We start from the raw sequence: 72,089 nt of genomic DNA on the forward strand, positions 1-72,089 counted from the left end.
ATTACGCGACGAGTCACCGACGATGGTCCGTTTCAGTTGTGACGGTCCATCGTTGGTTCCGTTGTGTGTGCCTTAGTTTAAAAATAAAATAAAGACGTACCTAGCTCGACGGATTCATGCGACGGTCCGTCACAACCACAATGGTCCGTCGATGTATCCGTTAGTGACTGCTGCAGAGTGATTTTCTGCAGAATTTCCTGGTGATGTGCCTGCAAATTTAAAACCCATTAGTAGAAAATGCTACCATTACTAAAAAGAAAAAAACTATAAGTATTGGGTTGCCTCCCAACAAGCGCCTGATTTAACGTCGAGGCACGACTGAGGGCACTTGATTACTCAGCCTTCATCGAGATGGTATACCTCTATCACTTCATTCACCAATGCAGTATGCCCAAAATAGAGTTTTATTTGTTCTCCATTCACCTTAAACCGCACTCCCTCCTTGGTTTCTAACTCAACTGCTCCATGAGGGAATACTTGGGTAATCAAGTAACGGTCAGTCCATTTGGACTTGAGCTTGCCCGAAAGCCAATGCAACCTTGAACTGTCTAAAAGTACCAAATCCCCAACCATAAACTCTCGATTTTCATTTTTTAGGTCATTATCTTTCTTTATTTTTTCTTTGTGGGATATAGCAGATACCGAATGGAGCTCACCACTTTACCTCATGGACCTACAAATGTTGAAGGTCGCTTCTTCATTGTTCAACCGGAATTTCATCTGCTCCTTTTCCATATCAACTAAGGCTCTACCCGTAGCAAGGAATGGCCTCCCAAGAATAATAGGCACTTCAAAATCGACTTCACAATCAAGAATAACAAAATCTACCAGAAATATGAAGGACTCCACTTTTACTAGCACATCGTGGAGTATCCCTATAGGCCTTTTCACTGTTCGATCAGCCATCAGTAGCCGCATTGCAGTGGCCTTTGGGTAACCCAAACCCAACTTCTTGTAAATCGAGAGGGGCATGAGATTTATGCTTGTCTCCAGATCATATAATGCTTTCGCAATATGTAATGACCCGACTGTACAAGGAATAGTGAACACACCCGGATCTTCTTTCTTTTGTACGAGGGATCTTGTAGAAATAGCGCTACAATGCTGCATTCTATCATCATCCTCGAAAGTGACCGATCTTTTATTTGTAACCAGATCTTTCATAAACTTGGCATAACCAGTCATTTTTTCTAGAGCTTCTACCAAAGGGACATTGATAGAAAGTTGCTTCAACATTGTTATAAAACGCCGATATTTACCATCCTCAGTATTTTTCACTAAACTCTGAGGAAAGGGGGGGTGGTCTAGGCATGGGAATTAACTTTAGGGACTTCTGCATCTTTTCCAGTGCTATCTTCTACTTCACCACTACCCTCTACCACCTTATCATTATCCTTTCTCACCTTTCTCTCATTAGACGGCATAGGCAGGTCAATGGTTTGCTTACCACCCCGAGTAGTGATTGCCATACACTGTGCATCATTTTTTGGAGTTTGGACAGTGTTTCTAGGAAGAGTGCCTGGTTTCCGTGTGTTCACAGTCGCAGATAATTGGGTCATTTGCAACTCGATCTACTTAATCGATATTTTATGTGTATTGACTTTTTTGCCCAATACCCGCTACATCACTCCTTAACTCTTTAATGTGCTCATCACTAGCATCGAACCTCCTCCTCATTTTGTGCAACATATCCTCAACTCGCGCCATACTATCTCCACCATCCCTAGGAGTAACATCACAATTTTGAGAAGGGACATAGGGCCCATTCCACTCATTTCTGTTACCGTAGTTACCCATGTTGAAGTTGTTGTCGCGGTTGTAGTTTCCAACTCGGACATAATGACCCTCATGGTTATAGTTACCATAGTTCTGACCTTGGTTCCCTTGACCTTGATGCCAATTCTCCTGATTAGAGCCTTGGGCACTCAGTCGGAAACCCCCCATCTGCTCATTTACTGCATAGGAATCCTCCGCATAATAGCATTCATCATTAGGTGGTGATGGTTTAGACAAGTAGTTTACTGCATTTATCTTTTCTACACCCCCAATGATATGTCTTAGTACCACCCTAAGCTCAGTTCTCATGAATCTCGTCTGTGGCTGGGTTGTGAGTGGACTGCACTGCGAAGGTATTTCTCCCGGTATCTGACTTCCTAGTACTCCAAGCTTTATTGTCCCGGGAGATTTTCTCTAAATTTTCAGCAATCTCAGCATAAGGACACTCCCCATAAGATCCACCTGCTATAGTGTCCAACACCGCTTTATTATTATCATCCTGTCCCCGATAGAAGTATTCCTTCAGTGACTCATCATCTATACGGTGATTTGGGATGCTTCTCAAGAACGAGGTGAATATATCCCAAGAACTACTAACTGACTCTCCTGGTAGTGCCACAAAGTTGTTCACTCTGTCTTTGTGGTTTAGTTTCTTGGAGACCGGGTAGTAGCGTGCCAAGAAAACGTCCCGTAGTTGATAATTATAAACCCACGAGGAAAATAGTTTAGACTTAACTTCAATCTATTATTACTATTGTTCAGTCAATTACTTCCTTGGAAAGCAAAAATGATAAAAGGGGGGTTTTCTATTTCTAAATAAATGAAAATAACTAGCGAAATTGAAGGAGACAACTAACAGCTTCAAATGTTGGAGTTTAATCAATTAATAAAAGTAACTACGATTTACGTGTTCCCCACAAGTTCATAACTTTATAATTCTAACTATAACAATTATTTTCTAGTATCTTGCATGCAAAGTGATAAGTTATGTATTTCTAAATCCTTGGTCCGGCATCTAGAAAATTTCACTCCGCACCTTGGTTCGGCTACGTGTGTTGCTTTACTTACCCTTATCTTTACCTCATATTAGACATCATATTCGATATTTGACTAAGTTATTACCTCGTACAAATTAATAATAGCCTCTTAAATAGTATACACTAAATCTATATTGATAATTCTTTTCCTATTATCTACCTCCTTGGTCCGGCAAGTAGCATTAAGGCGAGTTCTAACGTTGTCTATCCATTTAAAAGACTTCTAAGCGAAAGAATAATCAATACATGCAAGAAGCTATTCTAGAATTGTTATTTTAGTTAAGTTTTATCTTATTATTCGCCTATGGTTCCCTCAACCCTAGTTATGGAGTTTAGTTACCCATAGTCATAATCACAATATTCAAATATATGATATAAGAATTCATGCACTTACTTCAATGAGAAAGAGTAAAATCAGAAAGTTCGCTTGATTAATCCATAAAATTCACCAACAATCAATTACAAGAGTCTAAAATATTCAAGAATCTCAAAATAATCAAGAATATCAAAATAATCAAGAATCTCACAAAGAGTCTAAAAAATAATCAAGAGTCTAACCTCAAAAATGAGGTTTTTCAAAATATTTATAAAAAAATAAAAACCTAATTAAATAAGGACTATATTTGCTGGAAATCTATCAAAACGCGGCTGGATTGACGGACCTCGCGACGGATCGTCGCTGTCACGACGAACCGTCATGGACCATGTCGTTCCATACTTGTGCAATTTCTTCTACTGCTCTCTTCATTACCATCGACGGCAGGTATGACGGATCGTCACAGGCACAACGGTTCGTCGAAGGTCTCCATTCCAAAACTCTTGAACTCTTGGAATTTGCGTACTGGGACTACTTCTCTGATCTTCATGACGAACCAGCAGGACAGACCGTCATGGCTATGACGGTCCGTCACACACTCCGTAACCCCACACTTGGTCAGACTTCCTCATCTTCCTTCAGCAGCTGCACTACGATGCTACCTACGGACGGTCACAAGCTCCGTAGGTGGTACTTTTCTGTATTTCTTGCTCAAAAACCTCCGTATTCATCTTTTAGACATATTTCTTGCAAATAAAGAGAAACTTACATAAAAATTAACACAAAAAGGCTTTTGGACACACTAAAATTAAGGAAAAAGTATTAATAATACCGTGAAACCACGGTATATCACCTATGTATAGTATATGAGTTATATTTTACTTATTGTTTATATTGTTTTACAAAAAGGCATGATGCATGGTTTTCTAACCAAATGTCCTCTTTAAATGCATGTTTTTGCATGGTTGTCATACTTAATTCATTCTTGTACTAACACCATTCTTCTTCACCCTTTTAAAACAAAGTATAGGTTATGAATGCTTAAAGGATGTCTCTAAAGTGAAGGGCTTGATAGATGTTTCCCAAGCTCAAGAAAGGGATCCTTACGATTTAAGGATTTCCTTTTCAGAAAGAACCCATGGCTAGATTGAATAAGAAGAGATTTGATCATAAACCTTCTTTGGAAACATTGAAATTAACTCTCTAATTGGAAGGTTACTTAGAGATAAAGGATTACCATACCTTTGTCTTGTTGAAAACCTCTAAAAATTGGTGAAGAATCCAATCTACGAGCTGTACTTGAGCTTCAACAACAGTGGAGGTTTCTATAGAGAATTAGTTTTGGAGGGAAGGTTTATTTCGTGAGCATGGGATTGGGAATGGGTTGGTCACATTTTAGATTACTTATATACACCAAAAAATAGGTAAATTAATTAATTAGTTATGTAAAAATTATGGATTAGTTTAGTTATTATTATATGTTGATAAGGGTCGTGTCCCTATTCTACTCTACTCTATTGATGTTGAGTCTAAGATGGCAAAAGAGACTTAGAGTCTAACTATGTATCATAACTTATGTTTTATATACATGAAGTGATGATTCTAGCATATGATGTTCTATGAAAGTTTGAAATTTTCCGCTAAGTTTACCTCTGACCATGCGATGAATGATGCCTATGGGCTTGTATAAGACCACCGAGAGGTCAAGTACGCCATGTTACTTCTAGGGGGTGCTCCCCGGTCGTGATAAGCCACCCTCAACTTATCTTTTTAGCCTAAGTTAAAGGTACATAATGTCCAAGGAGGACCAGGTCCAAAGCAAAGTTTATGAATTTATTCTCGCAAGGTGAATTGGGTGAGTTAAAAAAATTATCTTTTTTAGGCTCAAACATTTGGATCGAAGAGAGAAATTTATTTATTTTGGTTGGTTGTTTTTAGTCTTAAGTTTACTCATTCTCAATAATGGCATGTGACCCTTTTCTAAATTTAGTGTGTAAAACATCTTAGCAAGACCAATGTACAAGTTGTTGATTGATATAATCATAAAAAGTGAATTTTTCAGGGACCGAATAAAGTTTGATTGGTATGCACCATATGACTATTGAAACATCCTCACACACATGGCATCTTGATTGAATATCAAATCATCAATATATTTAGCTTATCAATTACACAAACAGAGCACATAACACATTTTTGGAGGGGTCTCCCTTTTCATGTTTTTTTTTTGTCATCATACTTTTCATTCTAGATAATTTTACACTTATACTATCCTAGATATTTAGTTCAACGAAAATTAAACAGTTCCTTGGGGAAAAAGAGCAAAGGCAAGAAAACCCCAAGGAAGGATTGTGAGTTGAGTTATTCAAATTTCACCCTCTCAATCACAATTCGTTCACCTCAACCCAAATGAAAAGTAGTGTAATTCCATCCATGCAGATAATAAAGTAACACAAAGGGTGAGACAAACTTGTGGTGCATAAGTTCCAAAAGATCAATCAAAGGTTGGTGGATCTGGTTACCCCGAACCCGCTGGATCACTATGTGTGAAGAACTCATTGATGTCCTAAAATATAACTGAAGGAGAACCATCAATAGTGATCCTCGAACCAGATGCTCTAGCAATCATCTCCCTCTCTCTAAGCTTTCACATCTTCTCCATCAAGTCACGATTGTTTTTGCAATGCCTCAAACAGTTGCATGTCTTTTCCCTAGGTCTCAACTCCTTCTCCATATCAGTTGTATGCTCCGAAGCCTGTGTGCACTTTCAAGCCACATGATGAGGGTTAAGGGAAGGCTCATCATCACTGAATAGTGCATTTAACACCACATCCCTACCATCATCCTATCGAGCTTTTGTAGCTCAAAAAATATTTCCTCTGATGAACTACTTGTATCTTCACCTCCACAACTTGTTCTACCTTCTTCTCAGATTCCTCAACAGTCTTTCACCCAAGGATAAATATGCTGCAAAAGTGTCTCTCTTAGACTTTTGCTTCAGAGTAGAACTTGTCTTGTCTTTGACTTCAACCCGACCATCCGAATCTCTAACTTTTGGACTTTGGTTAGCAGCATCAAAACATAACTTGTAGGAGTAGGAGCATGTGTTGTGCTCATAGGTGGGACGGCTGAAGAAGATGGTGGGGCTGCCATATCAAGCTCCGTAGGTGGAGCTGAAATATTTCCCTCTCTGGGTTGCTCAGAAACAAGGTGCTCACCCATACGCGACAAGTCAAATTGTATACCCCTTCGTGGAACCATGAGTTTTGCATTATCCCATATAACACCAACATCAATCGTCTTGGTCACCTCAATCAATTGGTCACATCCCCACATTGGAACTTTAGCCTTTCTACATAGGAAAAAATTCAAACCAAAAATGGTAGTATGGTCTTCTCCTGAGGTGAATCGTGGCTATCAAACTCTGAGAATTATCTATCTCATGCCCTTCCATCAAAGAAGTAAGAATCACCACACTATCTGAAGTCACTATGTTATCTATCACCATGGGGGACAATCTGGCTCAAATAATAGACCACCAGAACTTAGCTGCAAAACTAAGAGTCATCTTTTTTATAGGCAAAGTCATGTCACGGACCCACTCAGTGCTCACCCTTTCATCAACAATGTGACCTGCTATTCAATGCAACAAGGTCTCTCTCTTCTCAGTGTCACGCATGCGGCTTTATTTTGCAGCACCCTCATCCGTAGTCATATTAAGTTGTATTAATAGGCTAAGCATGTGAAGGCCCATAAATAAAATGGTGTACCATGGCCTCAGATAGGTTGACACAAATACTCCACACTAGAGTTGTAAAAAATGGGATTGAGTCAGTGCCTTATTATGTGGCGGTATATAATTTTGTTCAGTAACTGCGTAAAAAGCATAAAACTCCCTGACCATCTCTAAGCTATACCATTCTGGAGTCTATACAACCCACTAACTCTATTTTGCTTAAATAGCTCATTCATCGCCAGAATTGTGTGAAGACTTCCCATGAGAACTTTATTAAAACTGATAATTTTAATGTACATGAAACTAGAAGAATTAAGGAAAAGCTTGAATCTCCATTAAAGTTTCACAGAGAAACTATACAATGAAATGTATACAATGAAGAGCACACTCAAAAACTACTCTACAACTCATATGTATCAACCCTTATATACATCTGACTACTAACCGACTTACATAAATGAAAATATCCTCTAAAAAAATCCATCCATAACCTACTAACAGAATCCTTAACTAACTTGACAGGTGGACTAATTAACAATGACTTAACATTTACATTCAGCTCTTTGCAATTTCCTTGTTGTATTCTCCAATAGCCCCCCTTCAAGCTGGGTGATATGAAAATGTTCTTCATTTCCAGCTTGGACATGAGATGTGAATTTTGATATTTACCTAAGCCTTTAGTAAAAATATCAGCAGGGTGTTCAGAAAACATAAGTAGTGTATGATCACAAATCCTTTCAAAGCCTTTTCCCTAATAAACTGACAGTCAATGTCAATGTATTTTGTCCTTTCATGGAACACTGCATCGACAACAATTTGAATGGTTGCTTTGCTATCACAGTGAATAGGAACATGTAGGCTCAAGGTCATGTCTAGAGTCTCAAACAAGCCAATGATCTAGGTGATTTCTGCAATAGTTGAGGCAAGACTCCTATACTCTGCCTCAGCGAATTTCTAGAAATAGAGGATTATTTTTTGGACTTCCAAGAGATTGGTGAATTCCCATACTGCACTAGGTAACTAGTGATGGATTTCCTGGTGTTAACACAATCCCCAGTCTGCATCACAACAAGCCTTAAATGATCTTGTGGATGTTGATGATAGCAACACTCTAATGCCTGGTGATTTTTTGACATACCTCACTATTCTGATGGCAGCATTCATGTGGGAAGTCTTTGGAGCCTGCATGAATTGACTCAAATTTTGAATTGTATATGATATATCTGATATTGTGAGAGTGAGATATGATAATCTTCCAATCAACTTTTGATATTCACTGACATCTATTAACAATGATTAGAATTACTCCCGATTAAGTCATCAAATTCAGTAGTAGTAAGCTTTAGATTTTGGTCAATCGGTGTGCCAACAGGCTTAGAGCCTCCTAATCTCATATATGAAATTAATTTTAAAGCATACTTTCTTTGGTGCATAAAAATTCCTTCTGTGTTATTGGAAAACTCAATCCTAAGGAAAAATCTCAAGCTCCCCAAATCTTTAATCTTGAAGTTATCCTTCAAGACTTGTTTTGCCTCTTCTATCAGTTGTGGACTACTTTCTGTCAAAAGAATATCATCCACATATATGAGTATCACAACTATCTCATCATGAGTCTTCTTAGTCATTAGAGAGTAATCAACATGACTTTGTTGAAACTTTGTCTCTTACAAGGTATTAGTCAACTTAACATTCCATTGTTTAGAGGCTTTCTTCAATCCATATAGTGATTTAATCAATTTACACACTTGAATTCTATCTCCATTATCCTGGTGGAAACTTTGTGGCAATTGCATATAGACTTTTTCAGTTAAATCTCCTTGCAAGAATGCATTATGAAAATCCATTTGTTGAATATCCCAACCTTTTACTACTCTAATGGATAACACTTTCCTTACTGTGACTATTTTGACAACTGGGGAAAATGCTTCTTCATAGTCCAAACCTTCCTTTTGGTTGTAGCCCTTATCTACCGACCTAGCCTTAAACCTCTCAAATTGTCCATCATCCTTATATTTTATCTTATAAACCCATTTTCATCCAATAGTCTTCTTATTATAGGGAAGTGGAACCAATTCCTATGTCCTGTTGTCCTCCAATGCTTTGATCTCATCCTTCATAGCTTGAACCCATCTATCATGTCGGATAAACAATTGATAAATACTTGGTTCTACTTCAAATGAGGAGCTGGCATTACAATACTGATATGACTTTGACAAATGGTCATATTTAACACTATCACAAATAGAATAGAGACAGTTGGTTTGCTTAGTTCTCATAATATTACAAAATCTTTTTGCCATACAGGAGCTATACTTGACCTTGTTGATCTTCTGTTTTCCTTATCAGTGGATTGAGTCATTACATTTTCTTTAGCTACAGGTATTATGTGTTCTATGGTAATATCTGGGACGAAAACTGCAACATCTTCTACTATTACTGGTTGAGGAGTATGAATATCTTCTGTGGACCAAGTATTAGCCTCTGTATTGGGTACTATAGGATCAACTTTCATCTTTCTATTTTCTGTGACCTTCAACAAACTTGTTGAGTGAAAAGGAAAGATGTTCTCAGAAAATATGGCATCTCTGCTAATGAAAAAAATATGGCGCTTTAGATCATATATCTTGTACCCTTTCTATGTATCTCCATATCCTACCAACACTGACCTGGTTGCTCTTGGACCAAATTTGTCATTTTTGTGTGTTATAGTAACATGACGTAAACATCCTATAACTCTCATATAGGATATATCAGGTGGCTCTCTAGACATTATTTCAAAAGCAGAACCATTATTTAATATTGACAATAATGGTACCCTATTTATGATATGTACAACAACTAGTATAAACTCTCTCCAAAATCTGATTGGCAAATGATCTTGAAATATGATTGCTCTAGCACTTTCTAAGATGTGTCTATGTTTTCTTTCCACCAGACCATTTTGTTGAGGGGTGTGTGAACACGGACATTGATGAACTATGCCATGATTCTTAAACAACTCATTACACTGAAAGTTAAAGAATTCTCCTCCATTATCTGATCTGAAGAGCTTAACCTGCACACCAAACTGTGTTCTAACCATCACAAGAATCTGCTTCATTATAATGGAAACATCAAATTTAAGATGCAATAGAAAAACCCAAGTCCACTGGAATGATCACCAACAAATGTAAAAAAAAAACTTCGTGTTATTATGTGTTGCAGCGTTATATGGTCCCCATACATCTAAATGAATCAAATTAAAACATCTAATGCTTTTATTGCTGCTAACTTTTAAAAGAAGTCTTATTTGTCTTGCTAATAGACATACATCGCAGTTGTCTACTGTCAAATTTGCATTATTGTTCATGAGCATGCCTATTTTCCTAATAACATTCATAGGCACATGCCTCAATCTCTTACGCCAAACACCACCATTTTCACATCCTTTTGTTTCTATCAAAGACTTTCTTCCTGCCATTTGTTGTTGTTTCCGTGCCTTCAGCAAATATAACTCATCCTTCTCCTTACCAATCTCCTTTACTCTCCCAGTAAAGAGATCCTTAAGGATGAAGAAGTCAGGGAAACATAAAGCACAACAATTCAACTCTTTTATGAGCTTAGATACTGACAAAAAAATGAATTTAAAAGTTGGTACACACAAAACATTCTTAATACCATCACCTCATGTTAGCTTAGAGTTTACTGACTGTTAATGGTTGTTGAGTCACCTCTTACTAGTTGAACTTTCCCTAGATTACTCACTGTTGATCCATGATTTAATAAGATTGTACTTCCAACCATGTGTTCATATGCTCCACCAACTACTATTCGGTCCAAATAATTACTATCAACAACATATTACATAAGGAGGTACCTTCAAACATACCAGCCATGTGTGCACTAGATTCAGTGATTTGGGACTTTTTCAACATTCATAAGATTTGAGTATACTATTTTGGTGTGAAATGAGGAACATACTCATTCTCTAAGCCTGTTCCAGGTTGCGAATGTTTGTTGTATTGCTCATAATCATGTCTCTAAAATCCTCGCGATCCATTGGATGCTTGCACCATGTTAACTTTCTTCTTTCCTTTCCAGTCCGGAGGATAGACAATCAACTGAAAAAAGATATCCTTATTGTGACCTTGCATGCTGCAGTGAGTGCAATTGCATTCTTTCCTAATATGACCTTTCTATCTCAATAATCGCAATAAGAACTACCTCCTCTTTGCTGCTTCTGAGAATTTCCATATACTCTACCTCCTCTGCCTCTGGATCCTGTACCTCCAAATTCTGAGCCATGTCTATTTATTAGCAATGTAGTGTGATCATTATCTTCACTTCCTCTATGAATTTCTCCACCCAAGGATTTCTGACTCTCATCTTGCACAATCATAGCATAACATCGATTAACACTTGGTGGAGGATTCATCATGAAGATTTCACTGTGTGCTTGGCTATAGCTGTCATTCAATCCCATAAGAAATTGTAGTAATTTCCGTCTAAACATGCTATCAGTATAATCCTTAGATTTACCACATTCATAGGAGGGAGGGAGGACAATTGAATCAAATTTGTCCCATAGATCCTTTAAGGGAGAGTAGTACAGATAAACAGGGGAAATACCTTGAGTATGAGAAACTATAGCTTTATGCAGATGCAAAATTCTAGACATATATATTGACCTTGTCAGATCGTTCTTGTAAATCAGACCATACTAGTGTTGCATTAGATCGAAAAGGATGCCACTAATCAGATCCTTGTTCACATTCGTCATTATCCAGGAGATCACCATCAGTTTACACCTATCCACTATTTCTTCTACACATCGTCAGTGAAGTCGTCTCACTTAATGCTACCATCAATGGACCCAATTTATTCTTTGTGAGGATATTGAGTTGCATTGCACGACTCCAAAGAGTGTAATTCTCCATTCCTGACAAGCTGAATCCCAATTCGCACAACTCCTGGTTCATTGGAAGAGGATGGTCATGGTCGATCTTCTTCACCATTTCATTTAATCCAAAAGATGGAAATTGAATCTGTAAACAATTGCTGCATATCAAAGCCGTCTACGTCACTCTGATACCATGTTAAACTGATCATTGAATGTATATGAAGCTGGAAAAAATAAGGAAAAGCTTGAGTCTTCATTAAAGCTTCACAGAGAAACTATACAGTGAAATAAATACAATGAAGAGCACACTGAAAAACTACTCTACAACTCATATGTGTCATGCCTTATATACATCTGACTACTAACCGACTTACATAAATGAGAATATGCTTTAACAGAATCCATCCATAACTGACTAACAAAATCCTTAATTAGCTTGACAGTTGGACTAATTTAACAATGAGCTAACAGTGGCTTAACATTTACATTCAGCTCTTTACAATTTTCTTGTTGTATTATCCAATAAACTATACGCTACAAGAATTTTAAATATATATTTTGTACTGATTATTATCATAGAGGCTTAAGGCATCGACAACCCTTTAAAGTTGTCCGCATAATTCACTTAGACACCCCAACTAAGACTATTATCTATAGACACTTTAATATTAAAGAATATGTATCTATTGAACATAAAATGAAAACATTTTTTAAAATTATTTTGCATGTAATTCACGCGCATCGTCTTAAAATAATGACAAATAAAATTATGACACTTGGCACATGGTCGCAGTCTAGCAATAAAATATAATTTTTCAATTTTAAAAAATGAAAAATACTTTTCAGCTTTTATTTATTAATCACAAAAATATTTAAACAGAAAATTTCCCCCACTCCCACCTAACCCTTTGACCTTTCTACTTCCTTTTACCCTGTGAACCCTGCAGCCACCGTCAATTTCTCCATTGTTAACTAAGATAACAAAAATAAAAATCCCCTGCTCAAATTCATTCTTCTAGATCCGTTATTCTCCATTCGTTTTGAGATTTTTGTGAAAATAAATAAACGTCACTAAATTATTATTGAAATCGTGAGGAAGAAAAATTGAAAGTATGTTGAATTTTTTGATATCTTTAATAAGTTTACTGAGTGGCGATGATTGTTCAATCGGAGTGATCGGAATAGAGATGGACGAATATCGATCAATTTTTAACTCGAGTGTTCAAAATTTTTCTTCTTCTCACATATTAAACTAGCAAATTCTTTTTTACAAAAAATGAAAAAAAAAAGAATGAAAAAAAAATGCTCAGAATTTAAAATCATTAGAATGGTGGAGGAAGAAGATGACCACTGGTGCATGGGTATGGGTGTGGGGGTGTGGTGTGGTTGGTATGAAGAGATTAATGTGGAACTAATATTATTTTTTAATTATTTAGTTAATGCATGTCAACATTAAAAAAAATAGGTACCATTTAACAAAAAATATAAAAAATAAAATTTTACTCTATTCACGCGCTATGTAGCAATGACATACACTTATTTCGTCACATTAGCGTTTTGTGTTTAATAGACAGATATTTTGAAAAATATAGGTGTTCAATAGGTATATGTCCTAGTTAATGTGTCTAAATGAATTATGCGGATAACTTTAAGGTTGTCTATGACTTAAGCCTTATCATGGAAGAACCATATCATATAACCAAATACTTTTTTATGCTCTTCTTTCTTATAGTCAATTCTCAAAGCATTAGAAACCTTCAAAATAAAAATAAATGTTATGCACATCCATTTTGTGTTATCTCTTTTATTTGTTAGCGTGTTTGTCGACATTTATAGTGTAGGCTGCCTCGTCCCGAGGCAAATCCGGAATGACAAACACAATCACAAGATTGGACATGGAAAATTTACCTTTCGGCACTTGAGTTTTTTATTCTTTTAATTCCTCCCTTGAGCCTGTAAGCTTTTTTAATTTAATCCCTTGATGGCTTGAAAATACAATCTTTAAGTTAGAATTTTTTAAGTTAGAAGTGAAGAGTTATTATCATTCAAGCAACCCTTATTTTCTTTTTTAAAAAATAATCTATTGGTTGTTGTAGTGAGTTATTGCATAAATTGGAATATTATGGGTGTAAAGCTAAATGAGGAGAGGCATAGGAGGGAGGAGTGATGGATATAAGGATGAATACAGACTAATGTATATTTATTTAAAATTAGAATGACATTAACGCAAACAAATGTACACCAACGTATTAATGAATACATAAATGAATATATTCAAGACAAATGTATACAAATCTATTAGATGAATATAGATCAATGGATGCCAATACAAACAACCGTATACAAATTCATTAAATGAATATGAATTGAATTTCTCACCATAACTTCTAGCAAGCAATTGAGGAAAATAATTTTTAGATCGTAGATTCAAATAATCTATGAAACAATAATAGTCATAATTAAATATTTTATGATAATTTTAATGAGGTAGATAATTTTAAATAAATCTTTTTATAGTTTTAAGGAGAAATGATTTGAAGTTAAAAGTGATATATAATAAATATCCTTTATATTTTTAAGAAAAGTATTTTGAAGAGAGAAGGGTGTGATGCAGAATATACATACATATGGCTATGAAATGCCAATCATATTGAAGCTTTCATTTACTAAGTATTTATTTGGCTAAAACATGACAACTTAATCTAGGGAAAAGGGTCTGATATACCCCTCAACTTTGTTATTTGGAGCTGATATACCCCTCGTTATTGAAGTGGTTCATATATGCCCTTACCGTTATACAAACGACTCACATATACCCCTGCCGTTACAAAATGGCTCGCATATACCCTTCATTTAACGGAAGTTAAAAAATTAGTTTTAAATTTATATTTATTACTTCTAATTTTTTCAAAAAAAATATTTAGGGGCATATGTGATTCTTCTATTAAAGTTTAAGGTATATTTTAATTTTTTTCATACATAAATTATTTTTTGACTTCTTTTATTATAATCATTTGAGTTTCTTATTCTTATTTTGTTTTTTTTCTTTCATTCCTTAGTTTAAAGAAAAAAAATTAAACTATTTTTTTTTGTATGTTATAATTTAATTTTGTATTCGAAGAAAAAAATTTGATCATCTACAATAAGTTTTACAGGAATATTACTGAAACATAAATAAATTTGATTATCAAAATAATAATTATAAATTAGTCACTGAAACAAAAAAAAAAGTCAAAAAAAATATGTATGACGAGGATTAAATTTACTCATATGGGATTATATTTTTTAGAAAAAAAATAATAAAAATTTAGATTAAAATTAAATTTTTTTCATTTCCATTAGAGGAAAAGGGTATATGTGAGCCATTTGTTTACAAGTAAGGGTATATATGAGTCACTTTCATAACAAGGGGTATATCACTTCTAAATGACAAAGTTGAGGGGTATATCAGACTTTTTTCCTTTTAATCTAATAATTGTAGGAAAGTTTAAAAAGCATATTTTTTGGTCTACTAAGCAAAGGTACAACCACAAAAGCTTAGCTGGACAAGTATAATATTGCAAACACCAATTGAAAATTGAAAATGCCTTTGACAATAGCTAACGAGGAATTTCAATTGTCCCTCACCTTATTTATAAGAAAGAGTATATCCTTTTAATGTTGTTCTTTTCTCTGTGAAGAGTATTTATTGCACCACAGCATACAAACAAATACATGCTCGATAAAAAAAATAAAATAATATCGGTATACTTCCCTCCTCTAGCTAGTAACCAATATATATATATATAGAGAGAGAGAGGTAATTTATGATCACTATATTTCATATTTTTATGGAATTATAATTTTATACAAAGAATGTTCAACTGACTACATGTGACAACGCCACTTATAAACAAGGTAAAAGATCAATGATACTTTTGTGAAATCATAACAAGACAAGAAGAAAGCTCCCTAGGTTTAGAGAACATGACCATGTGGCCTGCATCCTGAATCATGTGGACCTCATCTGGTGGATTATTTTTAATCAACCACCTTTGAAATTGTTGTTCCTTGAGCACAATGTCCTTTTCACATACAACATAAACACGATGAACACTACCATATTTCTCTTTTGAAAGTGTAGTGTTTGCCAATAGGACTGACTCATCAAACCATGGTCCGGGTCTCACCAAATATGTTGCAAGAGTTAAGTCCTGTAGAGCCCCATAGATAACAATTATTGAATTTTATCATAATATTATCAAAAAGTAATTGAATTTCATAGAAGAGAAAAAAAATCATCTAAAATTTTGTCTATGTGACAAATGATGATTTGACCACATCATTAATATAATTTTTTAAATCACTCAAATATTCCCAAACTATTATTGTAGAGAAGATATAAAGTAGTTAAAAATCTCATTAAATAAAGGGCAAGTGTGGAAACAAATTAAGAGCCACATCAGGAGGGGAGTGTTTTAAACTTTAAATAATTCACTTATTTTAAATTAAGATAAAAAAAAACTCAGTAATCCACTTAACATGGACTAGAGGAAGAATAGTGTATAACTTGTATGTAGTATTTTAATACTGTAGTACAATAGATAGACATAACCGTATAAGGATGTGTATGAGTTAACTAAGAGGAGAAAACATAAAGAGTTATATTTATACACTTAAATATTATTCGATAATCTTAAGGATCTACATAAAATTTACCTTCTCCAGATTCTATTAGTAAAATTTCATTGAATATATTGTTGTAATAGTTCGGTGGGTAAGATATTAGGCAACTATAGGTACAATTAACACACACAAAAGATGTAAAGATTTGAAAGTTAGGGAAAATAAGTTTATAGTTTTATTTTGGTTGAAAAATAATTAGTTGATAGTTGATACATACTCACCTCAGGAGGGGAGTACTGATAAAAGATGGTTGCTAAGTCTTTAGGGCCTAACACGAGAGAGGTAGGGGTTTTATCCAGTCCGTTGTTGTACACAAATTCAGTATCCATAGGTGCTTCCACTTGTTCACTATACTGTCAATTTGCAAACAAAAAAAATGATTACTAATATTTGCAATATGATAGTAGTAATACATGTACACTCAAATACCTTGGAAATTGCTGTTTTTAAACTTTTGATCACTACGTGTCGTATGGACAATTTTTTTTTTAATATTAAAGAGTAAAACTTGAAATTTTGTCTATGACACAAGCAGAATTAAAAGTATAAGATTATCCACCTATAAAGTTATTTTTATAGATCGCCATAGTTAACAACCTTAAAAATAAGGTTGTTAATTGTAACGAATTTCTCCGACAGTTATTAGTAGTAGAACAATTAATGGTGAATGAAATTAGTCCAGAATGTTTTTTGGATAGTGACTTAAAATATCTAGGTTAGGCCAGCAAGGTGAGGTCTAGAGAAATTCGAAAATGGGTTGGGTGTTATGTCTAAGCTTGATTCATGTTTTCTAGTAGTTAAGTCATTACGCAACTCATAGAACCTTTTGGAATGCTTGCCAGGGGTCGAAGGTATGGTGCCAAATTGGGAGGGGAAGAGGCTCTGAGGCTCTTCCAAGTCTGTGATGTTTGTGCAAATCGTTATAAGGGTGTCAGGCCGCTACAGTGGGAATTTAGCAGCGCTATGGTGACGCTCCTGTATCGGGTTAAATCAGGATTTAATGCAGAATAGTCTCAAACATCCTATTTTCTACAACTTTGTTCTTGAAGGAAGGAAAGGTGATTTAAGGCAGTTTCCGCCTGTTTTCCACTTAAGAGTTCTCCGATAAAGGTAAGTTCATTACTCCCCTAGTTTGTAAATTGATTCTTAGAAACCTTGATTTAATGGTGAGAAAAATTCTAATTTGGGTAGAGTGATCATGAGTGGTCTTCGTATTAGGATTTGAGTATAATATTGGTATTGCTAGGCCATCATTGTTTTATTATTTTCTTAGACGAAGGCATTGATAAAGGGGAAAGCTCGAGTTCTTTAGAGTTTTCAAATATTTGATTTAAGGTTGGTGATCGTTGTGTTTTCATGTGATGTGTGCATGTCTATTGCTTTATAATATTACTTGTGCGATGCATGTGAAGAAATTGAAGGCTGATGTAAAATGAACTATGTTGATAATCTCATGCAACGAATCTGTTATTTAATAGGTAGAAGTATGATTGTTCATTCTGATTATGTTTGTGTGTGCTTCTTGTGAATGATGGTTGGCTTGGGTACCACGTCGGTACAAAATAGTAACGGTTGTCTCAAATACCATGTTTGTATGAATCATTTATGGTTGGACCGAATACCACACCAGTACACTAACAGTTTGTATGTGAATTCTGTTAGGATATACTATTAACCATGCGTTTTGATATAGTATTAATATTGAACAATTCTTTATTTATTTATTCAATTCAATACAGTGTTACATTAAATAGATCAATTGTCATATATGTGTCCTTAACTTATATAGTAGATGATTTGGTGTATAGAGTTTAAACTTATACACAGAAGATTAAATCATCAGTTCTTATAAGTTAAAATTTATAGTTCACAATCATAGATGGAAATTTGGACAAAATCATCAGAAAGATTGTAGCACGAGATTAAATGTAATTTATCTTGATTATGAGAATGACATAGTTCTAACTTCTCGTGCTAGTGCATTTGGTATGTATTGAACAGGACCAAGCAGAGATAGTTGTTTTAGACTGGCTGATAAAAACATATTCTCTAAACTATTAAATGTACTTATATTCTTAATCTTGATATAACGATTATGATCTGTATATATTATTTATCATTTTGATTTATTAAAAGGTGAGATTCTGAGATGGGTCAATATGCCTAGTAAATTGGATGATAATAATATATATTGGTGAAATAATTAGTTAGTTGATGGAATCCATGTCTCAGTATAGAGATTGATGATACACCTTTTATGAGAAACTTGTAAGTTTTCATGTGTAAACCCGGTCGGTAGATTTATGAATCTGGCACATGAAATAAGTTAAGTATTGCTCTAAAAGAATTTAATCATTGAATGAAATTCGTCAGTAATTTAATTTATTGATTAGTATCGGTAATCTTAACATGGGGAATCAAATAAGTGTTTAGTGATGAATTTCGAAATAAATAGAGGAGTTCAATTACGAATTTTTAGTGGAATGATTTGTAATTTATTATGGTAAGAATAATTTAAATTAATTATTTAGAATTATTTCCATAATAGGAAGCCTCAGTAATAAATTCTATGGTCCCTCCAGTGCCCAATTTAACTAGAACTCAGAATCCTATTTTCTAGTAGAAGATGGAAAAGTAGCGTTCTTTTTCTTTGGAGGAAAACGTGTGTTTTCAAGTTCTCCTAAAAGAAAAAGAATTGGTTTTTCCTCTCCTCTTTGGACTAGGAAGACATCTCCTAAAAGGAAAAAAATTGGTTTTTCCTCTCCTCTTTGGACTAGGAAGACATCTCCTAAAAGAAAAAGAATTGGTTTTTCCTCTCCTCTTTGGACTAGGAAGACATCTCTATAAATAGGGATTTTTCTAACCTAGATAGAAAGAGAGAATTATATACAATACTTGCCCACCCAAGTATTGAGTGAGTTCACTTGTTGATTGGGATCACTGTAGAAGACTATAGAACTGGAGTTGGATTTACTTCAAGATATCTGCACACGCTTCAAGAGGTAATCCCTGAGTTAATTTTCAGCATACTTTGTATGTGATAACTATTTGTGATTGTTATTTATATTCATGCAAGATGTATGATTCTGGAATGCTTCCGCTGTGTATGCTATTTTTCCAACAATTGGTATCAGAGCCATACTTGCATCTTTATACATAACCTAAAATATGCATATGTGAAATTATATGTATGATTCGTGATTGTGAATTTTATTTTATCACGAAAAGGACAGAACGGATAAAAACTTGATTTCATTTGTTTTTGTTAAATGCATACGGTAATAGTTACTTATGAAAATTGATTTGTAAGATTTGATAATATTTTCATATTGTCATGCACGGTGTTCTTCGTTGGATAATTTCAAGAGAAATTTTGATAGCTGCACCGATCAATTTTTTTTGTTGTCTTGTGGCAGCACTTATGTGCAATTGTATATATCAGATTTGTGTTATGGCAAGGCCAAAGAGAAGCACACCACGTCATGGCAGCAATACATGATTGCATGTGTGATTTATGTCTCGATTATGTGGCTGTTTTTGATATAATTAAAAAAAAGGTTAATTTTTTTTTTGGCTCACATGTTTTAATATAGAGAGAAACTTTTGATTTAGTACGACTAAAACAAAATAGTATGGCTGTAGTTTTCTTGTTCACATTATAGGCAGCCATAATTTTTTTTAATCAAAAGGTGTATTATTGAATATATATGAGATGGTACATGGAATGTACGAAGATTTGGTGTGCGTATATTTTCTTTCTGGAAATTTTTTTGTATGAATTTGGAAGAAAATAAATGGTGATGAGTAAATTTTTTACCAAGATTAAATATTAATGAAATATTAAGTTTACGTGTTGGCTTAGACCTTCCTCCCCATCGGATGAATTTAATACAAGTCATTACGTATTTAATCGCTAGTTTGACAATTTGTATTAACTCTCCTAAACTGAGTAATATATGATTGGATCAATGCAACTAGAGGATTTTCACTTGACTTAAAGCAACAGTAGACTCTCCAACTGAGTTAGGTCTGTATAAGTTTATAAAGTGAATAATCGGTCATTATATATGTATATTGTATGAATAGTTCTCCAATCCCAACGATTGGCTATTTAAGATGCATGAATGTATATGTATATCATGAGTTTGAATGTAAATATTCAATGTTATATGACTATGTTATTGATCTATTGTAACTATTTCTTTAATCTCAGATTCAACATGTCTCCTTTTAATCCCATTAGTACTATTTTGGGTCAAAACAAACTAGAGGGTTCTAACTATGTTGACTGGAGGAGAAATCTTGACATTGTGTTAACTGCTGAAGAATATAAGTTTGTGCTTCATGAGGAATGTCCATTGAAACCAAATGATCAGTTTAGTGATGAGGATAAGTTAGCTTATCAGAAATGGCGCAAAGCTGATGAGATGGCGCGATGTTACATTATGGCTTCAATGTCAAATGTTTTGCAACATCAACATCAAGCTATGTTGTCTGCTTTTGAAATTCGGGAGAATCTCAAACAAATGTTTGGAGACCAGGGTCGATAAGCTAAGCAGACTGCCATGAGAACTCTCATGAACACTAAGATGGTTGAAGGCACTCCTGTAAGAGACCATGTTCTGAAGATGATAGGTCTTCTGAATGAACTAGAGGTTTTGGGGGCTGAAATTGACAATGACTCCCAAGTTGAGATGATATTGCAGTCTCTGCCTGATAGTTTTCAACAATTTTGCCTAAATTATAATATGAATAAGATGAGTTTATCTTTGGCACAATTGTTGAATGAGCTACAGGCGGCAGAGACCCTTGTCAAAAAACATGCACCATCAATGACACTTAATGTTGAGAAAGGTTCTACTTCTAAACCGCAAGGTGGACAGAAGAAGAAAAAGTCTCACAAAGCTAAGGCAACTGCACCTTCAACTGGGGGAGTGAAAAAGTCTAAGGGTAAGTGTTTTCATTGCAAGATGTCAGGTCATTGGAAGGCACATTGTCCAGTTTTCTTAGCCAAGAAGAAAAACAAATCAGGTAACTCACTTTCACTTGTCGTTGAAACATTTTTAGCGGATATTTCTGCCACTTCATGGTGTGTAGATTCAGGAGCCACTGATCATATCTGCACTACTATGCAGGGGTTTCAAGAAACGCGCAAGCTGATTAGAGGTGAACTTAGCATTTATCAAGCAGATGGCTCTACAGCTCCAGTTTTAGCATTAGGAAATATTATTTTTTCATTTGATAGTGGTAGAGTTTTAATTTTAAAAGACATTCTATATGCACCTGCTGTTAGAAGAAATTTGATTTCAGTTTCTAAAGTTTTGAGAGATGGTTATGATGTTAGTTTTTCTGATAACGGTTGTGTTATTAGTTATAATAAACATTTTGTCTCTGCTGGTACATTGATTGATGGTCTTTTTATTATTAATGTCTCTCCAGAACTGCAACAATTCGTAGAATTGAATAATGTTAACCTTTCAAGTAAAAGAAAACGTTCTTCTGATTTTAATGAGACTTATCTATGGCACTTGCGTCTATGTCATATAAATCTAGATAGGATTTCAAGGTTGGTTCGAGATGGACCTTTAGGTTCATTAAAAGTGGAGGCACTACCAACATGTGAATCTTGTTTAGAAGGAAAAATGACTAAGAGACCTTTTCCCTCAAAAGGAAATAGAGTCAGTGATAAACTAGAGTTAATTCATTCTGATTTGTGTGGCCCAATGAACGTTCAAGCAAGAGGTAGGTATGAGTACTTCATGACCTTCATTGATGACTACTCAAAATATGGATATACATATTTGTTGCGCCGTAAGTCTGAATGCTTTGATAAATTCAAAGAGTTTAAGGCTGAAACAGAGAAATAACATGGAATATATATCAAGTCATTGCGATCTGATCGTGGTGGCGAATACCTCTCTAATGATTTTATTAGTTACTTATCAGAACAAGGAATTACATCTCAAATGTCTGCACCTAGAACACCACAACAAAATGGTGTAGCAGAAAGAAGAAATAGAACTCTTTTAGAAATGGTTAGATCAATGATGAGTTACTCTGATTTGCCGCATTCGTTTTGGGGATATGCCATAGAAACTGCAAATTACATTCTGAACTTAGTTCCTTCTAAATCTGTTCCTTTGACACCCATTGAACTGTGGACTGGGCACAAACCTAGTTTGAGACATATTCGGGTTTGGGGATGTCCAACACATGTATTAAAAGGAAAGGCAGTAAAATTGGAACCTAAAACAGAAGTATGTGTTTTTATTGGATACCCTAAAGGAACGAAAGGTGGTATGTTTTATAATCCTAAAGAAAAGAAGGTCATTGTGTCTACCAATGCCAAGTTTCTGGAAACGGATTTTTTAACAAACCATATTCCTAGAAGTAAACTAGTTTTACAGGAATTGAGCAAAGAGAAAACAAATCAATCTACTGAAAATAATGAAAACCAAATTCAAACCCCACATGTTAGAGTTAACATACCATTGCATTATAATAGTGGGAGAGATGTTAACAAACATAAAATTCTGCAAGTACAAGATCTTGAAAATTCATTGCATCAAGGTAGTGGGAGTGATAGTGAGCAGATTGCATTAGAGGAAGAAGTTGTTGATATCTCTGCACCGCAAGATACTGAAGATAACATGGAAACTCAAGATCCTAAAAATGATGTGGTTCCACCACAAGATCATAATAATGCAAATCTCTCTGAACCTACCCCTACAACTGTAGTGTCTCGTCGTAGTGGGAGAGTGATAAGAAAACCACTTCGGTATGCACTCTTGGGAGAGTCTTTTGACAGAATCCCTGAAGAGTCAAATACCGAACCTGTGAATTACGACGAAGCACTACAAGATAAAGATGCAGAAAAATGGATTGTTGCTATGAAATCAGAAATGGATTCTATGTACTCTAACAAAGTCTGGGATCTTGTAGAACCACCTGTAGATGGAGTCAAACCCATTGGATGCAAGTGGATATATAAGAAAAAGAGAGGAGTTGATGGACAAGTGCAAACTTACAAAGCTAGACTTGTTGCAAAAGGGTTTACTCAGAAAGAAGGGATCGACTATGAGGAAACTTTTTCGCCAGTAGTCATGCTTAAGTCTATTAGAATTCTCTTATCCATTGCTGCTCATTATGATTATGAGATTTGGCAAATGGATGTCAAGACAGCTTTCCTTAATGGAAGTCTTGATGAAAGCATATATATGCGACAACCAGATGGTTTCATAAAAAAACGAAAAGAACACATGTTGTGCAAGCTTAAAAGATCTATTTATGGATTAAAGCAAGCTTCTAGGGCATGGAACACTTGCTTCGACACTGCAGTCAAGTCTTTTGGTTTTGGGCAATGTCTTGATGAGTCTTGTGTGTACAAAAAGAGAAATGGGTGTTAGAGTTGTAGGTGCATGGTTATGAGTCTAAGTGGAAGATTGTTAGGATATACTATTAACCATGCGTTTTGATATAGTATTAATATTGAACAATTGTTTATTTATTTATTCAATTCAATACAGTGTTACATTAAATAGATCAATTGTCATATATGTGTCCTTAACTTATATAGTAGATGATTTGGTGTATAGAGTTTAAGCTTATACACAGAAGATTAAATCATCAGTTCTTATAAGTTAAAATTTATAGTTCACAATCATAGATGGAAATTTGGACAAAATCATCAGAAAGATTGTAGCACGAGATTAAATGTAATTTATCTTGATTATGAGAATGGCATAGTTCTAACTTCTCGTGCTAGTGCATTTGGTATGTATTGAACGGGACCAAGAAGAGATAGTTGTTTTAGACTGACTGATAAAAACATATTCTCTAAACTATTAAATGTACTTATATTCTTAATCTTGATATAACGATTATGATCTGTATATATTATTTATCATTTTGATTTATTAAAAGGTGAGATTCTGAGATGGGTCAATATGCCTAGTAAATTGGATGATAATAATATATATTGGTGAAATAATTAGTTAGTTGATGGAATCCATGTCTCAGTATAGAGATTGATGATACACCTTTTATGAGAAGCTTGTAAGTTTTCATGTGTAAACCCGGCCGGTAGATTTATGAATCTGGCACATGAAATAAGTTAAGTATTGCTCTAAAAGAATTTAATCATTGAATGAAATTCGTCAGTAATTTAATTTATTGATTAGTATCGGTAATCTTAACATGGGGAATCAAATAAGTGTTTGTGGTGAATTTCGAAATAAATAGAGGAGTTCAATTACGAATTTTTAGTGGAATGATTTGTAATTTATTATGGTAAGAATAATTTAAATTAATTATTTAGAATTATTTCCATAATAGGAAGCCTCAGTAATAAATTCTGTGGTCCCTCCAGTGCCCAATTTAACTAGAACTCAGAATCCTATTTTCTAGTAGAAGATGGAAAAGTAGCGTTCTTTTTCTTAGGAGGAAAACGTGTGTTTTCAAGTTCTCCTAAAAGAAAAAGAATTGGTTTTTCCTCTCCTCTTTGGACTAGGAAGACATCTTCTAAAAGGAAAAAAATTGGTTTTTCCTCTCCTCTTTGGACTAGGAAGACATCTCCTAAAAGAAAAAGAATTGGTTTTTCCTCTCCTCTTTGGACTAGGAAGACATCTCTATAAATAGGGATTTTTCTAACCTAGATAGAAAGAGAGAATTATATACAATATTTGCCCACCCAAGTATTGAGTGAGTTCACTTGTTGATTGGGATCACTGTAGAAGACTATAGAACTGGAGTTGGATTTACTTCAAGATATCTGCACACGCTTCAAGAGGTAATCCTGAGTTAATTTTCAGCATACTTTGTATGTGATAACTATTTGTGATTGTTATTTATATTCATGCAAGATGTATGATTCTGGAATGCTTCCGCTGTGTATGTTATTTTTCCAACATTGTCTCAAATACCATGTTTGTATGAATCATTTATGGTTGGACCGAATACCACACCAGTACACTAACAGTTTGTATGTGAATTCTACGAGAGAACCAAATTTACATGTTGGTTCCATGAGTAAACCAGTTTTACTTTTTCATAATGTGATTATGGCATGTTGGTCCATGAGATGATCGAATATATGTATTTTTGTGATCACGTGGAGCATTTTTCTTGCATTGGTTCAGAATGGTATTGTGATTTGGAGTCTGTTTCATGTTGTGACTATTTATATATGTGTGTTGGTCAGTATTATTGTACTGTAGTACCCTGTTTACATTCATGTTCTGGAACTATTCGTATGATCCTAATAGTACACGATTGCTGTATATTATAATTGTACTTGCTTTTTTGTAGTTGAGTACAAGGCATATTCAAACGGTTGATACTAGACCTTAGTTGAAAGATGTTTGACCATCAAATTCTAGGGTGAGCGGCTCTTGCGGACTATCATGAATTCTTTCCGATTCCTTTTTCAATCTTTTTAGACACACATTTTAGACTTTTAGGCTAATGTTTTCTAGTTTTCTGGGTTGTATCCCAACTAGTAATTATTTGGAGTTTTGGTGTTATTACATTCAGATTCTAGGGGTTAAATATAAGAATGATGCGCGACATGAAGTTATGTATTAAGTATTTTACATATTGAATACACTGACTTTATTGTAATATTATTTTGTCACTATCAATGTTGTTGCAGTAATGAAGTTCTGATGATTTGATACATACAATTAGAAACATGTTAGTTAGCATGGTCTAGAGGAACAATGAACTAAGCTGGAAAAATCCAAGAGCAAGCAAATAGAATGAGTAAAGACAATTGTGCAGGAATCACTGAGCATATAATATTAGTTACGAGATAAAGCGCAAGAAGTCTGAGTGAAGAGTTGAAGTTCAATAACAACACTGATGAAGAAAGAAGTTTGTCATTGATGGGGTTGAGTTATAGAAAAAGTGGCAGGAGAAAAAGCAATCAATATATTGACTTTTTGAAGCAACAGTTTTGATGAACCAGGTTCTACAATAGAATTTATGTTCTAGGAAGTTTTTCTTTGTGTTTCTGTTTTGATGTATTTATAGTTCAGTAAGTAATAAGCTAAAATAGAATCATAGTATTCAAGTTGAAGGCAACTCGAAGACTTTGTAGCAAAAGCCTCGAAGGTTTGTGCTAGGATAGTGCTTAATTTATTATTCTGCAAATTACATAGGTTTGTAATCCTATTTGTTGAGACTCATTGTTTTATTGAAGTTTAGAGTAAATTTTATTGTGAAACAGATCATGATATTTACACCTTTTGAGCCAAGTATTTCCCCTTCAAGTATTTTTTACTATGTTTACCTTTATTTTATACTATATTTTAGGCAACTTGTTCACTTAGATAAGATCACATAGATGGATAAGAAAGATAATTCTAAGTCGTGTAGAATATTAAATGTGTATACATTTAATTCTTAATCAATTGTTGTCCCTGATTCTCATGTCTTATTGTTATATAGGATTATAGGGGCTTCTATTATATAGAGTGATTTACAAAAATAAATGCATCAATAACAAGAAGATGAATGCATCAATAACATATTTTTGTAAGTAGTGTTTTTACAAGCCATTAGCTACGATGTTTATGGATTAACCCCATTTAATTTGTGCTAAATAGGTCCTAAATCAAAATTTCATATAATACATTGTGATTTCATAGCAAAATGAGATTAACATGAAATTTCTGTTGTTTAGGTACAAAATTTTGTCACTCATTAGTTACTTATTTTCTAGTAGTGGTGTTAGAATATAGAAATTAAATTCATTTGAGCAAACCTGTTGGGTAACTGCTACAATATTGAGGTCAGGACCAGGCATAGAAGCTGTGACAAACACAGCCACAGCAATCTTTTGAGGGAACTTTTCCATGGCAAGAGATATGTTGATGCCACCCAAACTATGTCCCACTAAAACAACTCTTTCTTGTTGTGGCAAAGAATTCATAAATTCCATTAATGGTTCGTTGTAATCAGCCATTGAATTGAGATCATTAACATGTTTTGGATTAATTCCAGAGGCAGCCATGTCAAGAACACTAACTTTGTGTCCTTCACTTCTTAGAATTGTCACAACTTTGTACCAACACCATGCACCATGACAAGCTCCATGAACTAGTAAAAAGTGATTTTTATCACCCTTTTCCATTTTCCCCTCTTTTTCTTGAAGAATTGTTTAGATGACACTTTTCTAGGTATATGTTGAGGAGAGTTTATATAGTGAAAGATAAAATGATTTTACTTAGCTATAAATTGTTTAAAAGGAATAGTTGCTCTTTTAATCCCTTGGTTACTATTGAATTTTGGCTTTGGTCCTTGTGATACTCCAATATTCAGATTTAACCTCAATTGACGCGCGTTCTATTGGTCTCTTTACATATAACTAAAATTATGCTACATTTTGATTATTTCTAGAACAATGTTATGCTCAAATATAGAGCATGAGCTATACAAATTTAATATAACACTTCAAATAATTATCATAATATTTTTATCTTAATTTATATAATAATATTACTTCTTGGACCATGTGTTTTTCTTAAATATTTTGAATTAGAATTAGTTATTATGCCTTCAAATAATTGCGATGCAAATTATTTTTGAATATGTTAAAAAATACTTGTTTTAAAAATTTATATCGAAATTTAAATGAGTTTAGCCTTTCTAAAAAATTCATAAATACACAAGTCAATTCAATGTGCTTAAATAAACATTGAAAGAATCAAAATAAAAATTTATCAACTTTTAAAGTACTTCAAAGCAAACTTTTCTATTTATTGTTATCCGTTCATTTATGGTCCCTAAGAAACAGATATGTTGTCTCTTACGGTTGATTTCTCAAACATCATTTCATCCACAGATTTTTCCTCACATGGTAATAATCTATATTTAAGGTTAGGTCTCTTTCTCTATTCTGCCATACTTGGGGCACAATAATTCAAGATTATTTTACTTTATACGTCTCAATTTGAGTAGTTTAATTTGATAGTATACAAAGTTTTGATACATTGAATTTGATGAATGCGTATAATGATATTGAAACATTGCTGACTTGTTGCAGCCCTTGGAATTTGAAGAAGACACAAAAAAAAATTGATTTTCTTTTATAAACACACAACAATGGATTTTGTGGAAAATATCAGACCATTTGAGACATCAAAATATTCAATATTAAGAGAATAAAAATAATGAAAGGGCAACAGAAAAATAAATAAATAAATAAATAAATAAATAAATATATATATATATATATATATATATATATATATATATATATATATATATATATATATATATATATATATATATATATATATATATATATATATATATATAATGCACATTCATGTTAATAGTCAGAACATAAATGAGACAACAAATCAAATAGTTACGCAAGTGTAACACCCTGAAAATTTCTAATCTAAGGTCCCAATTATTCTTTATTTGGCCATAAGTTTGTATCATGTGATTCTTAAATTGTTTTTAGGCATTAAGGTCAATTCGTTAGCATGAGAATGAAATTAGATATGAATAAAGGTCACTAGAATTCTTAAGCACAAAGTTGAGTTGAAAGCTTCCTTATCAATCAAGTTTTTATATAAGATTCTACTTAGGTCAATTTCAAACAATCATATCTTTCGAAATATAATGAATTAGGTGGTTCAAAATATACTAAACTACATATCTATGAGCTATCTTTCCAATGCCACCAAGTTTGTCTCATTTCGAATTTGCAGTAAAATTATGGTTGTTTTAGCAGGGAGTATCATAATAGAGCTTTTTCAGTAATGACCTGAAACACTTCTATGGGCCGTAGAAGTTTCTACGATCCGTACAATTCAGATGTGAAAAAAGTACTAGGAGTCAAAATTTTGGGTTTAATTCTTATGGATCCATCTACATGTCGTAGAAACTTCTACAGGTCATAGTTAGGACCCGTATAATGAACTTCTCAACTTTAAAATTTTAATACGAATTCCACGAATAGGATCTACAGTTTGTAGATCAAACTTAACAAATCGTTGATAGACCCGTGAAAAGTTCTCGATAACTTTTTCAAGAGGGGTAATTCATTTTTTTCTCACCCCTTCTATGCCTAAACCCCGACGTTCTTACACCTAAATAAGGTTCTAAACAGTATTAGTCAACCCTACTAACTCTCATTAACACTTTCAAGTCTTAGAAAAGAATCCAAGAGGTGAAAGCTAGAGTTTTCAAGCATTCTTCTAGTTTCATAAAGAACTTTGTTCTTTTAGGTATGTAAGGCTACTCATAGTGATGGATTAATCATAATGTCCTACATCTAAGTTCATTCATTAAAGATTAAAATATTAAATTAATGTAATCTAATTTAACTTTAAAAATTAGTCAAATTGACTTTTGAAAAAACACAACATGACAAATAAAAGTGGACGATGAAGTAGTAAGTTGGGATTAGACCTCATGAGGTTGTTAGTTGAATATTTTTTTCATTAGTAGTATTAGTTTTGAATAAATTCTTTAATATATCAATTGGTTGGAAAATCTAGTAGCGCTGTCGTTGGCATTTTCTAAGGCATTTTTTGTGTATCGAGTTTAACTTGGTTCATTAAGGACGTCTTGGTCCAAGGACTTTCCTATCGTAGTATAAATATAACCTAAACACGAATGGGGAGGGGGGGGGTCTATCAGAGAATAATTGAGATTGGAGAAAGAGTGGAATCTTGGTGTTCGTTTTCACCTGGCTTCTTTGTGTAAAGCACATTGCTCATCTCAAGTTCAATTTGCTCATTTTTATTGAAACACGTTGTAGCGCCATCATGGTGTCATAATGCAATAGTGCTCTTGGCAAGCCGTAAAACTCAATATAAATGAGCCCAAACAATGCCAATGGTGAGCAGTGTTGGAGAAAAAGTACAGAGAAATCTGAAAATAATAAAAAAGAGAAGAAAAATTGTGACTACTTTTAATTTCTGATTAATTGGAAGTTGCTAAATAACAAAATATACCCACATGATATATAGTCTTACTGATAAATAACTAATCCTAAAATATAGGTCCTATAACCCACTAAAACACTAGAAAGCTACCTAAACGAATGCCTATTTTCCTAATAATATTCATAGGCACATACCCCAATCTCTTACGCCAAACACCACCATCTTCACATCCTTTTGTTGCTATCAAAGACTTCCTTCCTGCCATTTGTTGTTGTTTCCGTGCCTTCAGCAAATACAACCCATCCTTCTCCTTACCAATCTCCTTCAGTCTCCCAGTGAAGAGATCCTTAAGGATGAAGAGGTCAGGGAAACACAATGCACAACAATTCAACTCTTTTGTGAGCTTAGATACTGACAAAAAATTGAATTTAAAAGTTGGTACACACAAAACATTCTTAATACCATCACCTCATGTTAGCTTAGAGTTTCCTGACTGTTAATGGTTGTTGAGTCTTCTGTTACTAGTTGAACTTTCCCTAGATTACTCACTATAGATCCATGATTTAATAAGCTTGTAGTTCCAACCATGTGGTCAGATGCTCCACCAACTACTATCCGGTCCAAATAATTACTATCAACAACATATTATATAAGGAGGTACCTTCAAACATACCTGCCATGTGTGAACTAGATTCAGTGATTTGGGACTTTTTTGACATTCATAAGATTTGAGTACACTGATTTGGTGTGAAATGAAAAACATACTCATTTTGTATGCCTATTCCAGGTTGCGAAAGTTTGTTGTATTGATCATCTTCATATATCTAACATCCTCGCGATCCATTGGATGATTGCACCATGTTAACTTTCTTCTTTCCTTTCCTTTTTGGAGGATAGCCAATCAACTGAAAAAAGATATCCTTAGTGTGACCTTGCATCTTGCCGTGAGTGCAGTTGCAGTCTTCCCTAGTATGACCTTTCTATCTCAATAATCGCAATAAGAACTACCTCCTCTTTGCTGCTTCTGAGGATTTCCATATACTCTACCTCCTCTGCCTCTGGATCCTGGACCTCCAAATTTTGAGCCATGTCTATTTATTAGCAATGTAGCGTGATCATTATCTTCACTTCCTCTATGAATTTCTCCACCCAAGGTTTCTGAATCTCATCTTGCACAATCATAGCATAACATTGATTAACACTTGGTAGAGGATTCATCATGAGGATTTTACTGCGTGCTTGGATATAGCTTTCATTCAATCGCATAAGGAATTTTAGTTCCGTCTGAACATGCTATCAGTATAATCCTTAGATGTACCACATTCATAGGATGGAGGAAGGACAATTGAATCAAATTTTAATCCCATAGATCATTTATGGGAAAGTAGTACACAGAAACAGGGGAAATACCTTGAGTATGAGAAACTATAGCTTTATGCAGATACAAAATTCTAGACATATATATTGACCTTGTCAGATCATTCTTGTAAATCAGACCATACTAGTGTTGCATTAGATCGAAAAGGATGCCACTAATCAGATCCTTGCTTACATTCGTCATTATCCAGGAGATCACCATCAGTTTACACCTATCAACTATTTCTTCTCACATCGTTAGTGAAGTCGTCTCTCTTGATGCTACCATCAATGAACCCCAATTTATTCTTTGTGATGATATTTAGTTCCATTGCACGACTCTAAAGAGTGTAATTCTCCATTCCTGACAAGCTGAATCCCAATTTCCACAGCTCCTGGTACATCGGAAGATGATGGTCATGGTCGATCTTCTTCACCATTTCGTTTAATCCAAAAGATGAAAATTGAATCTGTAAACACTTGTTGCATCTCAAAGCCATCTAAGTCACTCGGATACCATGTTAAACTGATCATTGAATGTATATGAAGCTAGAAAAATTAAGGAAAAGATTGAGTCTTCATTAACGCTTCAAAGAGAAACTATATAGTGAAATGAATACAATGAAGAGCACACTAAAAAACTACTCTTAAACTCATATGTATCATGCCTTATATACATCTGACTACTAACCGACTTACATAATAAAAATATCCTCTAACAGAATCCATCCATAACTGACTAACAGAATCCTTAACTAACTTGACAGTTAGACTAATTAACAATGAGCTAACAGTGGCTTAACATTTACATTCAACTCTTTGCAATTTCCTTGTTGTATTCTCCAATAAACTTGACGCTACAAGAATTTTAAATATATATCTTGTACTGACTATTATCATAGAGGCTTAAATCATTGACAGACCCTTAAAGTCGTCCGCAGAATTCACTTAAACACCCCAACTAAGACTATTACATATTAGACACTTTAATATTAAAGAATATGTATCTATTGAACATAAAACAAAAATATTTTTTAAAATTATGACAAATAAAATTATGACACTTGGCACATGGTTCCAGTCTAGCAATAAAATATAATTTTTCAATTTTAGAAAATGAAAAATACTTTTCAGGTTTTATTTATTAATCACAAAAATAATTAAACAGAAAATCTCCCCCACCTCCACCTAACCCTTTGACCTTTCTACTTCCTTTTACCCTGTGAACCCTGCAACCACCATCAATTTCTCCATTGTTAACTAAGATAACAAAAATTAAAATCCCCCGCTCAAATTCATTCTTCTAGATCCGTTATTCTCCATTCACTTTGATATTTTGTGAAAATAAATAAACGTCACTAAATTATTTTTGAAATTCGTGAGGAAGAAAAATTGAAAGTATGTTGAATTTTTTAATGTCATCTTTAATAAGTGTAATGAGTGGCAATGTTTGTTCAACCGGAGTGATCGGAATAGAGATGGACGAATATCGATCAATTTTTAACTCCAGTGTTCAAAATTTTTCTTCTTCTCACATATTAAATTAGCAATTTTTTTTTACAAAAAATGAAGAAAAAAAAGAATGAAAAAAAAATGCTAAGAATTTAAAATCAGTAGAATGGTGGAGGAAGAAGATGACCACTGGTGCATGGGTATGGGTGTGGGGGTGTGGTGGGGTTGGTATGAAGAGATAAATGTGGAACTAATATTATTTTTTAATTATTTAGTTAATGCATGTCAACAGTAAAAAAAATAGGTACCATTTAATAAAAAATAATTTTTTTTTATATCGCTAAGTAGCAGTGACATATACTTATTTCGCCACATCAGTGTTTTATGTTTAATATACAAATAAACCACTAAAACACTAGGAAGCTACCTAAACGAATGCAAAAGACTGGTTCAACCAAACTATCCATATCCTAATTATTTACGTGTTCCTACTGTTAGGATCGAAAATAAGCAGGTGTAAACGCGGAAGCTGGCAAAGCAAACCTCGAAAGACCATGAGTAAGAAGACAACGAGAAATATACCAAAAGACACAAAGATTTAACGTGGTTTGGTCAATCGACCTACGTCTATAAAGGAGATGAGCAATCCACCATAAATATGAGAGTACAAAATACAGAGGGAAACAACCTCAACCAATTCACTCGGAATACATGGGAGGTTCACACAAGTGATAACGTATCAATCTTGTGACCTATTAATTCTCCCCCTAACCAAAACTCTCAAAATCCTTAAGACTACATTGTGAATGCTGATTAAGTTAGAAGGAACATGCCTCACCTAAACCTTTTCCTACCAAAAAAGGATTAGTCAATTCAAAACCTTTTACTAAAAGGAAAACCTATTTTTGGTAAGAAATCAGGGCAAATAAAACCCAACAAATTTGGGTTTTATTTGCCCTAAATTTCTTACCATAAATAGCCTTTTCCTAATTTGGGTTTTATTCGCCCTAAATTTCTTACCATAAATAGGGTTTTCCTTGTAGGAAAAGGTTTTGGATTGACTAATCCTTTTCTTGTAGGAAAAGGTTTAGGACTCTATAAATAGAGGCATGTTTTAACTTAATCAGCATTCACAATGTAGTCTTAATGGCTTTGAGAGTTTTGGTCAGGGGGAGAAATAGTGAGTCACAAGCTTGATACGTTATCACTTGTGTTAACTTCCCATGTATTCCGAGTGAATTGGTTGAGGTTGTTTCTCTCTGTATTTTGTACTCTCAAATTTATAGTGGATTGCACATCTCCTTTGTGGACGTAGGTCGATTGACCGAACCACGTTAAATCTTTGTGTCTTTTGGTATATTTCTCGTTGTCTTCCTACTCGTGGTCTATCGATGTTTGTATTACTAGCTTCCACGTTTACACCTGCTTATTTTTCGATCTTAACATGTGGTATCAGAGCTAGATTTAATGATGGAGTCAGGTTCAGTGGTTCGATAATCGATGATTGAACCAGGTTAGAAAGATGTGTTCATCTTGGCGGTGTAGTTCTAGCAGTAACCTTTTTTGATGGTAATGAAGATTTTGTTGGAGAAATTGTTTCAGAGAGATTCTTTGTGTTGAGACATAAATTTTGAAAAGGAGATTATGGAGAGGAGAAGCAAGTTATTGAAGATTAAGTCAAGAAGGTGGACAAATTTATTTTGTCAGAAATTCAGGCCAAGGGGGAGATTTGTTGGGTTTTATTTGCCCTATATTTCTTACCATAAATAGGGTTTTCCTTGTAGGAAAAGGTTTTGGATTGACTAATCCTTTTCTTGTAGAAAAAGGTTTAGGACTCTATAAATAGAGGCATGTTCCTTCTAACTTAATCAGCATTCACAATGTAGTCTTAACGGCTTTGAAAGTTTTGGTCAGGGGGAGAAATTGTGAGTCACAAGCTTGATACGTTATCACTTGTGTGAACCTCCCATGTATTCCGAGTGAATTGGTTGAGGTTGTTTCTCTCTGTATTTTGTACTCTCATATTTATAGTGGATTGCTCATCTCCTTTGTGTACGTAGATCAATTGACCGAACCACGTTAAATCTTTGTGTCTTTTGGTATATTTCTCATTGTCTTCTTACTCGTGGTCTTTCGATGTTTGCATTGCTAGCTTCCGCGTTTACACCTGCTTATTTTTCGATCCTAACACCTACTTTTTTTAAAATTAGTTTTCAACATTTCCTCTTGATTCAAAACTATAGACACCAAATAATCCTCTGAAATAGCAGAATTTCTCTTTAGATAAAGCCTTGGTAAGTACAACTGCCAGTTGGTCTTGTGTCTAACAATACTCCAACAATATTTCCTCCTTTGCTACCAAATCATGAATAAAATGGTAACGAATCTCAATATGCTTTGTCCTGCTATTGAATGTTGTATTCTTGGTCATGGATATAGTTGCTTTAGTGTCTCAAAATATCTTTGTTGCTCCCTTCTGCACCTTTTGAAGGTCTGCTAATACTCTTCCTAGCCAAACATCTTGAAAACTGCTGAAGTTGCTGCAATATACTCAACTTCTGAGGTTGACAATGTAGTTGTAGCTTGTTTCTTTGAGCTCCAAGTCACTGCACCTGAGCCTAGAGTGAAAACGTTTGCTGAAACACTTCGTCTGTCATCCAATGAACTTTCATAATCATAATCTGTGTACCCACACAATCTGCAATTATTGGTATTTGAGTACCAAATGCCATAGTCCAGAGTTCCAGAATGTACCGCAAGATACTATTTGCTCCTTCGTAATGTACCTTTGAAGGTTGTCGCATAAACCTTGAAACAACACCAACAGAAAATGCAATATCGGGTCTAGTGTGCGTCAAATATATTAGACCTCCAACAAAGCTTCTGAACCTCCATGTATCTGCTACTCTTCTTCATTCACCTGTTGCGTTTTCCATTTATATTTATTGGTGTAGTCGCAGGCTTGCAATTGAGCATGCCAAATTATTGAGAAGGTCTCTGTCATATTTCCATTATAAAATAAATATTACATCCCCATATTCGACATCTCAAACTCATTCATCATTTGAGACTTGAGATTATCCACAACAGAATTAGAAGAGCTATTGTAAATGATATCATCAACATAAAAGAATACAATGATGAAAGAATTACCTTCCTTCTTCACATATAAGGTGGGTTCATTCTCACTTCTCATGTATCCATTTTCTGGAAGTAACCATCGATCTTGCTATACCATGCTTGAGGGATTTGTTTCAAGCCATACAATGTCTTTTTCAGCTGGAACACCTTTTGTTTCATTGCCTTCCTTTATGAAACCTTTCGATTGAGTTACATAGATTTCTTCTTGTAAGTCTCCATTGTGAAATGTTGACTTGACATCAAATTTGTAAACTGGTCATTTCAACTATTTCAAATCGAGCTACAGAAGAAAATGTTTCTTCAAAATCAACACCACACAGCTCTTTATAGCCTTTTGCCACAAGACGAGCTTTGTGATTTTGCAGGCTACCATCTGGAACAAATTCTATTTTAAGCACCCACTTCAAACCAATTGTGTTTTCCCTTTTGATAACCCCATCATATCCCATGTTCCATTATTTTCAATTGATTTCATTTCCTCCACCATTTCTTGATTACAACCTTCTTTTTTTGTGGCTTCTTCATAATTTAAGGGATCTGAAACAGAAAAAGCGAATTGACAAGTCGCATAAATGTTATTAGCATACTTGGGATTTGACGTTCTAAGCCTTGTTAATCTTCTTAATGGAACTATCCCATGTGGAATCTTCATGAGTTGCTGAAATCGGTGAGGTTGGTAACTCCATGGAAGAATCTGAAAGTGAACTTGCAGGTCTTGACCCTTTATCCTCTTCACTTATTCTAAGAGGCATAAGAATCGCTTTTCAAACAAAATTTTTACTACATTCCCAGCTTGTATTTTCATCAAATATTACATCCATTCTAAATAACATCTTTCCATTAAGAGGGTTATACAAATGCTTTGGATTGAGTACAATAGCCAACGAAAATACATTTTTCAGATTTCTCATAAAGCTTTTGACGAGCTTGTTAGTTTACCAACGTATAAGCAACACATCCAATAATCCGTCAATGACTTACATTGGTCTCTTGCAATGCCAAGATTCATAAGAATTTCTATTCATGGAGGCTTTTGTTGGTGAAACATTCAGTAGGTAAATAGATGTTGCCACAACTTGTGCTCACAACTGATTCGAGAGTTCTTTTGCTCGCAACATTCTTCTTGCCATCTCCACAATGGTTCGATTCTTCCGTTCAAGGATACCATTTTGATCCAGAGTATAAGGAGTTATTAACTCTCTATGGGTACCATTTATTTCACAAAACAAATTGAAGTTGTTGTACACGAACTCTCCTCCTCTATCTGTGCGAAGAACTTTCATACTGCACATACTTTGGTTTTCCACCAAAGCTTTAAATTTCAAAAACTTTTCAAATGTTTCAAACTTGCTCTCCAGAAAATATTGTCAACTCATGCGATTATAAATGTCACTAAACAACAAAAAATAACAACATCACCTAAGGACTTAGTCTGCATAAGACCACATAGTCAACATGTATTAATTCTAAACATTTTAATGCTCTCCATGCTTTTCCAACAGGAAAAGATTTCCTGGTTTGTTTACCATAAATGCACCCTTCACGTAAATCAAGAGAGCTAATTTTCGGTAATCCAAGAACCATACCTTTATCATTTAGCAATTTCAGGACCTTTATATTGCGATGATCGTACCGCAAATGTCATAGCTTCGAGTCATCCTTTGCACTTGCAGCGAGAGAAAATTTTTCCATGTTAGAAACGTCCAGCGGAAACATATTGTTTGGTGTCTTGGTGACGTGAACCTTGCCCAACTATTTTGTTTATAATGACACAAGTATCATTATCAAACAAAAAAGAATATCCGTCATCCATTAGTTGTCCAACACTTGATAAATTGAATTCAAAATCTGGTATGAATTGAACATCATCTAACATTTTTACTTTATTGTGGCTTGTGTCTACAACCACCTTGCCTTTTCCTTCAACCTGCATCTCTTTTGTGTTGCCGAGCTGCACCTTCTTCTTTTGCTTCTTATCAAGCTCCCTGAACATAGATTTGGCCCCTCTGATGTGATTTGAACACCAAAGTCTATGGATCATATATCACTTGGCTTATGGTTTGTATCAATTCAAGACATCAAAAGATAATTCTCTTCTGCTGCAAAATCATCTTTTGGCCTTTAAACCAACAATCAACCTTTATATTACCATAGTAGTGGCAATGATGACACTGAACGTCATTCTTTGTGTTGCCTTACTCACTAGACTGCCTATGCCCATTATTTCTTCTTTTGCCTCTTCCGTAACCATGACCTCGACCACCGCAAAATCCTCCTCTTCCTCGACCTTTATTTGTTGGACCATCATTATCTCCATATTTAGGCACACTTGTTTCATTTGAAATGCCTTTTCTTCGTTCTTATCTACTGATCTATTGATTCTCGCCTCATGAGCTTGAAGAGATTCCATTAGTTCATCAAAGAAAAAAGCTGATAAATTCTTAGATTCTTCAGTAGTCGCAACTACGTGATTAAATTTTGGATTCAAGCTTCTCAATACCTTTTTAACAATAATCTGATCAGTAACCTTCTCTCCATATATAGGATCACATTTGACTGACAATTGTCATCGCTCTTGACAGAAAACTAGCAATAGATTCGCCACTTTTCATCATTAAGGTTTCAAAGTCACGCCAAAGTGATTGCACTCTCACAATAATTACCTTTGAATCTCCTTGAAACTCTTTCTACAGAATGGACCAGACTTGCTTTGATGTAGTATTTTTTGATTCATGACATTGTCATGGACAACTTGCGCCTTAGCATCTTTTTTTCTTGTTGTCTCACAACCAATTTTCTTCATCAGGATATGTATATCCATGTTCTACTTAGTCTCAGAGATCTTGAGACTTGAGTATAGTTTTCATACGTATACTCTAGAATTCGTAGCTTTCTCCTTTTAAGACAGGAATAAGTGGTTGTGCCGCACTCAACGAACTATCGTTAGTTGCCATGAGTGGCTTTGATGACAAATTATTGGAGAAAAAGTACAGAGATCTGAAAATAAAAAAAAAGGAAATTAACTGCGACTACTATTAATTTCTGATTAATTGGAAGTTACTGAATAACAAAATATGCCCACATGATATATAGGCTAAGTGATAAATAACTAATCCTAAAATATTGGTCCTACAACCCTCTAAATTACTATTTCAACAACACTAGGAAACTACGAACAGAATGCATAAGACTAGTTCAACCAAACTATCCGTCTCCTGATTTGTGTTTTCCTACTTTATTTTGGATCACTTTTAAACAAGAAGGCTATGCGTTTGCTTAATAATAATAAAAATATAAAACAATGTCTTTATTCATAAAATCCTCATCATTTAACCAAATCCAACATTCAAATTTATTTATACATTCTAAAATATTCTAGAATTTCCATCAATTAAAACTCACATTGTTATGTTCTAGATGTTTTGATTATCCTCACAAATGCAGAGTCTAATAATGGATCAGAATCCGAAAAGGGTCCTCTTGTATTGAGACTGATTAAAGGGGTAATGAATGAATAAGTTCAACATAATGATTATTTGTGTGTCTTCATCAAGGAGGGGGGAAAAGTTTTTTTTTAGGTGTTCTGATGATTCTCACAATTACACGACTAGGTCCCGACGGAGCTATCTCTATTAGATGCATAATGGGGTACAAATGTAAAGTAGTCTCGTTAGTCACTGGCTGGTGAGGCTCCAGCATACCGAACCAATCAGAATGGACCAAAGTATTTGTCTAACAGTAATAACTTTTTATGATTGATATTTTCAACATGACAAACACCATGTTAAATTCATTCATTCAAAGGAACAAGTCAGCCAACAAGTCTCTTCCGGAACTCTCAAAGAACTCAGCAAGGGACCTGGTCCCGAAAAGTTTGTGCACGAGAAAAGGACGAAAAGATAGCTGTCAAAAGGCTGGCGACTCTGATGGGGTTAGTGCACAACTATTCATGAGTAGCAAGCTCTCAGCCAATAGCCTCGTCCCAAGGGTTCGTGTCCATTTGAATATAGTATCTTCTTCAACAACACAAACACAAGATTTTGGCAAAACAAAACACACAAGCTAAAAAGGAAAAAACCATCTTCAAGGTAGAACAATACTCATACCCAACAAAAGGATATGATAGAATATTGAAGCATCTTTGTTGAGTTTGAGTTTTGTGTCTATCACTTTATAGTTTTTGCAAATTGAAAATTCTCAAGAACACTTGCAAAAACTCACTTTCAAGAAGTATTATCCGACAAGCACAACAAGGACATGATCAGGCTGCAAGCATTAGAGTGTGTCTTAGGAGTTAAAATTTTGTGCTTATATTGTAAATTTGTTCCTTGTCTATAAGGGATTCAGATATTTATTTTTGGTTTATAAATGTCTAAATCAGTTAAAGGTAACTGATTAAGTGGGCAGCACTGTTTGCTGCTTAGTGAAAATTCTAAGTTATCTAGGAGCTAGTTGATTTAGTGGGCGGTGTTGTATCCGTTCAGTCAAAGTCTAAATTATCCGGAGCGTGGTGGTTTAGTGGGCAACCTGTGTGTTGCTTAGTCATATTCTAAGTTGTCTAGTGGTGATAGCTTAGTGGGTAGTGTGATATCTTGTTAGGCTCAGTAAGTGATAGAGTTATCACTTAGTTGTGAGATTAATAACTTTTTCTCACATTAGTTGTAATCGGGTTTCACTTTTGCTTGAGAAAATTAGTGAAGACGATTGAAAATCCTGTGTGACAGGTCGTGGTTTTACTCCCTTGAGCAAGGAGGTTTTCATGTAAAATCATTGTGCAGATTTTACATACATCCATTTACTTTCTGTATTTGTTTCAGCTACTGTTCTTACTGGGTCAAGGGACCTGGTCCATTGACGTATAGTACATGTTGACTATTGTCTTTGCTTAAAATCTGTTCTTATTGTCCATTGACTGTTAGTGAACGCTCAAATTCCATCACACATTTTGCGGTAACTTTATAGATTTGATCTATGCTAGAATTTTACTGTTGGATAAAGCTTCTTAATGAGATTTAATAAGACAGGGAGGAGTCTATAAGAACTAGTGGCATGTACTCCCACAAAATCATAAAGCAAAACTATCGATGCGGACTTAATCTCCGTGACAGCTTACATTTTGTCAACTCTATAACTTATATTCTTGGCTTTCAATTTCAGCTCACATTTAATAGATCAAATTGACAACTTTAAAAGTCTCTACCCACCTTTCCACCAACTAGTAAATATACAATCTTCTCCCCCTTTACGAACTACTTTTTCTATCTAATAATAGTTGTCCATTGTTGATTTATCATATAATTTAAGAAATAATAAATTATAGCACTATATTTTGGTAAGACTTAATCTGAATCGCATTTCAAATTTAAGTTGATTTAGTGAGAGCGAGCGTGAAAGTCACTAAATGGGTCAGTCTTTTAGTTCTCCCTGACTAGAATATCAAAGGAGGATGTTACAAATGCCGTGGGTGGACACAACTTTTTCAAAGGTTAGAAGACCACTGGAAGATATAGCATGTCGTCAAAGAAGCACACTAGACGGGTTTACCTTGACGACCGTATCTCCGGGGCATAGTTGAATGTAGATCTTCCGGAAAAAGGGAAGGAGAAGGGTCTTCTTCAGTTGATCCCTCTTGTTCATATTTAGTCCCCTTTCATTTCGGAAGTTCTTTTCTTTTGTACATCCCTCTCTTCCTTACTTACCACCCTTTCTTCTGTTTTTGACGCTTCTTTCATAAAGTAATAAATAAGAAAATACTAAAGATTCGAGCCATAGAATTTCTTAATTTTAGCACAAGGTATATTTCTACATTACTTTTTCAATATTTTTAAATTTAATGCTTTGATAAATGTACCTTTAATAGCAAGGGTAAAACAGATATAAAAGGATAAATTATCTTTTGATTTTTTAAAATGTATAAATATTATTGGACAACTATTTTTAGTATAGTGGACAAGTAAATGATATAATGACTAATTAACCTAGCTGTTTACGGCTAGTTCACTTATAAGTTTTGTGTCTTATCCCGATGAATGTGAACGGTTCAAATTCAACTAGTATACCTTTTATTTTACTATTTGATAATTAGTACAAACTAATCAAATCAAATAAATTTGAATTTGTAGAAGGGAAAAACATGTTCTATCAAAAAAAAAAAGTCCTTTCTCAGAATTAATTATGACCACTGATTAAGACTAAGGCATCTTATCCATTGCACAAAATATCCATGGGTGGTATAACCTACTTGGTATACAAACCAATCTCAAGAGAGACGGAAAGTTCAAATGTGAGTTTCAACAAGAATTAGACAAACAAAAAGCTTGCATCAAAGGTCAAGGTGTCAAGAAAATTAAAGAATCCATCACCTTATTTAAATTTTTGAAACCATTGGGGATTAAGAAATTCAACATGTATTTTGTTTCACACCATGAAGTTATTATAATTGAATTACATTAAACATCTTTGATATAATTAAGCTATATTAAACATCTTTGATATAATTAATTTGCATTAAACATCTTTGATGTGATCCAATTATAAATATATCATGTAGTACTCTAAAATTAAATACTTAAATCCCTATACTAGTGCAAATTCTACACAAATATAATAGTTTAGGTTTTACTAGCTTAGGATGTTAAGCGCCTAGTTTTGAAAAACCATGAAAACCAAGTTGTAATATATTCAAATATAATCAATAAAAGACAAATTACAATTAAAACATACCTATATTAAGTTTTATAAAGTCAATTCCCTAAAAAAGTAATTTAAAACGACTTTGTGATTTGTAGAATCTTCCTTCGATTGTGTAACATGAGCTTGAATTATTGTAAATGTCATTTTCATATCACAAGTTTATCATGTATAGGCAAAAAAGTCAATTTGGTTGTTCTTCCATCTTAAAAGTTTGAAGTTGAATGCATCCAATCAAATGTTTTCATATATTCACAATGGCCAAGTATTTCAAATTCCAAGTTAACGTATCCAATACGCAAGGCTTACCTCACTAATTCGTTGTATTAATTTTTATACACTAATTAAATTAAAGTAAAATAAATGAAATATTTATTAATTTGTTCTCAAAAATATCTTGACACATCAACAAGGTACCGCTTCAGCCTAAACTCTAATAAGAGAATATTAAGTGATTTTAAAGATAACTAAAAGTAATTATAATCAATATAATTAATAAATAGTACTTCCTCTGTCGGGTATTGTTTCTCATGGTTTTATGTTTAGAGTTAAACTATAAAAACTTTAACTAACATTTTAAGATGTATTTTTTCATAATATTAATATGCAAAAGAATTGCAATTTGTAGTTTTTTTCATATAATTTTAGAATATCTAATTTTTTGTTTGAAATATCGAATTAATGTGACCTAATTTAACTTTGACAATTAATCGAATTGACTATCAAAAAGCACAACATGGCAAACAATACCGAACGAAGGAATTACTAATAATAATTGACCTACAAACCAAGTTAATTCTACACCAAATTAAAACTTAATGTCTTTTACAAAATTAGTACATACAAGTAAAATCTTTTTTAAAAAAAATTGGAAGACTTCATACAATATAAATTTTTTTTACTGCGAGAAAAACCTTTGTTTCTATGTCCAAACACTATACTAGAAACAAAGGTTTTTCTCGCTGTAAAAAAATTTGTATCGTAGAACATGATTTTCCTATTCATTTTATTTCTACTATTCATTCTATAAATGACAGAGAGAATTTAATTCCTCCAAAGAAAATTGGAACAAACCATTAGCATATATCAATATATTTAGAATATAATAAGTTGAATTATTAGTAATCGTTGAAAACTAAAAATCAACATTTCCTATTAATTTCCAAAGAAAATTTCCGTAAATAATGTTTTTCCATAAATAGTGATTGACAAGTTGTCATGTCCCAAAAGTCCTCAAAAGTCACGTACAGTAAGTACATAATATATCTTCATGGCCGTACCTTGCTCACACATCATTATTTTCTTCTCTCATCATCTCACGATAATTATTATTTTCATTTCTCAAAAAGAAGATAATTACATGATGAGGAATTCGAAAAAGTACAACAACAAAATGTCTATGGAGGATCAAAGCAGCGTTCCTAGGAGACAAACGTTTGGTAGTATGTTACAATCCGATCCAAATCATGATGAAGATGAATATGTTAATTTTCGTACATGTGATCAATCTGGCCTTGCAAATTATGATCATAATCATCGCGTTTCTGGATTGAGTTCAGACTATAATATGATGATCTCTCCTTCACCTTCAGATGAATGTTATTATTCATTATCGACTACTCCATATGTAACACCTTCTATTGACCTAACATCGTCTCCTTTATCAAAATCTCCATGGTCCTCTCATGTTGAAACTTATCTATATACCGGCCTTATTGGCTCTCTTGTTCGTGAAGAAGGACATATATATTCATTAGCCGCTTCTGGGGACTTGTTATATACCGGATCAGATAGCAAAAATATTAGAATATGGAAAAGTCAAAAAGAATTTGCAGGATTCAAATCAAATAGTGGATTGGTGAAGGCAATAATCATTAGTGGAGAAAGAATCTTCACCGGTCATCAAGATGGAAAGGTACAATTGACATCTCATCTAAAAGCTTAATGAAACAATCATATCTTGAATACAAGATATTAATAATATCATGTTGTATACGTATAATTTATTTAAAAACTTAAGTCATGTTTAAAATTATGTCTGATCATGAACAGGTACGAGTGTGGAAGGTTTCTCCTAACGATCCAAACAATTACAGGAGGATTGGAACGTTACCAACTTTGAAGGCATATATAAAAAGTTCAATGAATCCGAATAATTACGTTGAAGTGAGAAGAAACAGAAACTCAGTGTGGATAAGACATTTTGATGCTATTTCATCTCTTAGTATGAGCGAAGATCAAAATCTATTATATTCAGCATCTTGGGATAAAACCATAAAAGTTTGGAGAGCATCAGATTTTAAGTGTTTAGAATCAATAAGTGCACATGAAGATGCAGTAAATTCAGTAGTTGTTGGATTTGATGGATTAGTCTTTTCAGGATCAGCTGATGGAACAGTAAAAGTTTGGAGAAGAGAATTACAAGGTAATAAAACTAAACACTTCTTTTCACAGACATTGTTGAATCAAGAATGCGCGGTAACATCTTTAGTTGTTGATCCTAGTTCAAATTTCCTCTATTGTGGTTCATCTGATGGTTTTGTAAACTTTTGGGAACGCGCCAAGTTTTTGTCACACGGAGGAGTTCTCAGAGGTCATAAATCAGCTGTTCTTTGCTTAGCTACCGCGGGGAATTTAGTATTTAGTGGATCAGCAGACACGAATATTTGTGTGTGGAGAAGAGAAGGTTGTGATCATATATGTTTATCAGTGTTGAAAGGACATTCAGGTCCTGTTAAGTGTATGGCTGTTGAAGAAGATCATGGACCAACTATTAATGGTGATCGACAATTTATCGTGTATAGTGGTAGCCTCGATAAATCAGTGAAGATTTGGAGAGTATCACCATGTCCGCCTCATATGCAAGTACAACTTCAAGATCAATCCCAATGGGGTACAAGTTAGCAAAGACAAGTTCATAATGTAGAGTAAGTGGATTCAGAATGAGTTATATCATATAATTACATATGATATATTTCCTCAATCTCAATTTATGTGACGTAATTCATCTAAAGATGTGTTGTTTGTCATATTGAAAGGACTAAGGACGGACAAGGAAATAATATGTCACATAAAGTGAAATGACGGAAGTACATTTTTATTTTTTATATGTAGTTCGGCAACCATGCCAGCTCAACAACATCAACCAGCCCCCAATAGGGGTACGCGTTAGCAGAGCTAGGGGAATTTAGTAATGTAGAGTCAGCGAGGACAAAATGAGTTATGTAACCTTATTATTTGTGTTTTCTTATTTTCATATGTATATAGTCTGGTTGAGATGCAAGCACATCAGATTCATAACAAGGAAGGAGCTAGTAGAGGCAAATCTAGAATGTAAAGTTAATATGTTCAAAATGAGTATGATTGTATTATGTGTATATATTTTTCTCCTCATATCAGTTCATTATGAATTTAAAATTTGATTGTGTAGCATAGTATGAAACTAAATATAAGAGTCAACTCAGGCTCGACTCAAGCTCTATTATATTTTAACAAAGCTCGATTATGCTCAGCTCGACTTAATATTTTACAAAGCTCTTGTCAAGATGCCCAAGCCTAGAAAGTTATAAGGTACGTATGTAGAAGAGTTCAAAATTTACTTCTTTTTTTTTTTTATATTAGTGTGGCTTCTTTGCTGAGAAATGTATTTGAACAAGAGAACTTTGAGAAGAAAAGAAAAATGAACGATTTCATTACTTTGTTCATCACTTTTACATTATATATAGGCTTATACAATCATCCAGTAGCTTCTGGAATCCACTAACTAACTCAACCTTGTCATAGTAACAACTTTTTAACTAACTCAATGTAATAGTAATAAAACAGTAAAACAAAACTGTCACTTATTTGCAACTATTATTTCAACGCTCCCCCTCAAGCTGTGGGGTGGAAAATGTTAAGCACACCAAGCTTGCTTAATAGATGTAGATGCTGATCCATATCTGCTACCTGATGTTGAGTAGGAACATATAGAGGTTTCACTATGTCAACTTTCACCTTGTCTCTTAAAAAATGGCAATCGATCGCTATGTGTTTAGTAAGCTCATGAAATATAGGATTATCGGCTAACTGAATAGCAGATTTACTATCACTTAAAACTGTGACTGGCTTATGAGCGGAAACATTTAGCTCTGCAAACAATCCTTCTAACCAAGTGATCTCCACTACAGTTGAGGTCATACTCGCCTTAGCCGAACTTTTAGATACAGTATGTTGTTTTTTTTTAATTTTCAGGAAACCAATTACTCTCCAAATTTCACCACATAGCCTGTGACTGACCTCCTTGTGTTGGGACATGCAACTCAGTCTGAGCAGTTTGAGCATTCAGCCAAATGCCTTGCCCCACAGTACCCTTTAAATATCTTATCACCGTGTTTGGAGCTTCTAAGTGAGATTTCTTGGGTTGTTGCATGGAGTGTACAACATAACTAATATCAGGTCTAGTTATTGTTGCATATAGTAATTTTCCAACCAACCTCTGATAGCCAGTAATGTCATGTAATACAACATCTCCAATTAATGACTCAATTAGCTTTGACAAACTCCACTGAGGTCATTTTAGAGTTGGATTCCAAAGGTGTACATAATGGCTTTGCTCCTGTAAGACCTGTTTCAGAAATAAGCTCAAGAATGTATTTTCTCTGATTCAATATAACTCCTTGTGCAAACCTTAGCAATTCAATCCCTAAGAAATATTTGAGTTCTCCCTAATCCTGAAGTTTAAATTACTGATGCAATACTTCCTTTGCTTTTTTGATCATAGGCTCATTGTCTCCAGTAATGAAAAGATCATCAACATATACCAAGACTATAACCATTCCACAATCCCTTTTCCAAGTAAACAAAGAATAGTCATAAGTACTCTACATGAATCCTGCCTTTGATAATGTTGTAGTAAGCTTGATGTTCCACTGTCTAGATGCTTGTTTAAGTCTATACAATGACTTAAGTAATCTACAAACCTTGTGTTGGCCTTCCAGCCTAAATCCCTGTGGCATCTCCATATACACATCTTCATCCAAATTCCCCTTGTAAAAATGGATTGTACACATCCATCTGATACAAATACCTTCTTTTTTTTTAAACAACCAAGACAATGACACATCTAACCGTCACAATTTTAGCAACAAGTGAAAAAGTGGCATAATAGTCCAACCCTTCTTGTTGACTATATCCTTTTGCCACTAACCTAGCTTTGAACCTCTCCAATTCTCCATTTTCCTTATACTTGATTTTACACCCATTTTGAGCCAATTGCATTCTTCCAGGAGGCAGATCAACCATCTTTCAAGTATTATTATCTTCAAGTGCTTGTACCTCTAACTTCATAGCTTGCATCCATCTCTCATCTTTAACAGTCTGACTAAAGTTTTGTGGATCAACTAATGTGGAGAACTTAGTCAAATATCATTGATAATTGGAAGTTGTATTATCATATGATGGGTAATTAGCCAGTGGATATCTTGTGCCCTTTCCTTTTTCCAGGGGCTGCATAGTCCCTCATTCAAATAGGTTGTTGAGAAACTCTAGAGGTTCTTCTTGGTGGAACAATGTTATGTAATGGAGTATGTGTCTCGACAATTTCTTCAACTGGATGGGCTGCAATTTAGGAACTGTCTGTCATGAGTTGGTGCCTCAAGATTTGATAAGGAATCAGTATCAAGATCTGCATTATCTTCCAATACTGTGTTTGAACATGCATCATCATCCTCTACTTCATACGATGGAGTCAATTCATCATCTTCTTCTACATAAGGAATTATGAAGTATAATTGTCAGAACCCTTCTTCTTGGCAAATGGAAAAATGTGTTCCTCAGAAATGACATCTTTATTGGCAAGAACTTATTAGTGTTGTAATCCAACAGTAAGTATCCCTTTTGTGTAGCAGAATACCCCATAATGATTGCAGTTCTAGACCATTCTGAAAATTTATCTCCTCTTGGGAGTACTGAAGCATAACATAAACGACCAATCACTCTAAAATGATATAAGGAAGGGAACATAGAAAACAACAGCTCAAATGGACTTTTACCCCAGTAGTTGATGATAGTAACCTGTTCATTAGATATACAACAGCATTAACACTCTGTCTTCTGAATCTAATAGGCATGTGAGACTGAAATTTGATAGCCCTGGTTATATTCAATATATATATATATATATATATACTAGATTAGCGTTGCCCGTGCTAAGCACGGGCCCAACGTTTAATATTTTAATATTTTATATATTTATTATCATTTTATTTTACGATACATGTTCACAAAATAAATGCACTATTTATTAAGCAAATTGACAGTCTGAAGAAAGTGAACATCAAGAGTAGCTGAATGTTAACAAATTATCAATAAACATTTAGGAGTTGCTGATTTGTATGCATAATACTGCTTCGGGCTTGCAGACATGCTTTCAGCTGATGATGCTGTAGTTGGGAGCATTATAGGTATTTATAATGGACCTAAATTTAATGAGTTGCATATTAAACAAACAAAATTAATATTTCAATGAGAAAAATTAGTGATTCGAACACATCATAGCTGCCAAATTTGTTCATAATATATTTTCATGTGAATGTCATACTACTGAATGTCGAAGTGAGATACTTACATAGTTTAACATTTTCATTTGTGGGAATACTAATTACATACATTTACATACTGTATAACATTATACAAAAACAGATGCATCTTTCATGCTTGGATCTTCTGGATCATCTTTGATAAAAAATCACCTGTTAGCACAGAATCGCATCACATAACTTATACAACACAAAATGAAAAAAATGTGGCAACATTAAGCTTCAACGAAGCCTCATCTTTGAATCCCTATTTCACGATTGACATAAGACATTTTGTATAATAACACCAATATGAACAAAAGTATGTTGTTGTTTTTTAAAACTATGTCATAGATAGATCATTTAGCAAGATAATGTCAACCAAAATAGCATAAACACTACATTTTGTCGTATTGGAATAGAATAGAGAATTAGTGGAAGAAAATAAGAAAGCCAAATGGAATGTAAAGCATCAATTACAAATGTATGAAATGAGATCTTAGTTAAAGATTAATATTATTTTTATAGTAAAAGATTGCAAAACAGTCAAGAAAGCAAAGTGACAATATTACCAAACAAAGTGAACAAAGCTCAATAGCTGTAAAGATGACAACCTTCATCCAAGATTAAGAAAATCTTGGTAAGCCATAAGATACAACTCAAAATATTTTATATATATAAGACTAAAGGACATTATTTATAGTGAAATTGATTCATAATTGTGACATTAATGTTAAAGGATTAATCAATCTGGACAAAAAAATTTATGAAATATCTGTAATATTTACCTTTAAACTTGTCTTGGAGAAATTCAGTTCAAGACTTTCAAATTAGATCATCAGCAGACAGTAAATGGACATATGATGATGATATTAACAATCCCAAGTTCCGATAAATCATGAAGAGGTGGAAACAGAATAACACAACCCAAATTTTAACCCATATAGAGAAAGAAAAAAATAGTATGATGTACAAATAAAATGTGATGAAAAATGTAAAAGAATCAGCAGATTACTATAGTTTTGAAAAGTAACATACCAGTAGTAGTGTTTGATCAAAGCTTATTCCAGAGTTTAGATCAATCTTATAGGGTCATGATAAGCCAAATATAAAATGACATAACTTGTGCAGGGTATATATTATACAGTACTAAGTGTCATCTGAAATTAGCATAAAGCTTTCTCGAACTTTGCATATTGTAGAAGGATTATTCTCATCATATCTTTCTAGATAAGTTTTACTAAATAGTTTTGATTTCACAAGTTTTTAATTACTACATGTTTTTTTGTATTGTAATTTTTAATTCTATCGATTTAAGGTGGTTATTCTGACAAAATCAATAGAGGAAAGTTACATCATTTTTTAGGAACTAAAATTGAACACAATAGCTTTCAACAATAGAAATAACTACAAAAATAAAGAGAAAGTAATTTCATTATGTTGGTAAATGCAGTACCTGTAAAAAATGACATTTAACTAACCTGCTATCATAGGAGAAAATATCTTCAGTTTCCATCAAAGAACAGGAACATAAGACATCCACATAGCAACATCAGAAGCTTGCAAAATTTGGCGTTCAGTGGCAGCAGCAAAAAAGTGCAAAAACTGACTTCTTCGACAACCACAGCAAAAGTATTTCAACTGAAATTTGAAGCAATAAGAAATAATATGTCTAGAACTAAATTGAATTCAAAGAAAAAAAATACAAAGATAAGTAAATCCTATTTCTATCAGTCAATTGCAAAGAGAAAGTTTTAAACAAAGTACAAAATAATTTATATACCTTTTAATTTTTTTTCATGGGAGGATTAGATTTATTTGCAATGCTTGGATATTCTTTTTCCCTTGAATTAACATGTTCAATTGTGCACTTTTTTCCTTCTGTAACATTGACTGTTGTAGATGTCATTGCTTCATGAACGACATCTTCTTTCTCCAGGTAAGACAAAATGGATAATTTTTGCGTTGCATCCAATTTTTTTGTGAATAGCTTTTTCATTTGAATGTTGAATATCTTTCCATTCAGTTGATCTTCCACATTTTGCAGCGATAATGTTCCTTTCTGGTAAAAAATATTTCATTAATAATAACAAATTAAACAATAACAAGATATGCATTGATCATGAATTCTCAAATCAAAAGAAAAGTGGATGAAGAAAGAAAAGGGAATTACCCAAAAAATTAATATTAAATTTATTTTAAAGGAAAATAAATATTTCTATGTTTACGTATTTACATCTGAACTCAAATTCGATATTGAAGGTCTTTCGACTAATTAGAGTTAACATGTAATTATAGTTTTAAAAACGGTCACGCCTATTGTGTTAGAGGTATAACAGTTTGCACAAAGTTCTCAGCCAACAGAAAAAACTTGTAAGATGGATAAAAGCCTAAAAATATGTATACAATGATAATAATTTAATAAAGAAAGTTGACTTTAAATTCAACAACAAAAACTGTAATTTGATGCTGCAGAAAAGTAACATGACTTAAGATATGAAATTTTGTATGAAAAAAGTTCTTTATTTCAAATTCTGTCATGCTAGAGTTCTAAGCTTATACAGCTACAGTATTCTTTTCAAGTTAAGGAACTCATATGTTCACATAATCATATGTACATTAGTTTGAAACTCTTACAAGTTAGATAGTATATTATTCAAGATATATTTTTTTTCTTTTATAGTTCAGAATCAATACTTGAACCTTATGTTCAAGAGAAGAAATAAGAAAAAATGAAAAAATAAATTCACTACAAGTTCTTTGTTATTATTTGGTGAGAAAAAAGTAATATATACCTTGACGAAGTAAATTTCACAAATTTCTTCGGAAGTGAGGTGCAACATTTTCTCTGCAATTTCATCTGAAACAATAGCTGTGGCAAAACCGCTGTTGTCCTTAACAGTAACTTCAAATTGACACCTGTTTTGATAATTGATGAAAAAATTTAAAATTAATCGTCAGTTAAGAAATTTATTTGTTTGAATATAGAATATAAATAATCTTAATTAGTTATTAGTAATTTTAATTTTGTAGAAGAGCAAATATATATACCTAGGAATAAGATGTGTGGATCGGTGACAACTTGTGCAGTAGATTTCCCTTCGCACATTATATCTTGTGAATAATTGCTTACAATTTGAGCATGCTAACACACTAAAGAGTTGTTCTTTACTTGCAAGACACAATTCAGCCTCAATATTAAATATTTGTCCCTTCAAATTCAATATACAAAATATTATTCACTGTTTTAAATAAAAAATTTCCAAATAATCAAATAATATACTTGTTGTTCTTACCGGAGGTTGTGCTTGGATGTTAGACACAGATATAATGTCATCCTCAAATGGGATTAACATAGTAGAGCCTATTGGAGTTGTACTTTTCGTCTTATAGGCAAGTAGCTTTGCTTCAATTGTTTTGATCCTATATACAAGTAAAATTATGAAAATTTATTAATGTTCACTCATTGAAAACAGTTGTATCATTTTGAAAATTCAAAAAAGAATTGCAAACAAGTATACGGTACATACATTTATCAAAAATATATAAGGATTATACTATCTTTATTATATTATATATGTCTAGTAGAAAGATTATGAAAAAAAAAAGAAATAAAAGTATAATCTTATAACTTTTTTATTGTAGGAATAAAGATATATTTTATATGTCAAAATACTCGGAAAGTTCGATGCAATAAATAAAAATATATATTACCACGTCCTTAACTCAGCAGCCTGTGGATATGGAGGATTGATTTCAATTGTTGTATTGAATTTGCTCGTCAAACCAATGAATCTATTCGATGTTCCTAAGTGCATTTGTATATGTGATTTTAGTTTCATCATGTCATATATTTTTGGAAAAAAGGAAATAAAATTATTTGCACTTTTACCCGGGGATGATTTTGCAATTCTCCTAGCAAGAATGATCGGGTAATCATGAAGTTGGTTGAAAAGTTTAACTCCCTCATGATCAATAAAATCCTCCCAAAGTGTCAGTTTTGTTGGTTTTTTCCTACATATGTTTCGCAGGATGTTATTAAACAATAAAATCGTTAAAACAATATTATATTATAAATTATAAAAATCAAATATTAGATTATTATCAACAAACAGCAGCATATTTTGTGATATAAAAATTAAAAATAGAGATGCACAAATAAAGTAACAATCCGGTTGAACAATGAAATTGATGAACTTTTTAATCTATGAAAGTACTACAGATATTCAAAGTGATGGCCAATATATCCTGATAGTTAATGTAATGTGAACTTTTTGCAATAAAATTAACCAAATTAAGATAAGTTTACTTTAGAGAAATATAAAGTTATTGAAAATTGAGATAGATACTTAATCTCACTGATTGGGGCTTCGGAAGAGAACATGAATCAGGAATCTCAATAAATGTGAATGTCATTAGCTGTTGATCAAAATTCAATCTTAATTTATAAGAAATAAGAGTAAATCATACTACGAAGGGAAAGAAGTCAAACAGAGCAATGGATATATTCCTCTTTAACAGACTATATCCACAATATTGGAGAGTGAATTATCTAAAATAAAAAGGGCAGAAACAAACCCTAAAGAAAATCAATGCTTATAAAAATTGAATCTTTACTTCACAATGACTCAAAGAAACATGGTATTCAATGACATTCTTCATTAACAAAAGAGAGGGGAAGACGCACAAATAAATAATAAATAAAACAAAAAAGAAGAAAAAAGACAATCTTAGTTAAAAACAAAGAACACTGCTAAAACTACAGGTAAAATCTTAAAAATCAGGATTATCCATTTGGAGAAGACGATTACAAAAACAAAGTTACTGAAATTTGAAAGATAACTTTATTAAATACAAATATATCAACTACGAAAAACAAAAAGGAAAAAGAGAACTCTATTGACCAAAAAAAACATTTCTTTGAAAACAAGTAATAAGATACAAAGATAAATTACAAGAGTGATATTCTATATATATACTTACAGCTTGTCCATGACAATGAACTCTTGAAGTCGCTTTCCAGTTGTTGTCTTTGTTGAAGGACTGCCATTAATGACAATGGCAAGTACATCTTGCATTAAACAAAAATAGAAAAACAATAATTAGATCATGAGAACTATTCTATTATAATAACAATTAGATTTTATGTGAATAATAGTAAAAAAAGAAATAAATAAATTTATAAATACCAAATTCAAATTCTTTGGATTGATACTCAAAAGTGTCAAATTTGGCAATAGTCAGTCGTGTTGGTGGTGGTAAGGGATCCTCTGGAGGTTTCACCTCTTCAATTGGTTCAACAATGGTGTTTTTGTCGAGTGTCCAAACGAATTTGTTAAGTGGATTTTCGTATCCAAGAGGTAGGACTTTCACATATGCAACAGATACCAAGTAAGTCTTGAAAGGAGCAAATTCTTTTTCAAAATATGTTATATCAGTACTGAAAATGGTGGCCTGAACTTGATTCTCCTGTAAAAGAATTTGTTAAAAGTTTGATTAGTTGTGTAGAATTTAAAAGTTATCTTATTATTATTTTATATTATTACAGTAAAAATATGAAATAATGGATTATTCAGTTAACTCGATTAAAGTCAAGCTTTAAAATCAATAATATATTCTATTAAAAATAAATACCTCTTCATCTTGCAGAATTAGGACTTGATATTTTGTGGTTTTATCTTTGTTGTCCCTTGGTCGACTTTTATCAACAACTTGGACTTTACATGTCCAATTTTTAGTATCTGGAGTGCTCATATTGATGGTATATCTTTCCGTCATGTTGCAATATATCTGCAATTAAAATACATTATAAGAGGATAAACTAAAGACAAATGTATAATGAAAGCAATATTATTAATAATATAAATACATCAAAAATATACATATAGGGTATGTAAGTTGTATATAAGATTTACCATTGCAAATTATAACACAAAGATGATGAAAAAGCTTTTTCAATGATTTCATTATAGACAACATTGTATGTTGAATGATCGTCATTTTCGTCAATTATAGGTGGTCTAATTAATACTTTGACATTGTTGGAACTTGTAGCTCTTGATAAAGCAACATACAATTGTCCATGTGAGAAGACAGGTTCGCGTAAATATATACCAACAAAATCTAATGTTTGTCCTTAAGCTTTATTTATAGTCATGGCAAAACATAATCGTACAGGAAACTGCGTTCTTTTAAAAGGAAGTGGCAATTTTTCATCTTCTGAAGTCATGAGTGGTATTCGTGGTATAAATACATGAGTATTTTTAAAATCACCGGTAGATATTATTGCACTAATTACATGAGATTTAAAGTCATTACATATTAATCGTGTCCCATTGCATAAACCTTCACATGGATTTAAATTTCTTAGTAACATAATCGGACAGTTCTTCTTTAAAGTTAATTTGTATGGAGGTAAACCAGTAGGATTTAAAGTATGTAAGAAATCCTCGTATTCACTTTGATCCTTAGGATCAATAGTTTCATCTATAGCAATATATACTTTTTCAATGTTTGAAAATCGAGAGATCAACATGTCATTTATATCATCAACAAAATCATTTTTAGTTGTTAGAATAGCACGAGAAGTAACAAACGAAGTTTTTGTACAACATTTGTATAAATCGGGATATGTATTTTTAAATAGAAGATCAAGAGATTCTTTTTCAGAAGAAAAAGGAATAATGAGAGAATGAGGAATTTTAATTTTTCCACGGTCATTTATTTTTTCTTTTCCACTATCAATTCTCATTAAAAATTCACAAAAGTCAGGATCTTTAGTTGCACGCATATTCTTTGATAATTGTAGTTTTTCAAGTTCATTCCATATTTCAGAACACAATAAACATTCGAGAATAAAATCTTGTTTTTTTCCACTACGAACAACAGGAAGAGTTTGTCGGAAATCACCGCTAAAAACAACTATTTTACCACCAAATAACGTATTTCTTTCCATTAGATCTCTTAATAGTAAGTCAAATGCTTCAACCATTTTCTTTTTTGCCATTGAAATTTCATCCCACACAATTAATCGTGCATCTCGTATTAAAGATGCCAGTGAACTTTGTTTACTAATATTGCAAGTAAAATTTTCATCGACATCAATAGGAACTTTAAATCGAGAATGAGCAGTTCGACCTCCAGGAAGAAGTGAAGCTGCAACACCAGAACTTGCAGTTGCTAAAGCTATCAATCCCCTATGTCTTACTGTAGCTAATAAAGCACGATATAAAAAACTTTTACCCGTTCCACCAGGGCCATCAATAAAAAATGCTCCAGATTTATTTGACAATACTCTATCAAGAATAATATTGTAAGCTTTTATTTGTTCAGAGTTCAATTTATCTTTTAATAATAAATCTTCCTCATTAACGATGATATTTCTTTCATAATGAACTTCTTTAGCTTCTCTTGCTATTGATGAAGGTTTGATATATTCTGAAATTAGTTCGAATTCATTAATGTCACGACCCATTGAATGAAGAATATCATTAATATAATTCAATACTTAATGCCGTATTTCTCTTACATTTATATTTAAACTTTTATTGAAATCGTCAGACATAGGACTTTCAAATCTCTCCCATAATTCTCTAGGATTTGTTGGATTACAATAAATCAATAGCATAGCAAATAATTGTCTTAAACTGGATGGCATTTGATAACTTGCAGCTTCAGACATGCATTCTACCAAATTATTATCACAAAGTAATAGTTCTCGTTTTTCAGCAGCTTCTCTAAAAGAATTATATTATACTCCATTTACACTTCGTAGATCTTCATATGATTTTGGCCCCCTTACATTCATTAACAATAGTCTAAGATAGTATCTTTCTCCTTCGGTTGGATGACATGTCACTACACGTCCAATAAAGTGACCTCGTTTACGACGTGTCCAAATTTTATCTGTTGTTGACCATACAAAATGTTCAAGAAACTCACGATATAATAAATTTAGGTCCGTAGCTTCTTTGTTTGATTTATTCATTAAGAAAAATTCGGTTAACATTGTTTTTCTTATAATGGGATTATTTGCAATATTACTAATGTTATCGGTACTTTTGAAGGAAACAAGTTGTTGCCCATCAAGATGGAGTTGTAGGTGATACACAGTTGGATTCATTTCACTAATAGGAAAAGCAAATATTCTCCAAGCAGCTTCAGGTGGTGATACCCACCTAGCAGATTGATATTCTTTTATTTCATCTATCTCCACATTTACATCATTAGTCTGTATATGAAATGCAATTTTATCATGCCCTTTGCAAATGTATTTATAAATGTACTTAACAACTTTTATATCTGAACAAATCTCTACATTTATATGACAGTTGAATTTACAAAGCAAATATGGATTGTAAGGAACAACCCACAAATTATCAAGAAAGTGTCCTCTAATTTTCACAACTTTGCCTGTATTTCGTCTTTTATAAATTGGGTGTGAATTCTTTCCTTTGGTTGTTTGTTCTGCGAACTCTTTAGGATATTTATTTTTACAGCATCCTTTTTTTTTCATACAAGAATTTGTTGGGTTCAAATTACCAGAAGGACCATGCATCATGTGTTGTGTAACAAGTGAATATAAATACGGATATATATTTTCATCTGGTATTTCAGCACATACAAATCGATCATATGCTTCTGGAGTTAGTAATTTGTAATTCTCATTTAGTATGATAAGAAAATGAGCATGTGGAAGTCCTCGTTTCTGAAATTCTATCGTATACATAAATACTGCAATTTTACCAAAAATATGCCTTTTAATTATATCATTTTTCAATTCTTCTATTTTTGCTCTAAACACTCTACTAACCAGATCTGGCCTATTTTGTACCTCATCGGTTGATATAAGTTTTTCTGCTATTTCAGGCCAAGAAGGATTGCATGTTATAGTTAAAAATATATCAGGTTTTCCAAAACGTTGCACTAATGCAATAGCATCCATATATCATCTACGCATATCTCGTGGACCTCCAGTAAAGCTAGGTGGAAGTATACGTTGTTTTCCTATATGTGAAGCTTCTCTTTCCCCCTTACGTAAAACATCTAAAATTCCGTCTAATACATCAGTCCTAAATAAAACTTGATTAAAAGAAGCAAAGTCTAATCGTTGGCTTTCAATTTTTATCCATTCATCTACTACATATTGTTGAAATAATCTTCCTGCATGTAAGACAATATTTTCATTATCTCTTATTTGAAGTTTGTAACAATAATATTCACGACAAGAAATACTGTCTCGTTTATGCTTTTCTTTAAACATAACTTCGGCTTCCATGTTAAGTAGTTTGTCTATTGAACACATATTTTTTATACTTGGTAGTTGTTCTTGTTCGCAATAGATGTGTGTGTGTGCGTGCGTGCGTGCGTGCGTGCGTGCGTGCGTGCGTGCGTGCGTGCGTGCGTGCGTGCGTGCGTGGTGTGCGCGTGCGTGCGCGCGCGCGCGCGTGCGTGCGTACCCTTCTACTTCATATAGTTTCATCTGAACACTTCAATTCAAACAAAGTAGAAAAGAAAAGAAAAAAGAAAAAAAAATCCCTTTCTTCTTCATACCCACCCACCCACCTTTTGAGAAATAGTAGAGCTCTCACCTACTATATCTCTATCCTCTCTATTATGAATTATTTTTTCTTGCAATCTTACTTTCTCTCACTTTTCAAATGAAAACTATACATTCATCAAAAATTCAAAACAAAAATAATTGGAAACGAAAGAAAAAAAATCTTCTTCAAATTGAAAGCTCAAACTGAAATTAAAGATGATTTTTGCAACTACTACTTGCTTCTTTTAATCTCTTTAGAAGCAAAACTTCTAAAAAAAATACTTCTCATTTCTCTTTTAGATTGTAGATACAACTTTGAAATTTTCATATTTCTTGATCTTCCTTTTTTCAATTTTAAATTTTTCTTTTAATTTCAAAGTTTTTGGGTGTCAAGTTTAGTATTAAGAGTAGTAGGGTTTGAGTGCTTTTTTCTATTGATGTTAATATCGATTTTCATGAAATTGTAGAGTTGTCAAATGTCAATGGACTTTCTTTTGGGTTAGGGTTCTTGAGAGCAAAGTGAAAAATATTTTTTTAGAAGTCATTTTTGTTTAATAAATTAAATATATAAAAATAGCATTGTGACCATTAAATTTGTGAGATAGATATGACGTGGCTTTTTTTGATATGGATATGATGTGTTATCCATGCCAGATCATGTGAGGAACATCAGCTGACAGTAGGGTATAGAATTTCTATTTTGTTTGAGTTGAAGTATCTAGTTGAAACTTTGGAGAGTAGAAGGTTCAATTTTCAATTTGAGTCAATATAAGGGTTCAGTTTATTATGCATCATATACCTAGCAATTTTACGGTATACTCAAGAGAAAGATGAGGGCAAAATATTATTGATAGGACATTGTATCAAAAGAAAAAATTAGAGAAAAATAGAGTATAGGTATAGGAGCTATACTCACCATTTGTATTCAAATCGAGTTACTTAATTGGTATAAAAATATATGGTGTGACTTTCAGTAGTACCTCCCTTATACGAAATTAATCTATCAGGTAGAACCTTATTTATCCTGCCCCAGGTGACAGAAAAAACTAGTGTTCTATCTTCAATTCTCATGCATCCTGAGCTAGTGTATAGGCTAACAATCTTGAAAATTAAAAACATAAACGGGAAATAAAATCATATCAAAATATCTATTGAAAACAGAGAGAATTGGAAGCTTTTGCTTATTGTTTGAAAACGTGTATTGAACTCACATTGCACACATGTATATACAAGTATTAACTGATTTGATCTCTACTAACTAACTAACAGAATTAAACTAACTAACCACTAATTCTATGACACCTGTACAAATTGCAACTACTTAACAAATCAGCACATCATCAACTGCTTCCATATGCTCAATACCCCCCTTCAAGCTAGGTGGTATGAATATATTCTTCATTCCTAGCTTGGATACTAAATGATCATGTTGCAGTTTGCTCAGGCCTTTGGTAAGTATATCTGCAGGTTGTTCAACAGAAGATAAATGCAACGTATGTACAAGCCCATTTTGTATCTTCTCTCTAATGAAATGACAATCTATGTCAATATGCTTTGTTCTTTCGTGGAACACGGAATTTGCTGCTATTTGTAAAGCAGCCTTACTGTCACTGTGCAATTTCACTGGCAATTCTATTTCAACACCTAATTCTCTGACATTCCAATTAACCAAATAACCTCAGCTACTGTAGATGCCAAACTTCTGTACTCGGCCTCTGCTGAGCTTCTTGACACAGTAGGTTGTTTCTTAGACTTCCAAGAAATCAATGAATTACCAAACATAATCATGTATCCTGTGATGGATCTTCTTGAATTAATACAAGACCCCCAATCAGCATCACAAAATCCTTGAAGAATATTAGTTGGTTTAGCAGACATCAAGATACCAAAACCAGGTGCTTGTTTTATATATTTCACTACTCGAAGAGCTGCCTCCATATGTGATGACTTAGGAGCATGCATAAACTGACTAAGGCTTTGCACAGCAAAGGCAATATCAGGCCTGGTAATTGTAAGATATAATAATCTTCCAACAAGTCTTTGATATTCACCTGAATCCAACAGATCATTGCCATTATCAAGCTTGAAGTGATCATCAAATTCTGAGGTGGTCAGTTTCTGGTTGACCTCGACTGGTGTAACACATGGTTTTGATCCACTCATTCCAGAGTCTGATATGAGTTCCATGGCATATTTTCTTTGATGCATAAGTATTCCTTGTGAATTCCTTGCAAACTCTATACCAAGGAAATATCTTAGATCTCCTAAGTCCTTGATTTTGAAATTATCTTTCAGAACCTGTTTGGCATTGTCTATTAATCTTTTGCTACTTCCTGTGATCAACAGATCATCTACATAAATCAACACTATCACAATTCCTTCTGCTGTCCTTTTTGTCATTAATGAATAATCCAAATGACTTTGATGAAAACCTGCTTTAATCAAAGCATTTGTGAGTTTCATATTCCATTGCCTAGAAGCTTGTTTCAATCCATAAAGTGATTTAAGTAATCTGCAAACTTGTAATCCCTTACTGTTATCACTTTTAAGTCCCAAAGGTAACTGCATATATACTTCTTCCTGTAAATCTCCATGTAAAAAAGCATTATCTACATCCATTTGTTGAATGCTCCATCCATTTGCTGCAGCCAAAGAAATTACAGATCTTACAGTCACCATCTTTACAACTGGAGAAAAGGTTTCTTGATAGTCAAGACCCTCCTTTTGATTGTAACCTTTTGCTACCAATCTGGCTTTAAACCTTTCTATATCACCATTAGCCTTATACTTTATCTTGAAGACCCACTTGCAACCAATTGCCTTCTTACCTGGTGGCAAAGAAACTACTTTCCAAGTCCCATTATTCTGTAGAGCTTCAATTTCAGAATTCATTGCTTCAACCCATCTTTTATCTAAAATAGCCTGTGCATAAGATTGTGGCTCAGTCTCCAAAGACATCTGAGCTATAAAACTCTGATAGGGAATAGCTAGATTATCATAGGCAACATTATCTTCAATGGGATATAAACAAGAGCTTGCAGACTTGGAACATGTTTTGGTGATGAAATCTTTCTGCCAGATAGGTGGTTTACTAATTCTTGTTGATGTTCTCCTTACTGGTGGTTGCTCAACTGAATCAACAGAACTTGCAGCTTCAACCATTGTCTCATTTTCAATTGAATCAATAAGTGGCTCAATATCACATTCTCCAAGTCTTGCAATTGGAAACTCTTCAGCAATTTTAGTTGGATGAAAAATAGGCTTTAACACATTATCATCTGCCTCCACAGTGCATGAATGAAAAGGAAATATGTGCTCATGAAAACATACATCTCGACTTGTAAAAAAGATCTTATTCTGTAGATCATAAAGCCTATAACCCTTTTGAGTAGTTCCATATCCCATCAATACAGCTTTGATGGCTCTTGTTCCTAACTTGTCTCCCTTAATCAAGTTTGTTGCATAACACAAACATCCAATGACTCTCATGTGCGATAAATTGGCCTGTACTTGATATAACATGGAAAAAGGAGTTTTATTCCATAAAGCAGTAGATGGCACTCTGTTAATGATGTAGACAGCAGCTGTGATACATTCACCCTAAAACTTAGAAGGCAAATGACTTTGGAATCGAATAGCTCTAGCAGTTTCAAGGATATGTCTATGTTTCCTTTCCACTACTCCATTTTGTTGTGGAGTGTGTGGGCAGGAACTTTGATGAACAATACCATGATGATCAAATAATTCCTTACATTGAGTATTAAAAAATTCTCCCCCATTATCAGATCTAAGTACCTTCACTTGCCTTCCAAATTGAGTTTTTATCAAGGCCAGAAAACTTTTAAGTAATGTACAAACATCAGATTTAAGATGCATCAAGAATGTCCAAGTCCATCTAGAATGATCATCAACTAAAGTGAGAAAATATCTCATATTATTATGAGTAGCAACTTTGTAAGGTCCCCAAACATCCATATGTATCAAATCAAAACAATGAGATGCTCTAGTGTCACTATTAGGAAAAGGAAGTCTAACTTGTCTAGCCAATGGACATATATCACAATGTTGTAAAGAAAATGCTTGTTTATTCTTTACTATGTCTAATCTCCTAATCACAGACATGGGTGCATGACCCATTCTCTTGTGCCACAATTCAGTTGTTTCCTTGCATTCTGCTACATTCAAAGACTTTATTATTGCAGATTCCCCCTTAATTTTGGTGTTCAGTGTGTACAAACCATCTCGTTCCTCACCAATCCCCTTCACTTTCCCATTGAAGAGGTCCTGAATAATGAAGAAATCAGGAAAAAATGAAACACAACATTGTAACTCTTTTGTCAACTTAGCTACAGACAACAGATTGAACTGGAACTCAGGCACACATAATACATCAGTAATCACATCACCACCTTCTAATTGACATTTTCTAGAGTGAGTTATCATAGCTGACTCACCTGTAGGTATTTGAACTTTTCCTGTTCTAGCAACTGTTAATCCAGTATTAAAAATTGAGTTGTCATTCACCATATGGTTTGTGGCTCCACTATCAACTATCCATTGTGAATGTGTAGGATGTGCATTGATTAGACTAGAAGAGCTAGCAAGTATACCTGTCATGTTTGCATTTGCAGAAGTCTCATTCAATTGAGGTCTGTTTAACAATCTTAGAATCTGATTGTATTGTTCCATGGTGAAATGAGGTTGTTGAACATGATGTGGGTGTGGAGTGACTTCATTGTCTCCAGTGTTTTGATTTTGTACATTAGCAGCAGAGATTTTCTTCTTCCCTTTGAAATCAGCAGGGTAACCTATGAGTTTATAGCAATTGTCCCTAGTATGACCCCTCATACTGCAGTGACTGCATTGCATTGTCTTAAAACAAGCTTCCTTAGTATGTCCTCTGATATTACAAATTTCGCAATAAGGAGTAAACCTTCTAGTCCTAGAGCTACTTGCTCCTGCACTACCAATTCCTCCACCAGATCCAAAACCACCAAAACCACCAGATCCAGAACTATTTCCTCCATAATATCCATTAGAATATCCAGATCCTCCTGTATTACCACCTCCAGAACTACTTCCTGTGTTACCTGTATAACCACCTCCTCTAGGCTTCCCTGTTCCTTCAATTTTGTTGGACAATAAGGCTGTGTGATCATTAGTGTTATTACCAGGTTGTTCACCATACAAAACCTGTTGACTCTCATCCTGAATGATCATAGCATAACATTGGTTCACAGTAGAAACAGGCATCATCATGAGAATTTGGCTACGAGCTTGGCTGTAATTATCATTCAATCCCATGAGAAATTGTAGAAGTCGTTGTCTCAACAGACCATCAGCATAATCCTTCGATGTTGGACATTCACAACAAGGAGGAGGTACAATTGAATCAAATTCATCCCAGAGGTCTTTCAATTTTGAAAAATACACAGCAACAGAGGAAACACCTTGAGTTAAGGTAGCAATTGCTTTGTGAAGATGATATATCCTAGACATGTTGACTTTGTCAAATCGTTCCTTTAAGTCTCTCCATACTACACTAGCATTAGAGCAAAAAAGAATTCCACTTACAAGTTCCTTGCTGACATTGTTGACGATCCATGAAATCACCATTGCGTTACATCGATCCCAATCCTGCTTCTCAGAATCCACTGTAAAAGCCTCTCGTGTGATTGTGCCATCGATAAATCCCAATTTGTTTCTGGTAAGTAAGTTGAGCCGCATTGCACGACTCCACAAGGTGTAATTCTCCATGCCTGTTAACTGAATCCCAATCTGTACTGATCCAACAACATCTGAAGAAGATAAGAACAAAGGATGATTATGATCGTTCCTTCTCGCCATTGAAGCTTTCTTCAGATCTCTGTTTTCTTCTTGATGAATCTCTCAATTCTTCAACAATTGCAAAGAAAGAATCCCTAGATTCAATCAGAAAGCTCTGATACCATATCAAAATATCTATTGAAAACAGAGAGAATTGGAAGCTTTTGCTTATTGTTTCAAAACGTGTATTGAACTCACATTGCACACATGTATATATACAAGTATTAACTGATTTGATCTCTACTAACTAACTAACAGAATTAAACTAACTAACCACTAATACTATGACACCTGTACAAATTGCAACTACTTAACAAATCAGCACACCATCAACTTGCTTCCATATGCTCAATAAATCAAACGGGATCACACTTACCAAGGCTGAATATAATGTTCTAAAAATTACAATCCATATGGTATTAGGATTAACAAAGTATCTTAATTATGAGAATATTAGATATTTTATATGTGAAACATTATACTCCATTAGAAAGAAGTTTTAAACTAGGGAAAAGACATAATTCACCCCTAAAGTTGTCCCGAAAGTCAGGTACACGCTTAAAACCCTCAAAGATAACGTGGAAATAAAATTAAATGTAAAATAAATAAAGCGCTTTTGAATTAAAAAAAAAAAGACAATTTTCCCCACCCTCACTTTCTCCTTCATGTCACGCTACCTATCTGTTCATTTCTTACGGGATCCTTCACTTCTCAAATCTATTAGAAAACTGTGTTGTTCTATTTTTGTTCCCAATTTCGATCTATACTCTCCTGACTTCTAAATCTATATTTTTAATATAATCATTTTACAGGCACAAGTATTTCAGTTGTTTTTCTGTGATGGAGGAAGACATCTTATTATTTTTTATTTAAGATTTTAATTGGAAAATTATAGTTTCAAATCTTACTTCTTTGTTCAAATGTAATAATTTCTATCATCCCCTTTGATATTCTCGACCATGAAAGGATTGTCTCCTCTCAATCTCATTAATTGCAATAATTTTGTGGTGGGTTTGGAGATGGGTGATAAAATTAGTGATGGTATGACTTTTAATTTCCATAATGACAATAAAAATTGTGATTTTGATGTAGATGGTGAAAATTTTGGTTATGATATTGATGAATTTCAATGGTATTGATGTGATTCTGATGGTGAATTTAGTCAAGTTTATAATTGTTGTTATCATTTTATTTTATGATGATAGTGGTTGTAGGAAGATTCCGATGATGAATTTGGTTATGAATAGTGAAATCTATGATGGTAAAGAAGTGAATTTGGTTATATGGCAACATTGAGGGTGGTGGTTTAATGGTGGATTTGATGGTTTTTAGGGAAGAGGAAGCAATTGGATGACATGGATTTTATTTTTTTGAAATTTGACATAATTATTGATGGGGCAGTGACATGGCGCTGATGTGGCGAGAGTGCGTGAAACACTTTCTCTTACCATGTAATTGGTTGTATGTGCGTCAGAGTTGAAATAAACTCACTTTTTAATAATTCATATGTGTAATAGGTCGTCACAATAGTTTAAGCGTGTAACTGATTTTTCGTAATAAATTTAGGGGAAACGTGAACTATAACCAATCAGAAAAGCTCAAAGGAACAAGTTTATCGTATGACAATTTTAATGGGAAAGTTAGCTATTTGTTTTTTGTTAAACCTAAAATTAACAAAGAAACAAGCAATTTAAACAACAAAGCATTACGTCACCTGCAAAAGGTTCAAGACACAAAAAGAGCTGATTTTTGACCTTTTCACAATTTGACTCAACATTTTTTCTTCTTCTTTTGTGAACTTATACTTCAAAAACGTCTCATTTATACTAGTAAAACAGAAAACAGAGAGTTGGAAGAAACATTGCATGCTAATTATGTGATACATCCATTAGTGAGTAAAAACTTGTATTCATGTACCTTGGATCCATGCATTCACCATGGTGAGAGTCTTCTTCTTTGACAAAAGTTATATTAATATCAGCAAGTGATGTAATATTCATTTCAATTATACAACTCATGATATAATACTTAATATTCATGTATGTTGTGTGATTAATTACATATTATATAATTAATTATAAATGTTTGCTACATCCCGGCCCAGTCCTTTAAATTTTTTCTCTCTTCATTTCTTTCTTTCTTTCTACATTCTACAATATTAGAAGAGACAGTTAAATTTGGTATCAACATGTTTGTATCAAGAAAATAAATTCATATTCGAGGGTGTATTTGTATTTTATGAAAAGCTTCTTCTTTAATAATAGCCTTGAGAGTCTACATGTTTGACACTGGTAATGTCACTTTTTACCCTAGCTTTACCTTATAATCTTACTTTTATTTTGAAGGTTTAACATTCACATTGTTGATCTGTAACACTACGTCATAACATTAATTTATTCAAACATTTATTAATTAAAATATACATCATGATACATTATAAGACAGTACAATATGATACATTATGAAACAATACATAACAATCATACACAACAGTTGTAATGCGATCTAATCACTGTCGCTGCTGCTGTTGTCATGCTTGTTATCCTTCTTTTCCTTCTTGTCTTTCTTATGATGGTACTCTTCACTATGACCATGTTCATTTTTGTGCCCTTCTTGTTTGTGCATATTATGGTCATGCTGTTTTTCCCCTTCCTTGTGTCCTCCAATGTGGAGTTTCTCTTCTATCTTGTGAATGATTCCAGACATTTTTTTGTTTTTGAATTAGATTGGAATAAGAATTGGTCAGTTGTACAAATATAGTGATAATGTGAGAGAAGTATTTATAGTATGGTTAGGGGAAGTAAGTTATTATACCATTTGATCAACTTTTATGGACAAATTTGTTACGCGTACACGGTTTCAAAATGAAGATGGATTAAGAAAAGTATTGTCCGTAAAAGAACTACTCTAGATGAAGTTATGTTTACCTTAGCTTAGAAGCTAGTAGAATAGCAAACATTTAGCATATATTAGGTACTATCGCTCCAGTTTAAGAAAATTGTAATTCACGGTTATTATTTATTAGTCTGATTTGTATAAATCTAGAATTTGTATAATTCGATTTCTGGTTGTATAAATCCAGAATATTGTATTTGTGTATCTTAGCTATTTATATACTATTTATGAAAAATTTATAATAAAATATTATGTTTGTATATTAGCAAGCGAAATATAGAGACGAAGTTCTGAAAATTTCTAAATGTATAAATACATAATTTATATATACTTACCCTATTTATATATTCGAAAGTGAAATATATAGACGGACAAAAATATACAAATCACAACATTAATAACACACAAAACTATAACTATGAAGCATAATCATCAAACTGTAGCTATAGAATCTTATTATGTCTATTATGTTTGCTATTTTTAGAGTTTTTCTTTAATATTTCGGGTCTATTTGGATAAATTTATAAAAAATAACTTATAAGTCAAAAGTTAAAATACATAAGAAAAAACTCTAAATGTTGACTTTTGATTTATTTTAAAAACTTGTTTGGCCTAAAAGTGAGAGCTTAAAAGCACTTTATAGCATTTTTGTACACATTCAAAAAAAGTGTTTAAAAGTGAAAATCCTTTGAAATAAGTTAATTCAAGCAGGCAAGTCACTTTAACATCTCTAAGTATTTGTTTATTATAAAATCATTTTTTTTCAATTACATTATATTAACTTGTTACGACCAACTAATTATAACACCTTAGGGATCAAAGGTTTTGATTTGCAACAAAAGCCTCCAAAGAAAAACGCTATAATTGAATGGGTAGGTGGTCTTATTTGATGGCTCAAAATGAGTTAAAAGAGGATTTTGTATCGAGGAATAAGACCACTTATCTAATGGAATACCACTTCTAATAAGACATCAGTATTATATACATGAAATTAGGGGAAAACAATGATATGATAGGAATTTATACGATATTTTATTTTATATAAATTTATGAAAGTCAAATGCAAACAAGTTATGGTTATGAAGAGCAACGCAACAAAATATCAAAATCAAAATTAAAAATATCAAATTACAGTAACCTAATTTAGTATGATAGTAATAAGATATTTCTAAATATTAAAAATTAAAATTATCATATCAAATTTAAAAAAGATTACCGTATATCACGTCCACCCCACATGAAGTACACGTAACACACATACACCATATATACATAGAGTTGTTAATATGGGTTAGCACACTTCATTCGGACTAATACATACGGGCTTTAACATTTTACGGATTAGGTTGGCTTAGCCCATTTTTGGTGTGGGCCGAAAAATCGTCGGCCCAACTCACAAGTACATGGTCAAATTATATTTTTTATAATTATTAAATTAAATTATAAATTATAATTTAAAAATATTATCATAAATATCGACAAAACGATATTACATGATGCTAATTTTACTATTTGTTAATCAAATCCACAAATAAAATTAGGGATAATTTCATATGCCTCTCTCGCACCTCTCCTGTGGTTTACAATATTACGTCTAACTCCCTTATTTTTCATTTTCTTGTAACCATTTTTTTTATATTTATTTCAAATAAATACAAACTAATTTAAATTTGACAATTTTACCCTTATATATGCAAGTTTAGATCTAATTTTAAATGATTTATCTCTGTTCCTTTGTCTTCGCTCGTGAAAATGTTAACTAGAATGAAATCTGATCGTTCTTATCGATTTTTTCTCTTGAGGAGTTCATTTTTATCTTTTATTTGAATAATCGTTGCTGGGAAATAATGGATTATTTTGGGGGGAATATCTACATGAAATTGATAAATGTGAAATAGATATGAAGAGTTAATATTTTGTGAAAATAGTGAGTCAGCTTAGATGAAGACTTTGATCTTTGTTTGATTAAAAAAACATGTATTTGTGCTGATTTATTTTAAAACATTTGTTCAATACGTTGTTTTTGATATAATATATGTTAATATGAAGAAATTAATATAAAAAGGATAAAATTGTCAAATTTAAATTAATTTATATTTATTTTAAAAGAAATTAAAGAATGGTTACAAGGAAAAGGAAATAAGGAAGGTAGACGTAATATCGTTAGAGGAGATCAGTGTTATAAAGCGAAACTTGAAGGGAGGTCTCTGAAATTATCTCATGAAATGATCTTTATAGTATTTATTAAGTTTTTTTCATAGGAAAAGTATAAATATCTAAAAAGAAATATTAACCTAATTGTTTGAGTTTGAACTCTATTTAATTTTAAATTTTATTATTATATTATATTTTTTAATTAATTTTTATCGATCCATGGACCAACTCTACGTAAATTTTTCATGCCCCAAAAATCAACTGATTTATTCAGACCGGGCTAAAAAATCTTTTTTTTTAAAAAAATGGATTTCAAAAATCTTAGCCTAATCCTATTAAATCTAATATTAAGCTAGATCGATCTAACGAATCTAGCTTATATTGACGGTTATATATATACACATAACACATTAAGAGAAAATAAAATAAATTGTGAGTACTTAGATGATAAAAAGAAGTAACGAAGAAAATCAAACTAAGATAATTTTTTGGTAAATCAAGGATAGATAAAGGCGGTGTAGCCGATATCGAAAATTTTATTCTTTATAAATATACGTGCAATATTGATAAATTCAACTTATAAAAATTCATACATTAATTTTCTATAACCCTACTCATTATAGTAATGAATTCGGTGTGAATTACCTAACATAGACACTTGGGTGGGATGATGATTTTTTAGTTTTGTATAATTCGCATGTTGTATAATTTGAAATTTATCTAATATAATTTGTATAATTTTTATATAATTCAGAATTTATATAATATAAATTACATAACTATCTATACTTCTTTGTAATTGTACAAATTCATTTTTTTTTGAATTTATATAAAAATAACATAATTATATAAATGTTTTCAAATTGTACAAATTATAAAATTGAAATAGCTTAAACTATAATTACAACCTGTAAATATATAAACTATGGTTATGAAACATAATTAAATTCATTATAATAGTTATTTGCGAAAGTTCTCTGTTAGGAAAGTTATGTAATTTGCTCCTCTTGAAACTAGTTTTTTGTTTATATAATTGGGCTTAGATAAGCCACTTGGACTAAGTTGGGCTACCAATACTAGCCCATATGATTTTCATAATAAAAAGCCCTAATCTAAACCCTAAAGTAACTCACGCCTATAAGTACAAAGTGGTTCCTCTCATTGTTGCATCTCTCCCATTTTTTTTTGTTTAACACTATATCTGCAGAAATCAATCGATTATGTCTATGATATAATTATAGAGCAATCATTTTTCTTCAATATTTCATGTGTTCTTTAACTTTTTTTCCTTCATTTTTCTCATAAATCTATCATTGATTGTATATTGTTGTGTTTTTGTTTTCCTCTGTGATGAACAAAACTAAGATGACGAGTCTGAAATCCATTCTTTTAAATCGTGAGGACAAATCGAGGCATTTGTCTGAGAGGAATTCCTTTAACCATTTTTTTTCATTATTTTTCTTATGAATTTTCCAAGTTGGATTTTAACCATCATTCCTATTTTTTAATTTGTTTAATTTTTATCTGTGTTCAATATTTATATGGGATTCTAATTGATTTAGAATTGTTTTGTCTTAAATCTTTGATTAAAGAAAACAACTCTATCATCATTTCTATTTGTTGGATATTTTTTTCTTTTGATGACTTTTTTTTCCTTTTGAGTAATGTGGCAATGATGAGAAATTATAAAATCTCTCAAATAGTTGAGGTACCTTTCGTTTAATTTTAATTGAGAGGTAGCTATGATTATTTTCAAGCACTTTTGAGCCACTTTTTTTCTTTTTTTCCTTTTTCTACCTTTTGAACTCTGACTGTAATTATTGCTTAATTACGTTTTATGATTTTCTCCTTTATGTATACCATTAGTATTATCTTTTTTTTGTATTGTTTTTATATAACTAAAATTACAACAAAGTTTTTTTACTTCATTTTTTTCGATTAATGTGGCATAGTTTGAAGTTTGAATAATATAATAACTATTAAATGTTGGTGTTAATTCTGTGTTTGAATATGAAAAGAAAATTGAAGTTTTGTGGGGTTGAACTATTGAACAATTCTTTTGAAATTAGTAAATATTATAAATTCAAAAATAAATAATAAGTCTGATTGGTGTATAACTATTTATTTCTTGATTGCAATGAATAATGAGTATCAAATGTTGTTTTGT

General features: G+C 33.0%; 2 protein-coding genes and 1 non-coding gene across 4 annotated transcripts; 2 read left to right on the forward strand and 1 right to left on the reverse strand.

The window, feature by feature from the left end:
• Positions 1-15,544: 15,544 nt before the first annotated feature.
• LOC101251956 (methyl jasmonate esterase 1) lies at positions 15,545-27,714 on the reverse strand. Of its 2 annotated transcripts, XM_004234628.5 has the most exons (3): positions 27,172-27,714; positions 16,631-16,762; positions 15,545-15,937 (listed from the first exon to the last, which is right to left on the reverse strand). In XM_004234628.5, exons 1-3 carry the CDS (start codon positions 27,538-27,540, stop codon positions 15,650-15,652), a joined length of 789 nt encoding a protein of 262 aa, XP_004234676.1. In that variant the 5' UTR covers positions 27,541-27,714; the 3' UTR covers positions 15,545-15,649. The 2 variants fall into 2 exon arrangements, with proteins under 2 accessions (XP_004234676.1, XP_004234677.1); XM_004234629.4 differs by lacking the exon at positions 16,631-16,762 and having other exon boundaries at positions 27,172-27,625.
• A 16,462-nt stretch (positions 27,715-44,176) lies between these two features.
• On the forward strand, positions 44,177-46,342 carry LOC101252467 (protein JINGUBANG-like). Its single transcript, XM_004234630.5, has 2 exons — positions 44,177-44,864; positions 45,002-46,342. The coding sequence occupies exons 1-2, from the start codon at positions 44,220-44,222 to the stop codon at positions 45,851-45,853; spliced, it is 1,497 nt and encodes a 498-aa protein (XP_004234678.3). The 5' UTR covers positions 44,177-44,219; the 3' UTR covers positions 45,854-46,342.
• Positions 46,343-71,264: 24,922 nt separating this feature from the next.
• LOC112941209 (small nucleolar RNA SNOR75) lies at positions 71,265-71,351 on the forward strand. The gene has a single exon (XR_003246299.2). It is a non-coding gene; the product is annotated as a small nucleolar RNA SNOR75 (small nucleolar RNA).
• The last annotated feature ends 738 nt before the right edge of the window (positions 71,352-72,089 follow it).

The sequence above is a fragment of the Solanum lycopersicum genome, chromosome 3 (genome assembly GCF_036512215.1).
Source record: "Solanum lycopersicum chromosome 3, SLM_r2.1".
In the NCBI taxonomy this organism is placed as follows: domain Eukaryota; kingdom Viridiplantae; phylum Streptophyta; class Magnoliopsida; order Solanales; family Solanaceae; genus Solanum; species Solanum lycopersicum.

Excerpts from the sequence above, each read along its gene's own strand:
- LOC101251956 (XM_004234628.5), bottom strand. The coding sequence starts at position 27,540 with ATGGAAAAGGGTGATAAAAATCACTTTTTACTAGTTCATGGAGCTTGT. Across the intron at positions 16,763-27,171 it reads TTGTAGCAGTTACCCAACAG|TATAGTGAACAAGTGGAAGC; the intron begins GTTTGCTCAAAT and ends GCAAATTGACAG. Across the intron at positions 15,938-16,630 it reads ATCAGTACTCCCCTCCTGAG|GACTTAACTCTTGCAACATA; the intron begins GTGAGTATGTAT and ends GGGGCTCTACAG.
- LOC101252467 (XM_004234630.5), top strand. The coding sequence starts at position 44,220 with ATGGCCGTACCTTGCTCACACATCATTATTTTCTTCTCTCATCATCTC. Across the intron at positions 44,865-45,001 it reads CCGGTCATCAAGATGGAAAG|GTACGAGTGTGGAAGGTTTC; the intron begins GTACAATTGACA and ends GATCATGAACAG.